At 47.1% G+C, this 70,348-nt stretch overlaps 2 protein-coding genes across 4 annotated transcripts in view; one reads left to right on the top strand and one right to left on the bottom strand.

Annotated features, from left to right (window-relative positions):
- ADIPOQ (adiponectin, C1Q and collagen domain containing) overlaps window positions 1-1,130 on the bottom strand; it is a 5,075-nt gene extending 3,945 nt beyond the window's left edge. Inside the window, exon 1 of the mRNA XM_057426548.1 lies at window positions 1,010-1,130. The gene's annotated coding sequence lies outside the window, so the exon portion shown is untranslated. The remainder of the gene's footprint in view (window positions 1-1,009) is intronic.
- Window positions 1,131-18,320: 17,190 nt separating this feature from the next.
- ST6GAL1 (ST6 beta-galactoside alpha-2,6-sialyltransferase 1) lies at window positions 18,321-63,150 on the top strand. 3 transcript variants are annotated; one of them, XM_057426551.1, is made up of 9 exons: window positions 18,321-18,572; window positions 19,251-19,319; window positions 20,502-20,599; window positions 49,120-49,247; window positions 50,498-51,170; window positions 55,230-55,327; window positions 58,543-58,644; window positions 59,868-60,042; window positions 62,308-63,150. In XM_057426551.1, exons 5-9 carry the CDS (start codon window positions 50,549-50,551, stop codon window positions 62,547-62,549), a joined length of 1,239 nt encoding a protein of 412 aa, XP_057282534.1. In that variant the 5' UTR covers window positions 18,321-18,572; window positions 19,251-19,319; window positions 20,502-20,599; window positions 49,120-49,247; window positions 50,498-50,548; the 3' UTR covers window positions 62,550-63,150. The 3 variants fall into 3 exon arrangements, with proteins under 3 accessions (XP_057282534.1, XP_057282533.1, XP_057282535.1); XM_057426550.1 differs by lacking the exons at window positions 18,321-18,572; window positions 19,251-19,319; window positions 20,502-20,599 and adding an exon at window positions 20,625-20,755; XM_057426552.1 differs by lacking the exons at window positions 18,321-18,572; window positions 19,251-19,319; window positions 20,502-20,599 and adding an exon at window positions 20,628-20,759.
- Window positions 63,151-70,348: the final 7,198 nt, after the last annotated feature.

Here is a 70,348-nt window from a genome sequence, read left to right as displayed (position 1 = left end):
TTGCTTCTTTGAGAAATGGAGTAATTCTCTGGTATACGGATGTATTGCAAAGGGAAAGTTTTAACCTATGACTGTTAGCTCTGAGTTTAATCTCCAGTGATCTCCCCTTACTTTACCTTTCCTATTTCTTTCTGTCTGATGCTCAGTAGTGTAACATGAAATAATCTACTATATTTGAATGTCAATTATACCTTTTGGACAAGTGAAGTTGAACTAAGTTGTCTTGGTGGCTTTCTGTTATTCCCTCGGCAGCCACTGTATTAAAAGCTCATATATATTATATGAAGCTTATTCATATATAAGGAGAAATCAGTGTATCACCCATAAGGACAATGCATTCATAAGTGCAATATAGGGATTTGGACCATAATTCAGAATTTAAATTTCACATAACACTATATTAATAATTATGCTATTAAACATATTAATAATTATTAATAATTGTAATTATATATTAAAAAAAACACAAACTCATACCTCTCTGCACAAAACACAGAACAGAAAATCCACCTGTTTTCCAGCTCCACTATATTCTTCAATCAGGAGTCTGGCTTATGCTGATCTTTCTTTTGCCTTTGTAATCCCTTGTAGCACAGTTTTTGCTGACATTCCAGGGGGCTTGCACCTTAAATCTGGGTAGTGCAGGTTTCTGGCAAGGAACTGATAGGACTTGGGGAGATTTGGGGTAAACCCAGTCTTCCCAGGAGTCTTTGAGGAAAGAGTGGAATCATAAGGTGCCAGCACAGTGCTCACATTGCCATATGGTTTTTCACCGTTGTTCCTGTCTGCTTTTGATTTAGGAGTTTTGATCTCTAAATAGTGTTTCCAAAACCAGGAGTATGAATGTAAGGGAGAAGGGCTATTCTTGGTTTAAAGTACTCTTTAGCTATTCTGAGAATAACTTTAAGAAAGGAAACATTGCAACAGAGGAGTGTTTGTCTGATTCAATCCCAAAAGAAGAGAAAATCTGAATTTAGTAAGAAGGGGTTAAAAGAAAAGTCATGCTTACCAGCTGCTTTGAGTCCTAGTTGGCTTGTTGCAGTCTCTTTGGAAATGAAGCCTGGCTACTACAACGCTATCCCTAAGGGCACAGGGAGCTGTCAGCTCAGACAGTGCATTTTCCATTTGCTATTGCGCATGCTGACATAAAAGTTGGGTTTTCCCATTAATTTTTCTTGGACATCACTTAAGTTTCGGACCATTTATATAATCCGGTCACAGTGGGATAGCTTGCAAAGGTAGCCTTAATGGGGAAAAGATGGGTTTGGGAATTTGATGGGACCTGAAGGAGCAATGGTTTGCTGGAGAAGCTCACGTGAAGACCTGCTCATCCCAGGCTGGGCTTCTACAGCACAAGATGCTGCTTTGTGTGAACTGGGAAATGTTGTTAGCAGGTGATAGAGAAAGCGTCTCTTCAGCCTTGTATTCACACACTCATAGGGGTTTTTATCAGTGTATTAGTAGATGAATTACTCTGTGTGAAGCCTCAGCTTCTCCCTTTAATGGCAAGAGCTGTTCCTGCCTGGAGGCTGCTGCTGCATCAAAGAAGGGCAAAGCTGCCTGAGAGAAAGGGCAGAGCTGGGGGAGAGGGTTTTGTCTTAAGTCAGCCAAGTGTATGCCAGCACTATAGTAAATCATTGGAGTCATTTCAGCCCTACAGATGGCTTCCAACCCACCATGTTTTGGCTTTAGATCAGGACAAAGTCTTTTTCAAGGTTAGCTAAGCAGGACCTTGGCAAACCTGGGCTCACAAGAAGGACTAAGAAAATATAATCTGGTGCATTTGTTGCAGCAGGGTATGGGGAGCCAGTATTGGGAAGCTGGTGTCCTTGGGAGAGGGGAAACAGGACTGTATCCTCATTACTGAGTTATTGTAAACAGCTGGCTATCTGAAAGGACTAAAAGGATGTCTATATGGACACCTTGAAGTCCCAAGGAGTAGCGTGCAGAAGGGAGGAGCCCCAGGACGCCTGCTTGCTACCTGCCTTAGTTTGGTCAAGCGGTCCAACATTTTATTATTTGCTTTGGATGATGGCTTTTCCATACAATGTTGAGACTTAAAATATGATGGAAATCGAGTTGTACCTGCTATTTTCTTATAAATGTGGCTTGCTGAAGCCATGTGTGTGCCTATGTGCGTGTGATGCCAATGTTTCTATTGAAGCCTTGTCTCCTGAGAGATGAATGGAGGAGCAGGATCTTGGAACTGAGGTAGGAACTCTTTACAGTGGAGACTGTTTTCATCTGCCTGTTCCCTGTATCAGCAAGACAAAGCTGGTATCCCTGCCAGCTCTTGGCTTGAACCCCAAAATATATGATTGCAGTATTCATGAGGCAGACAGGATATAGAGCTGGACTTGATGTGTTTAATAGGTAGTGCTGCAGTTGCCTCATGGCCTTTCAATTCAGTTGTTAGGAAAATACCACAGTTATCAATCTTTCAGTAGTCCATCAAACACCTGGCCAGATGTTATCCCTGCCTCTCAGAAGAGGGGTGGGAGTTTATCTCTAGGAGTACAACCATCTGATACACCACCCGAGGTACTTGCTTGTGATTACGTTGTCTTACACGCTTAGTTTGTGTGTTGGTCCTGGCTCCTGTTCCCTCTTGCAGAGAAGGATATTGTACATAATCCTACAATAACAAGTGAGTTACTTCTGGTGTGTGAGAGGAAAACCTTTGCTCTGCCTGGTGACAAGCAGAGCCTGCCACCAAATGTGGTCTGGACCAGCAGTGCTTGAAGGCAGCAGCTCTGACTGGGGCTGTGGGGGCTCTTTTTAGCATAGAGAAAGCTGTTGTCCATAGGTCCTGCAGCACCTTCTTCTCTTTGCACTGCAGTGACCATATCAGTGGTGTGGGATATGCTGGCTGTACCTAACTAACTCAGCTACTAAACCTTGTGCTGAGCCTGATGCAAGCCTGCAAATATGAAAAACACAAGCCCGACGCGATGGATTGTGGATCAGAGCTTTCACTAAGAATTCAAAATAAGCAGAAAGTTATATTTAGCCATCTATAAACAGGAACAAAACAGAGCAGGAGGCTTGTTATCAGCTGTGCTCCACCAGCAGAGTCACAATCCCCGCTGGTGAGATTTGAGGGGTCAAAAGCTTCTTTGGCCATGGGGAGGTTGGGATGGCTGCCTCAGGAGGTCGGTGGCTGCTCTGGATCCATGCCATGGGGGCCAGGGAAGGAGCACCCAGCTGCCTACCGATGTCTTCCCTCAGCGGGGTCAGCACCACTGTGGAGCCCAGCCCATGGGAACCCTTGTCCCCTGGTTGTCCCATCCTTTCCCAAGGCTGCTGTGTCCCCTCCACCGGGAGCTGTCCCCTCCCTGCCCTGGCTCACTGTCCCTCTGGGATTCCTGGCCCTTCCCTTGTCTTTCCACTGGCAGTGGATACTGCACGTCCGAGAAACAACACACATTCCCTGCTTTGCTAAAAACAGCAAAAACTATGCATGCCATTTAGTGGGCTGGCTGACAGGCTGTTATGTCCTGCTCTGGAGCTGCCCAGGGCTGTATGCAGTGGAGGAACCGCGGTCACCATGTCAGGGGTGCTGCTGGCTCTGTCCCTGGACATTGCCAGCAGCCCCAGTGAAGTCAGCTCACTCCCCAGTGCAGCACAGCCGAGTCCACTCCTACAGCCAGACAGAGCCCATGCCTGTCGTGCTATTTCCCCATGGGTACCTGCATGGGAGGACAAGATAGTGGTGAGTGATGGGGAGCCAACTCCGAAGGAAAAGCATCAAAATGGCCTTTAGCAAGGACCTTATCACAGAGTCATTATAGGTTTGTCAGCATCAGCATCGGAAGGACCCTAGCCACAAACTGTGATTCTCTGTAGTCCCATGCGTTGTTGTTCATCCAAACCGTTCCCCGTACAGCATTGTACTTCCCTCTAGTGGCTAATTGTTAATGGACAAGAGGAGCTCTCCCTGCAGACAGCATGGAGGGCATCAGCCTGGTCAGTCCTTTCTCTGGTAGGAGATGTGATGGTAGCACGGGATGAATGGTGGAGGACATAGGAGCCCCATCAGTACGAGGGACAACGGGGATGTTGAGGCAGCATTTGGGGGCCACCAGAAGCCAGCAGCAAGGATGAGAGGACCCATCTGACACACTGCCTTTGCTTGATGAATCCATCCTGCTTCTCAGCAGCAGGGTTACTAATTTCTTGGCCTGTTTCACATAGACAAATGGGTTCTTTTCTTCCCTGCAATGGGCAGCTTGGGCAGAACAGCTCCTTGCAAGGCTTGAGCAACAGTGTGTGTTTCTTAATGATCACAATCTTCCGCAGCCTCAGGCTTCCAGAAAGGGATCTTGGCACAGCAGGGTTTCTCATGCCGTAAAGGACATTGAGATGCATTTGTTCAGGAAACAGGGCCCTGTAAATACTACTCAAAGCTCCTTTTATTAATGTCATAGCTGTTCCCAGGGTGCTCATTTCTGCGCTGCAAGTTCAGGGTGCTGCTTTGGCCAGGGAAACACAGCCAAGGACCCATCTGTATAGGGGGCTATGGACACTCCATCCAGCTTCCCTTTGCTCTCACACCAGCTCACAGCTGAGCTAGGTATGGGTTGCTTTTAGTACAGGCTAAAGGTCTTGTTTTGGGGCTCATTCTGTGCTGGGAAGAGGTCAGGCAGGGAGCAGAACAACCTCAGTGATCTGGTATGTGGAGCCTGCAGCATCCCCTTCCAATCTTGCCCAGATTTCACTCCCAAGCTGTGATCACCTCTTTCCAATGAGGCATCTGAGAGCGTACCTTTGCCCAGCTCTCCCCTCCAGCTTTGCTCCATGGGCTGAGCTAGTAATGAGGTGTTTAATGAGGTTTCTACTTGCCCATTAAAATGAAGGCCTCAGTGCAGGAAGGAGAGCTCGCAGCTAATAAACACCCAGCACCCTGAAGTCTGCTTGTGTTCATCGAACATGCATCTTCACGAAGTAGATAAATTATTTATTAGGGGAGCATTTCAGAATAATTCAGGCACAGAGAAGAGCAGTTTCTTTCGCATACATGAATTTGCATGTTCCCCGTCAGCCAGGCCCCTCCACTCTGAGGTTTGGACAATAGACAGTGCTAACTGCCCTCGGGAAACCTGGCTGAGCACCAATGAGCTGGGGGGATGAGGGGCTGGTTTGAAGTCATCCCCCTGAATCATAGAATCCCAGACTGGTTTGGGTTGGACTGGACCTTAAAACCCATCCAGTTCCAACCCCTGCCATGGGCAGGGACACCTTCCACTAGAGCAGGTTGCTCCAAGCCCCATCCAGCCTGGCCTTGAACACTGCCAGGGATGGGGCAGCCACAATTCTTTGGATGGCTCTAAAGAGCAGCAGAAGGGTGGTGGTGGTGGTTTCACCCAGGTGTCTTAGACAAGCCATGGCAGCACTTGTCTTTTTAAAGGATGTATGCCCCCCACATTCCCCTATTTTTCATCACTTTTCATTTCTGAGGAAAAAAAATGGCATAGTTCCCCATCACTGGAAATGTCTCTTCTTTCAGGCCCTGCACCCACTGCTCTCAATTTGGGACAATGGTGTTGGGGTGTCTGGAGGAGCTGCACAAACCAGAAGGGTGGTTTTGCTCTGGGTTTGATGGGAATGGACAGGAGGCATGTGGAGCCCCGTAACCCTGAGCCCTTTGGCAGAGGCTGTGTCAGGTAAGTGGCTCCATGCTGGGGCATGGTGCAAGCAGTGAGTGGTCATGGGTTGCTGGGACCCCTGACACAGGGATTTCCCCCCCAGTCCCTTCCATCCTTTTATCCCCCATTGCAAACAAGACTATTGCTCTCACTACACACAGGCATGTGGGTACTGGCATACGTGGCTTCTCCAAACACAACCCTGAGCAAGCAGGGTGCTTGTGGTAGGTACAGAGCAGGTGTAGCTCTGTAAACCACATCCCTTGTCTGCTGTGTTTGAGAGCACTGGCTCGTGACAGCCCAATTCCATCCACATCTGAGTTCACCCATGGGGTGAAAGTCAAGAGCCCACGAGTGAGATAATGCCCTCCCATCATGTATTTCTTTGCATTATGCAAGTGCCCAAGAATAATTTTTGTCTATAATGGCTTTTCTATTCACTAAGGTATCGATCTAGAGCAATCGGTGCCCGTAATCTCTGCCATGCATTAGCTGACTGCCTGCCTTTTGCAGCATGATGGACATGATGGCAGGGTGGTGGGGCAGATATGTTCAGCACTGGCCTCTGATTTTGGAGCTGTTTTCCCAGTGCAGGACCCTCCTGGACTGTCATTTAACAGCCTGTGAGACTGAATCACTGTACTCTCAGGCCAGGCACCAGTCCCTGCCTGTGGAGTGTTTGTGCTCACATTCAGTAATGTTTGCTTCCAAACACCAGTGAGGTGCTAAGGGATAACAGTTTGCTTATTTCTCCCATTTTTTACAAAATCTAATCACTTCAAAGCAAGGATGTGACTAATTTAAGGCGTTACGAATCCTACATTGTCTATAAAACGAAATATCATTGTGGAACTGCATCTGAATGATGCAGCTTTTACCAAGAAACTAAATCTGATATAACTATGATTACTATATGTTTTTACTTTGGGCATTTCATTATATAAATCATCATGAAGTGCTCTTTGGGAAGTCATATGGAACAATACATCCATGATGCTTCTGATAGGGCATTTCTCTGTGCTTAGCAGAAGGCATTTATGGTTGATGTAGGGTTGATAAATGGCTTATGATGTCTTCAATTATTCATTTTTACAAGTGCTTGTTCTGATTTGGACAGCCAAATGTGACTGGTTTTAGCAGTAAATTGTGGGTTTTGTTGTTCCTGGAACCAAACGACTTTGCCTCCACTGCAGACTCTCTTCCATATGGAAAACAATGCTGGTTCCTTCTCAGCTATCACAACATTCTGTGATATACTTCTCTCTTTGGGAAGCACCTCTCCGCCTGGCAGCCGGCTCACCCAGCAGCCTCCATTCACACTTGGGCTGTAGCACCTCGCCTCGTGTCTGCCAGGAGGTTTACGTGTGAGCCGGAGAAGCGGATCTGGTAGCATGCAAGCGGTTTGTGTTGGTGCTCTGAGCTGGTGCTCAGTTGCATCTGGATGCCAGGGACCCTACTCTTCAGGTGCACAGCAGCCATGAAGGCTTTAGTGCTGCTGCTCATCTGGGCTTGAGGCAGCCCAGTACCCGTGCCCACATGGAAATCCCGCAGGATTGGGCACCCAGGCACCAAACCCACAAGCAAAGAGATGTCCTGAACCCTCCTGCTATCACACACAGCTTCCTGCTCCTGCCATGCCCTGGCAGGATGGGGTGCCCTGGCATGCTGGGCTGGGATCCTGCCTCCTTGGGATCATTAGTCTCCAGCAAATGCCACAGTGATAGAGAGGCAGGTGGGGCTGGAGGCACTTCTGTATTGAAATGCATTTTCTGGTGCTGCTTTATAGGTTTTTAATGTGATCCATATGTCCCCCCTGGCCTGTCGCCCATAGCCAAGCACTCCCCTGACTCCTGCTCCTCGCTGCAGTGTTTTCTGTGGATTAGGTTCAACTGGATAAATTCATCTCTTTTTGTATTTATAATCCCAATGCGGGTGGTGTCTTTAACAGAGGCTATTCCTTCTCATTGCTTTGGCAAAGCAAGTAGCAGCTCCCCGCTGTGTCTCTCTCAGATGACACAGAGGTTCTCTGAATAGCAAAGAGAGAAAACAAAAGGATCTAAGATGGTTCCATTTATTTTCTTTTTTTAATCTTTTTCCAGGCAGCTCCGTGTATCCACCTCACTGAAAATCCCCCCCAGGACTTCAGCTTTTTGCTTTTCAAGTGCTAGCATCCTTGAGGCTCTGCCTGTGAAACACACTGATGAAGATGGGGACATCAGAGAGAGTCTCTTTGGCAGGAGAGGAGGAGCAACAAAGGGATTGTTTTTTTCCCACTGCCAAAGAGGAACAGTTAAGGAAATTCAGAGAATCAAAATGAGGTGATATGGGTTTCCTTTCATCATGGGAAATACTCCATCTAGGACTGCAATAGGCCCATATTGACCTTACAGGTGGTTGACAGAATCCCAGACTGTTTTGTGTTGGAAGGGACCTTAACGCTCATCCAGTTCCAACCCCCTGCCACAGACAGGGACACCTTCCACTAGAGCAGGTTGCTCCAAGCCCCGTCCAACCTGGCCTTGAACACTGCAGGGATGGGGCAGCCACAGCTTCTCTGGGCACCCTCAGCATCCTCACAGAGAGCTTCTTCCTAATGTCTAATCTCAATCTCTCCTCTGTCCAGTTAAAACCAGTCACTCTTGTCTGTCACTAGATGCTCTTGTAGCTAAAGCATGTAATCCAATTCCTATCATGGCAAAAGCCATTCCTGTGCCTAATCAAGACTGCTGGTGTGAGGCAGGAATGAGTGCTTGTGGCATTGCCTCACTTTCCAAGGCAAGGCAGAGCTTCAGTGCCTGCTGATCGTGAGCTCTTTCCCCATCCACCAGACCTCACAGCAGAGAAACCCTTGAGCAATCTTCTCATCAGTGGCTTCAGAGGGGACCTGCCCTGCATGGCTCTGACCTGCACTGACAAGAACTAAGGCTTCACTTGCCCAAGCAGCACCAACACAGGCAGATGGTGCTGAAACCCCACTGGGTTTCTGCTGTCACGTGCATCGGCGCAGGGTGGAATCCATCCCTGAGCCCCACAGCTTGTTTGCTTGTGGTCTCTTGGCTGCTGTCTGCAAATATATTTATCTGGCTGAACAGCAAATAACTGCTTTCAGCTTTGCCCTTTGGGTTTATGACAAGCCTGCAGACACCAGCATGTGTCGTGCTCAGTGGCTTTGTCATCTCTCACTCCCTCACTTCTCTTTCTGGGCTTCATTTGTCTTCCCCATGGAGCCTTTTCTGATACCTTTGAAAGTAATTGACTTCGTATCTTGGTTGTTTTCTAATGTTTGCTTCTGTAAGGAAGGAAAGTGGCATAGAATCATAGAATAGTTAGGGTTGGAAAGGACCTTAAGATCATCTCTGCATGTGTTCCTCTGCTTGCTGCTCATGCACTGCCTGTCTTTATGACTCAATTACAGTTGTTAGGATGCGTCCCGCGCAGACCCTGTCACCATCCTCGCGAAGCATCTGCTACCTTGATAGGATTTTTCAGTTTACAAAGTATTGTAACAGCCTTTCCTTTCAGGGCAGCATGCTCTGGCTGCATTGTAATGACTCCAAAATGCAGACGGTTTCTGACACTGTGGAATGGAACGAGGGGGCATTATTCTGGCTAAGCATTTCTCCAAGACTGATATTACCTGCTTTTTGAAGTGGAATAAATACAATTAACCACAGTGGCTCTCTTCTCTCAGCAGACTGCTCACACATGGATCTCCCTGGCTGCATGGGTCCATGGGCCTTGGCTCTCTCCTGCTTCCCTTCCTGTCAGCTTAAGGAAGGTTTCATACATGCTTATCAAAGAGGAGCAGTGACCACATTGCATCACCCAAAAGAAATTTTCTTCTTTCACTGTCTCCATTATTTTATCCAGCTTCTCTGAATTTGTTCATTGATCTTCTTGCAGCTTCCTCACTGTCCAGCCAGTGCTTGATTTCCTCCCCACCTTATGCATATTCAGTTTGTTATTCACGGTCAGTTCTGAGCAGAACATGAACCTGGCAACATCAGGATAATATTTTCCACTGCTAGTGGAGGGCAGCACAAATTAGCCCTTCTGGCTAATGGCAGGGTTTCTGTATGATGAGATTTTAATAAGAAGTGGATAAGGAAATGCTGGTGACAAGAGGTGGTAAAGGTGCCTGGGTAGGAATCCATCTCAGCTGCAACTCCTCCATCAGTGCATCCCAAAGCTGCTTTATGGGTACAGAAAACTTCCTGTTTTCTCCCTTTGCAGTGACTGTCCCAGTCAGCCGGTGAGCCAGCTGCAGAGTGAGAAAGCCTTTGGTGTGTTTTGGTTTCAGTATTGCTCAGCTCCGTCCTCTGGTGAGGCTGTCTGCCCCATCGGCTCACCCGCAGCCTCTCTTGCTTCTCAACTGGGAACGTGCTTTCCCCGGGAGTGTCCCCTGAAATGTCCCCTCCTCTTTACACAGGGGTGTCAGAGAGTTAGCGGTTGCAGCAGGGAGACTGGGGATGTTGCACTTCATGGCAAATCTTTCTGTTCCCAGTGAATCTGTTTTTGAAAGTGGAAGCCTGTTCCTAACTCCTTGAAATAGGTGGGAATTCACTTGCAGTCACTGCACAGTTACTCTGCTTTCTAAGAAAGTTAAGATCATAGAATCATAGAAGAGTTTGGGTTGGAAGGGACCTTCAAAGCTCCTCTAGTCCACTCCCCTGCAATGAGCAGGGACATCTTCCACTAGATAAGGTTGCACAGAACCACGTCCAGCCTGGCCTTGGGTGTCTCCAGGGATGGCTAGCTCTGAACGTAGGCAAAAGAAGCCATCCTTTTATTTTCATAGAAAAGGAACCTACTTGTTGTCTCACTTCTCTTTGAGCTGATGTCTTTAACCATTCCCTCAGGTTATGTCTAGGCACCAGAGAGACATTTCTCAGGGACGGGTTGCATCAAGCAGGCTGGTTAAGGTCTGACAATCTTCTCTCCCCTTCCCTTGCCATAATCATGCTGTGCATTGCTCAGGGCACTGACCCACTCAAAGGAGGCAACCGTCCCCTGAGCAAATCTCATTAAGGAAATCTCCTTTGCTGTTGGTGAAAGACCTCCACTCATCCATCCCTCTCTGTACCAAGGACTACCAGGCTCTTCTTCCCTGTGCACTATGAACATGTGATTTATGTCTTATATATATATTTATATATTTATATTTATAATATGTATATAATAATTTTTTTTTATATACAGCAAAACTCTTTACTTAGTCTCATGCTTCTGCAAATCAGCCTTGCTCCCTGCAGCCACAGCAGCTCTGCCCACAGGTAGGCTCTGCCCTGGCCTGTCCTTACTCCCACCATCTGTGTGTCCTTCTGACCATTCCCTGCCTTTTTGCTTGGTGAGGATTTTACAAGAAGCATTTCCTCAGGGCCGCTATTTCTGTCCTCTTGGCATGTTCCTGTGGTTTCCATGCTGGTCTGTTGCGATATCACCCTGCTGCCCTACCCAGCCTTGCAGCCCCACTCATTCCCATGCTCTGTGACCCATTCCAGCTGTGGTTATCTATATTCAAGGAGCCATACTCTGGCTGTCTCTTCCTCCCTTTTAAATTTCAGAGCCCATTACAACCCGAATGAAGGCTTCCCATGTCCTCCAGAAGAAGAAGAGTATGTTAAATTGGGCTGTCTCTGTGCTGCGTATAAAAGCTTCTTCACAGGTTTCCTGTCCCTTCTGTTTCTCTGAAACCCAGCGTTTTTCAAAGTTTAATTTAAGCTGTGAGTGCAATACCTTTAAAGTGCATGTGGCACGCTATGAGCACCTGCTTGCTGTTCCCTGCTTAGCTTCTGAACAGACCTACTGTCTCTGATTTAGACGTATTAAATGAAAACCATGGCTTTTATTCATCTCCCCTTTCAGGCTCCATCTGCCTCCTTGAAATGCTGAAGTTTTTTGCTTGAATCTTTTCCAGCTGCCACAAGTATTTTGGGGAGGCTGAGGCAGATTAGGTTTTATAGCTGCTTTCTTCCACATTCTGCAATTGCCACCTCTGCTTTTCCCACCTCTTTCCATGTTCTGTGTTTAGACCCTTTGGTACCTTTCATACCATGTCATGGTCACCAAGAAGGACTTTGCAATGGGATTAGCAGGAGTTGTTAACATAATATAGAGAAAGATTTGAATGTTTCAGGTTGCTGCCACTGAAATAACAGCAGCTGCTTGAAACCCAAACCACCTTTCAGCTGGAGCCTTCTGGTGTTGGCAATCCAACCCTCTTCCAGATGGGGCTGCAAACAACAGCCCCTTCTATAAATCTGCACATATGGATATCTCTGCTAACTCCAGCTCTTTCACTGGGCTCCTGTGAGTAAATATGCACGTATGAGGGAATAAGGCCAACTGCACGTGGCCTTTTGCCAACACATCCATAGGAGACTTGAGAAAACTTGACTGTTCTTTCAAGGAGGGTGCTGTTGAGGCCAGCTCCCTCCTTCAGACAGGCATGGGGAGGGTGTTCATCCCTCTGCTGCGTGCTGAAGGCATCTTGCCCTTGGTGACGTTTGGCTTCACCACCGCCTGCAGTAAACCAGGGGCTGAACCTCTCCAGCTGGAGGACAGAGGGGTTGCACCCTTGCCACTGTGAAAACAGGAAGTGGTAAAAGGCTACATCTTTTTTTTAGAGCTCAGTTGGCTATTGAGAAGATGAACAGTTATCTGCTATTCTTATCTAATGGTGAGTCTTTTGCTTCCTGTGTTATCATAGGCAATGTAGGGATTGTCTTCCTTTGTGAATCTCATTTCCTTGAGATCTTTTCTCAGTTCAGTTTCCCCTTCTCATACCCTTATGTGAGCAACTCTAGGCTCATATCCTAGTTTGAAGTTGTCTTTTGGCAAAGAGAAGATGCAGGAGATGAGGGCTGAGGGGTACCAGGGATAACCCCCATTTAGACCTGTGGTGTTTGTGGGTTGCAGTTGGTGTCTGTACAACAACAAATGGAAGGACAAAGCTGCAGAAGAGGTGGAGAGGACAGTTACCATGAACAAAGTCTCATCTGCATCAGCTGCTGTGTCGAGTGGCAGAGCCTGGACCGGGGCCAGCACACCTGAGTGTTCTGGCATCAAGGGATGGGTGTTATGTACTACTCCTGTGGTGGGTCTACAGGCTTTGCAGGTGGAAGGATACCCTTAAGGATACCCTTACAGATCGGTGTAGTGAGGCCTGGTCTGAGCTTTTCTCTTGTTAACTGTTCAGAAGCACATATTTTTAATTCTCCTCTGCCCTGGGGGATTTCTAAGCAAATAAAGGTGATGGAGGATGCAGGACAAGAGAGGGCTGTTCCCCACGCTCTGAGCTGGGCAGGCTGCAAGGACAGATATTCTGTCTCTCTCTCTTTTAATGAGAAAGGTAGTCATGGCACTACCTTTTGAGGGGAACTCTCTTCCCTGGGGGTCCTGTGCTCATACAGATGTACTGGGAGGATTGGATATGTCTGCTCAGTGCTGGGAGTGCTCCATTGTCTCACATCTCCTGCAGCACTTGAATCCACAGCACTGTTGTCCTCCCTCCTCCTTTTGAACTCCCAAGCCATCTTCCAGCAAGAGATCTTCCTTCCAGTGGCAGCCTCCAACTTGGGATGCAAACCTGAAAGGGATCACAAGCATGGGTAATGATGGCTGACATAGGATCAGTGCGACCTTGGTGCTGTTTTCACACAAGTCCCTTGGGAAGGGTGTGCTGCCTCTGCTGCCATCCTGCCTCACAAGCAGAAGGAGAGGACTTGGCCTGAAGTGTGTGTACGTGTGCATCAGCTGCACGACTGTGGGAAATGGGAGGAAAGGATGAGATTGGAGGATGCTGAGCTCCTGAACTGGCCATGATGGTGCTCATGCCTGTGTCTGCTCAGCCTGGAGAGACACTGCTTCACATTAGAGAGGGATCTGGCCCTGGCCTATGTCACTGATGGAAACGTTATGTCAGTGATTCTGCTCATACTGAGATGGAAACAGGGCTGTCCTGAGGTTGAAATGGGCTAAGAGCAGCCTCGGGGATGCTACTGCCTTGTCTAAATTCACTGTCTTTATTTGTCTTGCACCTTAATTGGCACCATACAGGCAGAGAACCTGTCAGAGGCACTGCTGAAGCAGGCACTGTGTAAGCTCTTTTTAGTGCTATTTTGGACATAGATTGAAAAGTCAGCATGCCAGATAGCTGAGTCCCGTTGGATATGTTGCCTTCCTTACTGTACTTTCTCAGCTGGTGTGTTATGCATAGCATGGGTGCAGGACATTCTGTAATCAGCATTTCCAGCACCCTTACAACAACCTCTTCTTACACTTCTTCAGGAAACCAGCATCGAGACTGAACATGAAAGAATTGTATTTGTTGATCTTAAAAATCCCCTGAATAGCACGCTCCGGAATCAGGATGGAGTAAACTTGAGTTTCTAATGTGAATGATATGTGGCTAAATCATCCTTCTTCCTCCCTGCTAGGAACAGTGGAAGAGCCATACCCTTTCCAGCACAACATCATGCAGCTGATTACTTCAGAAAGAAATTTTACACTTTCCTAAATTCAAAGCACTGTTCTGTTTTCAAAGAAAGCAGAAGTCATAGGGTAACACAGAGTTGGTAGAAGCAGGCAGGAATGGCATACATTTGGAAATTTTAGTCAGCTGGTTTGTCATGAGTTCACTGAAAAGTAACATAAGCAACGATTTCTTTTCTTAAAGCTTGTCTAATACATCCTTTAATTTCAGCCTTGTCATAGCAGAGCCAAAACCACTGGTCCAACCTGAAGCATTCCCTGCATACACTGTTATTGCATGGTGAGTACAAAACCATTCTACGGTCCAGATGAACCTTTAAAGGTGGTTTCTGCTGAGGCCACCTTTCTCTGCTCAGTGTGTGCTCAGTTTTAATGTATCTTCAAAGGTTTCTTAGGCTTACTGGGTTGAGTACAGCTCATATAAGCTACTAGTTCTTCAACTCTGCACATACATACAGCAGATGATACAGCATGAAGTAGCTACACTGGATTCACCACTAAAGACCAGGTTGGACAGGGCCTTTAGTGGCCTGGTCTAGTGTGAGATGCCCCTGCCCATGGCAAAGGGTTGGAACTGGATGACCTTAAGGTCCTTTCCTACCATAACCATTCTGTGATTCTAATTCTCGGCTGGGCTGGGCCATCTTCTCCATAGGAGAAGGCTCATAGAACTTCCTTGCATTTGTCTGTGTCTCTGAGGAGTTATATGTGCTGATGAGAACTACTTCAAAGTGTTTTGTTGAATCTATTTTTCAGTTAACTCAGATTTTTGCTGGGTATTTTGCCTCTGTTTTTTTCCTAACAAACCTTGGAAAAATATTCTTACTAGTTCTATCTAGAAAAACACTTCAAATTGAGTGGTTTCCATGTTGGAGTTCCTGGTTTTCATTGAAATGGGATGCTACCACTAATGGCAGGTGCTGACAGGATTGGCTGAAGTGTCTGATCCTTTTTTCAGGGGTCTGACTCTGGAGTGCCTTGTAATTAAATGGTTTCGTGCACACAGTCTAATTACTATAGACTGACAATCAAACAGGGTGACTCAGCCAGCCCCAGACCAAGCTCATTTGGTTTTTGAGCCATGTGGTTTGTTTGCATTTCACAAGGGACAAGAGAACACAGTTAAAAACGGTAAAAGAAGCTTCTGGCTTGGAATGTTCCTCTGGAAAAGAAAAAAATGACCCTGCAGAAATTCTGACATGGTCACGGTGCCCTCATGCGGGTTTATCTTTGACCTGAGATAGTTCACAGTACAGAGAGGAGAGGCAAAGGGTTTACCGTGTTACTACTGCAGGCCTGTGCAGTTCACCTTTGTGGGGAAGACTGTTCTCCCCCTCCAGAGAAACCCCAAACAGTAAGAAACCCTACACAGAGGTAGACCAGAGCCTGTGAAAGCTCTTTGCTTACTCCAATGCACATCAGGCAGATTTGGGCTGATTTTGCACAGAAGCAACTAAGGGCTGCTCTTCTGGCTGGGGCAGGGAAGCGGGCAGTGGTGGGCACAGGCAGGTTGCAGTCAGCTCTTACTGCAGCGGTTGCCCAACAGTGGCCTGCTGGAACAGGGAGCAGCATGAGTGACTATAAACATAACTTGATTAACGTGATGAAAGCAAAGTTTTGGGGCGAGGTTCAACCAAAGTCTGACTGGGGAAAGCTGATGGCTGGGTCTCAGGTGTGACAGTTGCGCTCCCTTGTCTGCAGGGTGAAGAGCAGCTCTTCTGCAGGCAGGATATCCTCAAATGGAAGGGATGAATACCTGAAGGAATGAATACTGATGATGTAGCACTTGCAGGCAACTGCACTCTTCCTACTAGCCTGAAAATGTGAGCATCCATGAGAAATAAAACAGAGCTCTGCAAGGTGGTGTCTTTTGCCTGTAAGGCTGGGAATGCCGCTCTTGTCCAGGAAAACTCCTCTTGCACATCCTTGACCTCTCAGACTGCTGGCTGCAATCCAAGAAAATAAGAAGAGGTGGGGAGAAAAAAAAGTCATTCATATCCTCTGTTTCTTGCTTTAGATGTTTAAGAGGTAATTTAAAGATGTTTCTATTAGGATATTTCATTAAGAAGCATTTCATTACTAAGAGGGTGGTCAAACACTGGAAGAGGCTTCCTAGAGAGGTGGTTGATGCTCCAAGCCTGTTAGTGTTTAAGATGTATTTGGACAATGCCCTTAATAACATGCTTTAAGTTTTGGTCAGCCCTGGAGGGGTCATGCAGTTGGAGTAAATGATCACTGTAGGTCCTTTCCAACTGAAGCAGTTTATTCTATTTCTGTTGCATTTTGAACTGAGCCAGTCTACAGATTGGGTTTTGTGAGACAGCAGGTTCTGTAGTGTTCTGTAGCAATAGCAGAGACCTCAAGTTGTCCTGCTATAGTTGTGTAACCTGCATGATACTTTCCTGCACAAAATGAGTTCCTAAAAGGCTAACTTACATGTTTGGGTTTTTTTTTTGTAACCACAATCAAGAAAGTAAGAAGGGGTGGGGGGAAAAAAGTTATTCAGACAATCTGTTTCTGCTAAGCTTTAACGTATACAAATTGCTTTCCTACCCAAACAATGCCCAATGCCATTTTCCCCATTGTATACTTTCAAGGAGCCCAAGTCATTAGCAGCATACATGACTGTTAGGATGCTGATTGCAGGAATCATTCTAGGCATTAGTTGTTCGGACTTGAACCTTCTCTCCTGTGTGAAGAAAACAAAGGAAATGCTACCTGCAGTCAGACAGTCTCTATTTTTAGCTTGGCTGGAACGTAGCACCAAAGGGAGTGGTATGATTTTTCTCATCTGCATGTTGCTGTGCATCATGATCTGGCTTTAGAGCAACCTCCTCCTGTGCCATCTGGGAGGAGGTGGGAAATGAGCAGGGCTGGGTGACCTGTGTCTGTGCATACTCTGCTCCACCCCACTGCTGTGCCTACAGGATTGCTGGAAAATAATAACCACAGCCCAGTGGTTAAACCAATATAAATGGGGATGTGCTGTGCATGGCAATAAGAGCTGATGTGGTCAGTCACCCTGACCAAAGCCACACGAGAGAAGCTCAGCTCCTGTGACCTGCCACACTGGGCTTTGCTCAGATAATTCATTAGCAGCTGGGTCTGGCACTAAATCCAGCACCCTGCCAGACCCTGGTAAAACTTGTTGTCTGAACAGAGTGAAGGGTGAAAGCTGCCTTTAATACACTCTGTGCATTTAAACTGATACCTTCCCCCTGGCTTTGACTCCTGTGATGTACAGAAGTGAACCTGGATAGTTCCCCACAGCTTGGAGCTAAGCAGAGGTGCATTTCCAATGAGCTACATCCCAGCACTGGTGCAGCCTGCTCTTCCTTGTCTTACAAATGGAAGGAAAATGAAAGCTCACAGGCTGCTGTACCATCATAAACTGTCCTTGTGCATCTAGAAATTGGGAGAAGAGAACGTGGCCCATAGGCTGCTGGGATTTGTGCTAACCCATTTGCAGGCAGAATCCTGGCTCTGAGTGAGATATTGTTCTATCTCATGTGTGGTAACTCAGTGACACAGAATTTTCCAGCAATAAAAAAATGGATCTGCCTTTTTCAGCTTGGGTTTTGTGTGGACTTGCATTTGTAACATCATCTGCAACTGCGATCTGAGACAATTGAACCTGCCGAATTATTGCTGTGTGTGTATACACTGTGTGATGCCAGCAGAGATTATACATCCTCCCTTCTCATTGCTGTTGCTGCCTGGGGTCTGCCATTTCTCTACCAGTTAAATGTGTCATATTTTTATTGAGCAGCAATGTCGCAACACTGAGAAGCGCTAAATACAACACAGGCATAATGAATCATGGGCTCTGGTAGACTTGCTCAGCCCCAGGAGGCTCTCTGGAGCTGGCCAAGGGATGAAACACCGTGGCTTAACTCTTGTTTTTCTTCACTTTTTTCCTGCAGAGTGCACCCACGGGAATTAGGAAAACAAGACTCATCCTGCCTGCGTGAGATCCAGGATCCTGAATGGGCCAGGAGCAGGAACACGCCTGGAAGGGCAAGGGGGGAGAGTGGCTTTGTGCTTTGTTCTGCCCAACCTCCCTCTCCAAGGAGGGGGCTGGCTGAGCACTGGTTTTACTGGAAAAGCCTTGGTCATTGCAGTGAGTAGTGCAGATGAAATGTGAATGAAAAGTGAAATGAATGCCTTGGTTAGTGCAGCCTCCTGTGAGAAGACCAAATTAAATGGAGAATATGGACAGAAGTGCATGCGTGTGTACCATGCAGCCCTTTCCCTCTGCTAAGGGCGGGGTAGGCTTCAGGACAGACATCAAAAGATGAAGCCTGACTGGAGAGGAACCAGAGATGTGCAGCAAGAAGGACCATAGAACTAGGAAAGATGACCTATGAGGGCAGACGGAGTGAACTGGCTTTGGTTGATCCAGGGGAAGGAAGACTAGGGATACTAGTTAAGCCTGTAAGTATATAAAAGACTACCACAAAGTAAGGCAGTAAATTGGTCTCCCAGTGAGGATAGGGAAAAAACGACAATAATATCTTTGAAAATACATTGAGAGAAACTTTCCAATCACAGGATAAGCACCCCCTGGAAAACATTCAGATCCGGGATATCTCCATCAATAGATGTTTTTCAGACCAGGTTAGACAAACCTCTGTCAAGACTGCTGGTTTGGGCAGCAAGGATGGACAATGTGGCTTTTGGGGGTTGTCTTAATTTCAATCATTTTTCATTAGTTGGTTTCACTGTGCTGAAGCGAGAAGCCATTGCACAGGGTGAAGGCACTCATGCATGTGCCTAGTGCGGTGGGACTTTCATGTGACTGGCTGCCCAGCACTGTGGCTTCCCTGTGGTTCAACTACAGTCATGTTAGACAACTGAGGAGGTGGCAACTCTTGGTCAGAATTAGTATCACAGAGACATGCAGCAACAGCTACTGATGCTGGGTGTGCTACAGAAGTCCCTGAACTGGCCTGGGATGTGTCTGGGGCAGGAGAAGAGCATGCTAGGACAAAAGGCTTCTTTTTTAATGCTGCTCCTCTTTTGAGGATGCCCATCTCTTTAGAGTGACAAATGGAGAGGAGTGACTGTGACTCCCAGTCACAGCTTACCCTGTAACTGCTTGTTCTTCTGCAGCATAGGAAACAATGACTTGGATGAAGATGCTGATGCCGGCTTTTTCCCAGAAAGAAGCACCGCTGGAAGGTAGGAGTCATGAGCCTGAAAAAGCCAGCACAGCTCAGCACATCCCTCTGGAATTTGGATGCTCTCCCTCACTCCCCCTGTGGTCTCCTCTCCTGCTTCCCTGCAGGCATGGCAAGGGAAGTGGGTGAGGTTTACCCTGTGGAGGCTCCTGGGCTTCAGCTAAGATTGCTTTTGGTTATCTGCAGATTTTGTAAGCTTCCAAAGTTGGGGGAAGGATTCCCTTCACCATGGGTGGTCTCTTCAGGCACCCTTATGGACTGAAGCATCTGTACAGCAAGAAGGGAGGGATGAACCATGTCAGGAGGTGAGGGGGGGGGTGGGGATTTCTGTACCATCCAGGCAGGTGAATGTTTAAGTTATGCTCCTTCCTGCAAGTGGTTGAGCCTAAGGGGAATCTGAGATGGAGCTGAGGACCATGAGCAGGGGACTTCTCCAGGAGGGAAGTGGGTGTGTGGAGAGGCAGAAAGCAAGCCTATGTGTTAGCGACTTGGAGCCGCCAACGGGGAGGCTTTTGTCCAGCTCCTTGCAGGTACCTACCTCCACACAGTCTAAGGACTGGGGAAATGCCCAGTGAAGGATCTCAGCCCAGGCTAAGGCCTTCCTGAGCAAACATTCACATAAACACAACGCAATTAGTGGTAAATGTGGGCTAGCCAGCTGCCCATCTTACTCATGTCCCTACTCAGAAAAGCCACAGGAACTTATCTCCCATCAGATTCAGTGTATACATAAGGTGTAAACAGCTTTAAAATGCTGGGAAGTGTACTAAACCATTTTGCCTATGCAGGGAAGTGCCTGCTGTGAAACCCCAGCTCCAGTGCTCATGCTCCGAGAGCATGCTCTCAGCAAAGGGTGTCATACAGAAATCCAGGACCTGAGCCCTGTGCCCAAGCCATGCCTAGGCAAGCAGGCACTGCCTCCCTGATTCTCCCTGATGGCCAGTGCACCAAGCTGCATGAGAGAAGCACCCTATCCAGCCACTGTGCAGCCAGGGAAGGGCACCAGCAGCCGGCTGCATTACACATGAAAGCTGCATTGAAAGCTGAACCCTTTGGTTCTCCCCCAGATGCCTGTCTCAGGCTGGTACCCGGGGAATGCAGTGTGAACTTGCATTCTGCAACAGCCCTGAGGGTTATTTCTTTTATGGGGGTTTATTTCAAAACACTTTCTATGTCCTTGCAGATGTTTCGTCTTCTCTGATGTCAGAAAGCCCTTGGGAAGAGCTTATTCTGTTGGGAGTGAAGAGGTCCACATGCAGGGGTACATTATCTGCTACCAAGGTGGGAGTAACAGTGAGATGCTGAGTCTGGGCACAGACTTGTAGGATATGACCTCAGACCAGAGGCTGACTCCTTTCAAGGTGGAAAAACATAGATACACCCCAGAAACAGCTTTCTGGCTCTTTCCAGTTGGGCAGTGGAAGTGCAGCAGCCACGGTAGGTATGGCATATCATGTCCTGAACCCCAATAGCACCCAATGGGGAATGGTGCTGATCTAAGCAGGACCCTTGTTCTGGCTTCTGTGGCCAAGGGTCTCTCCTGTTCCAAGCCTTTATGCTAACAATAACCATGTTGGCTTTCCTGGAGCCTAGTTAGTACACAGCTTGGAAAAATGTATTTGCACACACTGATCCCTGCTTGTGCTTGTCTGTTTGACAGAGAAATAGAAGAGGCTGAAAGTGGGTACAGACTGAAACTAGTTTAAGCTAGAAAGCAGCCACAAACCCTGCTTTCTGCGCAGCGAACACCCTTCAGGCACACATGGGAGCCCTGGGCCGGTGAGTTCTGCTGGGACTGGCAGTGTAATAATAATGCTCTGGGGTAAGCTGCCTGCATCTCGCAGTAATTGAGACAGAGGGCAGCTTTGCTTGGGGGAAGTCTAGTATAGAGGGACTGTAGCTTGTCCCCTTCAGAGGGACCTTGACAAGCTGGAGAGGTGGGACCATGTGAACTTCATGGAGTTCAACAAGGCCAAGTGCAAGGTCTTGCACATGAGCTGGAGCAATCCCAAGCACAAACACAGGCTGGGGGAGACTGGATTGAGAGCAGCCCTGATAAGAAGGACTTGGGGGTGTTGGGTGACAAAGAAGCTCCCCATGACCCAGCTTCAGTGTGTGCTTGAGTCCAGAAACCACCCATGCGCTCTGCTGCAACCCCAGAGTGTGAGCAGCAGGTCAAGGAAGGGGATTCTCCCACTGTACTGTGCCCTGGTAAGACCCCTCCTGCAGTCCTGATCCAGCTCTGGGGCAACAACACAAGAGGGACATGGAGCTGTTGGAGCAAGTCCAGAGGCCACGGAGATGCTGCAAGGGCTGGAGCAGCTCTGCTCTGGAGAAGAGCAGAAGAGAAGGCTCCTTAAGGGGAGACCTCAGAGCAGCTCCAGTGCCTAAAGGGGCTACAGGAAACCTGGAGAGGGGCTTTGGACAAGGGCCTGTAGGGGCAGGACAAGGCAGAGAAGGAGGATGAATGGGGATGAGGATGCCGCGGCATGACTCGTCCTTTACCGGTACCGTTTCCCACCTCACCCCTCCCGGCGCCCGTCGTTGGGCGGCAGCGCGGGGTCCGCCCCATACCCGCCGCAGGCAGCCGGCGGCACCTCCCCCAGCGCCGCTGCCCCGGCCCGGCCCCCGCCAGCCGTCGGCAGTGCTTCAGCGCAGCGCCGCGCGGGGGAACGGCGCTTAAATGCCTCGGGCGCGGCGGCAACAAAGGCGGGCGGCGGTAGGAGACCGACGGGGCCGCGGTGAGTGAGTGACTGATGGGGCCGCGGCTGGGGTCGCAGGTGCTGCGGGAGGGGAAGCGCCGCGGTCAGGGCAGCCCCGTGGCTCCCGGGGATTTCAGCGTGGCTGGGCTGGGGGGGCGGCTCCGGGGCGGGGTAGACCTGGCAGCCGGTCTGGAGAGAGCGCTGCTTTGACTGACAAGCGTAACTTTCATTAATTCCTACTATTGTTGTTGTTATTATTATCATTATTGTTATTATTAGTTATCGTTATAACCCCATAAATACAAAGTTGTAAGCGGTAGTTGTTATGGCCGTGGCTGCCCATGCTGTTCGTCGTCTACACACACACCCCCCCACCCCGCCAGCCTCTGTTGGCTCCGTTCCCCGGGCAGGGGTGGGAGGCGGCGGGTCCGGGTCCGGGTCCCGGTCCTGGTGACGGTGCCGCTCGGCGGGGCTTCGCCAGCGGAAAACCGAGTCGATGCTGGCTGGGGAGTGGGGGATGAGGCAGATAATGCCAACGAAAAACGTACCCTGAGCTTCCAGCCCCTCCCTCTCCTCGCGTTTGTGCTTATTCTCATCTGAATTTAAGCCATCCTTAGGTCCGCACGGTGCTACGAGTTGTAGCGGGGGACACGAGCTGTAAGTAATTTTAGAAGTAGCTGCATCCGTTTTCAGTTAGCTCACCGTAGGTCTGGCTGCAGAGGCGAAAAAATGCCATTGAAGATGTTTTCTGTGGTGCTGTACGCAGTGTTTCCTTTCGGGGCAGATCTTCGTTACTGTATTTACAAGCCCCCCTCGCTTGCAAATCGGGAAGGTAAGGGAATGGAAACTGCTGCTGCTCCATGCTGTTCATAACTGCTTGCTGCAACTGGATCGAATCACTGATAGTGTCAAAACAAAAATATCCAAGAGGGGAAAAGGTGCCATCGCAGGCAGCTGGATGTAGCAGGAGATTTTCTTGGCTGTGAGGGAGTGAGAAACCAGAGCTGCCTATTAATGTGTGAGGAATGAATTGCTATGTGTGACTCTTTCCTTAGTGGCACGCTCACCAGACTGCTTAAAAGGTTGGTAGCTAACCTAGCCGGATTTTGTAGCAATCCTTACATGAAGGTTCGTGGAATAATTCTTCTGAGCTGGGCTAACCTTAAATATCCCTTCTAACCCTAACTGTTCTATGATTCTGCGTGGGAGCACAGAGAGGCAGTGGAAGGAGACCCCAGCAGCATGGGGCAGACTTACCTGATGTGGGGTACCAAGGGGGAAGGGGGCAGCTTTCTGTCCTCAGCTTTTGCTAAAAAGCCTGGCTATTGGCCTTTGTCTTGCATCTTGGATTGTTGTTCTCATCTGCTGGGGTCCTGGACAGCTTCCTAACCATTGCCTTTGCCTGGGTCATTGTGTCATGGGAGGTTTAAGTGGACCTTTGAGTAACTGAGGAGTTCTTATAGACATGAGTGATGCTGAGTATTCCCTGTGAGGAAGAATATTCCTGGGAAAAAAACTTCCCCACAAGGCCCCTGGGACAGAGGCCAAGAGTGTCTAATGAGGCAACCTTTTCCTATGAGCTGCAGCTCTTGATGTTGGAGGGTGAGGGTTTGGGGGGCAGCAGCCATGTGGACCTCCAGGGGCAGGCAGCCCCTCTCTAGGGCTCCTCACTTCTGGGCAGCCGATCTCCTCGTTTCTGCATACACTGCTGCTTTGGAGGTAACGCAGGTGCTGAGTCTAGGAACGTTCTCTTCTGGGTTAGCTGATACATCAGTTTGCTGCTGGAGGTGATAGTGCAGCTCCATGGTGCTGGGAACAGGACAGCCATGCGGGGCTGCAGCTCTAGATAAACCTATCCACTGGCTTGCTTTCCTTCATTTTATGGTCGCTTCCCTTAGGTATGCAAAATACTGTGGAAGGAGCTCTCTTTCAGGCTGTGTTCATAATGCATTAGTAGCAGCTTTGTGGGTGTATATGGTGGGGTCCTCTGCCTAAAGGCGTGCCTCTGGCAAAAGCAGTGGCTGTCCTGCAATCAGAGGGTAGACACCTCATGCAGTGAGCTGGTGCATTATCAGTGGTGCTGGGGGTGTATGCATCTCTTCCTGACAGCGGACATGAAGTTAGATTCCAGAAAACAGGAGGAACACATGATCATGACTATCTAATTCCTGGACAAACAAATATTTGTTGAGGAGGCTTTGGTAAGCTTTGTGATTGCTCTGGTGGCTGCTGTTCACTTGCAGATACACTGTAACTGGGTTAAACCCAAACTCTGGAAGTGGAGGTGCATCATCTTTCAGTGAGACCTTGTTTTCTGGGACAAAATAGACAAGTATAATCATAATTTGAAGCAATTGCTGGCAGTCTTCTGCTGCAGGAGCTGGAAATGCATGGGGGGAATTAGAGGTAGTAGTATGAGGTAGCCAGGGATGGCCTAATGAATGGCAAAGCAGATGAAGCCAAGAATGTTTCACACCTTTAATTCTGTCCTTGAGACTGGTGCAAAAGCAACTTGGCTGCAGAAGCAGATTACTGTATACTCAGAGGCTTATTTTCCTGCCTGCCTCTGCCAAAGGATTGCCAGCTCACTGAGGGGCAGTCCTCTGCCAAAGGTAGTGCGGACATGACACCATCTCCATGGGCATCTTAACCCCAGGTTCTTGGGAAGTGAATGTTTCTCCCTGCTTCTGTGTTGCTCCAGGCTGGAAGAAGCAGAGGATGATAACAGGTGCTGTCCAAGATCCATGTCAGGTTGTCCTGCTCTTTGCTCTCAGGCTGGCTGATGTGGAGCAGATGTTCAGACATAAGCTCTTCCAGCTCCTCTTCTCCTCGTGCGCTCGATCTGTTGCATAGGCAGCTTTTGAAAGGGCAGCAGTGATGCAGGGGGTCATGGTCCTGCTCCCTTTCCACAGGAGTCTCCGTGGTGTGCACAGCCCTCGGTGAAAATGTCATTTTCTTGTTCTCAACTCAGCATCCATAAAGAGCACGATAACAAATCTGACAGAATTGTTTTGATGATCTCTTATGAAAGGCACGGACCTTTTCCATAGCCCATGGATTTTGCTAGGGAGATGTAAAGCACAATTCTGCACAGGATTAGCAATCAAAGAGCATTATGAATCAATCTGATACTGTGTCTTAACCATAGCCCTTCTTAGATTGCTGACCTACATATTATAGCTCTCCCTACAAATGCTTTGCTGAGGACAGGTTTTGTTTCTGAGTGTAAGGGGGCCCAACTGCTTGAGATCTTTGTATTTAGGGAACATTTTCATTGAGATTATGTAGAGATGACTGAAATTCCTGGTGGCTTCAGGTGTATTTGAAGACTGTGCTGCTTGACTGGGAACTTGCCTAGGAAGTGTGAGATGTAAGTGGCTACTTTGAGTGTTCTTTTAATTGTAATTGTGTTGATTAAGAATCTAGAAGATGAAATGATGGGCTTTCAGGATAAAATGCTCTTAGGTGTCTAGCCAGCAGGCATCATTGTTATCAGATGCTCTAATCACTTGTGAGTAAAAACCTTGGAAAAAAATATATTTGAGCCTCTTGCTTATAGGTAAAAATTAAGGCTCGTTGCCTTTGTACTGCAGCTCAGCCTTTAATGAGATGTAAACCCAAAGCTTCCTCTGTAAAATCCTTTCCTGAAGTTCAGTGGTGGTACCAGTGCAGGTGCAGGTCTCTCCATGTTCCACTTGTTCTCTTCTGATTCCCGGAGTAACAAGATGAAGGATGGGTCCAGAACTGGGTCTGTGAAGCAGTGACTTAGCTGTTTTAAAGCAACACTTAAGCCCATTCCTACCTGTTGTTACGATACCAGCTCTGAAAGATAGATCCCTTAGTTTGAAGGATGCTGGGAAGCAACGAGAACTGCATGTGTTCTGCCCAGCATGTACCAGTAGACTGCACACATGCTTCTTGGTGTGTTCACTGGTGCTGGGGCTGGCAAAGGACCTCTCAGGTTGAGTGTGTGTATGGCAGCATGTTCACCTGCCAGTCTAGGGTATGAAGCCTAATGTAATCCTAGGAGTTACTAGGACCTCGTCTGTGAAACTAGTAACAGGGCTGCTTGATTGAGCACCTCCTTTGCAAGGTAGGAGGTCTGTCCTCTAGTTGTTTGTCTCAGTGGGTCCCAAGCAGTGCTTTTGCCTAACTTGGGTTTGCCAGTCCCTCATCAGTATTTGTAAGCTAACAGCTGAGTTTCTGCCTTGGGTGCTTGGATTGGGGTGTCTCTGAACTTAGAGCTCTGCCAGAAAGTTGCTGGATGATCTTTAATATTTGCTCATGATCTGTTGCTCACAAGTTACCACAACCTCTGTTCTCAAACAAAGGTTGCACAGAAAGCTGCAACATAGCATCTGGGTTATTTTTCTGATAGCTCCAGAAAGGTCTGTTTGCGAGATCTTTGTTTAAAATAGAAACACTGCACAGAATATCCCCCCTTTTCCCAGCAGGATGATGAAGGGCAGGGAGGCCTCTGCTTTTCCACGTTTACTCCTGTGACCCAGATGCCTTTGAATGGGAACACCAGGGCTGTACAGGCGGAAGACGAGAGCTCTTTTCCAGACTGTGTGAACATTTCTCTGTGCTCCTGATGTGTGTTTCCTCTGGGAACTGGCAGCTACTGAAAATTAACCGAGCGAAGCTGCTTGCTGATATGTACCTCCGTGCTGCTGGGGGAAGTGGAGAACATAAACGTGTCCAGCACAGATGCCAGTCTGTCTGTACATTGCATATTGATGTCTGTTCAGCAGCTACTATGGTACTGGCAGGGGTGTTTGTAATGGAGTCCAGGCATGTGCTTGGGATTTCTGGGGGTGAGAGAAACTGGAAGCAAGCTAGCACTCCTCTCATTAATATTGCACTCCTTCCCGTTTACAAGGGATGAAGCAGTTTGCATTTTCAGCTGTAAAATTTTGTAGAGAAATGGAAGTTGTTGACAGCAGTGATTAATTTACTTTAATATGCATCGTGGCTTGCCCTCTGTGTCTTTGTAATACAGCATTCACTGATTAGAAAATCAGAGGGCTTCAAATCAGCCTGTGTTCCCTGGGTTCTCTGCAAATACCCTCTGTGTGTGCCAGTGGAATCCCTGGTCTGTGGGGAGAGTGTGCTGGTGCTCAATGGGGTGGGGTGACAATAGAAATTGTCACAGCAATCTTGTAGCAATGATAGCAACTTTCTTAAATGGATCTCCTGGGGACTGAAAGAGATTCAAGTCACGGTTTCCCCCTGCAGATGACTAATCTCAAGGAGCTGTTTTTTAGCTTGGAATAACATTTAACTTGCAATACTGGAGTAATGAGTTTTGGGGAGTTTCTGGATTTGGAAGACAGAATGCTCAGGAAGTGCTGTGAGCAGAAGGGTGGAGTACAGCTCTCTGTGCCTTCTGAACAGGGCAGCTCAGGTACAGGGCATCTTGCAAGTAGTTAGTTTGTATTTTAAGACGATAAAAAGTCTTCATGCTCTGAGTGCCATAGCAGCAAGACTGAGAATTTGAGCGTGATCCTTTGTTAGCTAGATTGGGATGATGCGTTTATTTGGTTGCGGTTTGTTTGGTTTTTTTTCTTTCCTCTTTCCCTCAAGGTATAGTTCTGCATAACAAAGATTTTACTTTCTCCAGGGATGGATAATCACTGTGCTATTTCTTGATTGTCCCTATGACCCAAATGTAATCCTGCCATCCTTTGTGCTTGCAAGAGGCCTTAAAGAAATTAGAGATTCTGATGTACAAGGTTATAATTGTTGGGCTCAAACAATACAGTTTTTGTTCTGTTTACATTTTAATAGACATTTCTATCAATTCTCCACCCAGCTCTTATTCCTTCAGCAGAGATTCAGTGTGAAGAATTGCTGGGGAGTTGGGCACTTTGTAAGTGAGGTCCATTAGCAGGAATAGAGCAGAGATGGAAAAGTCTTCTGGCTCCCCTGTGCTGATGTTTCCCAGGCGAGTCTGACAGAGGTACTGTTTGTGTTTTATGAAAGTCTGAAAGGTGTTGGGTGGAATTTGCTCTCATCCAGGTAACTGTGTCTGTGAATTTGAAGTTTATTTCCTATTAACCACTGTTCTTGCAGTCTTGAAATTCACTGTTCACAAGTGCTTATGTCTATGAGGGAGTGGAGCTTTCCTGGGAAGATCATAAAAGAAAAACTGGTTGTGCCCTAACAAATTCCTTCCAGAGCTGGATAGCATATATTTTATGGACTTTGTAACTTTGCTTTGGAAGCTACCATGCATGTCTCTGAATGTAACACATTGTAGAGGGGAACCTCCTCTTCAGTAAGTGACGTCCTCTCCAGCACAAGCTGTAGGGGCAGGCCTTAGTGGCACAGATAGGATTCAGGCAGAAGGAATCGGGGGCAGAGATGAAGGCAATAATCCCAAGGATGTGTTTTAGTATTGGAGGCATGGGGATTCTCAAGGGCAAAAATGGGATTGATTGAAATAAATGTTGCTTGTGGCTGTAACATGAAAGTGTATTTTGAGAGGTGTGTGTCCATCCGGAAAAGGAGGGAGAGCAAAGCTGGATGGATGCTTTAGTTCAAGAATGACTTGTGTGATTGGTCAGGCTTTCTGCTCATGATACAAACAGGACAATGAGGGATCATTGGCATTTTCAGGCTCTTCAAATTTAATTAATAGGTGTTTAGAGAACAGCCCTCTTGAATCTGGCAAAATGAGCAGCCCACATATAGATGGAGGAGCCTGTAAAGGTGATGGAGACTTGGCATTGGGCAGTGCATGGATTGCTGTTGTGCTGACTGCTGAGCTGGCAGCAAGGCTGCCTGCTTTTAAGAGGGTCTGAAAAGTGCAGAGAGATGGGAGAACTGCATGGAAGGAATCTCATGTTCTTCAGAGCAACAACTGCTTGCTGTCTGCTATTTTATTCGTTTATAATGTAGTGTGCATGGGGGTTGGGAATAGTTTAGGTCCTGTGCTCAGCAATTTCAGATTGGTAAAATCCGAGGGGAACTCCTTCAAGCTGCACCTGGGGTTAAAATCAAGTTAATTTTCAAGTGTGCTGTAGCTCCCTTCTGCCTTTCCGCTCTCAGTCTTGGAAGCTTATCACTTTGTAAAGCACATCACATCACTGATGCATTTCAATGAACTGTGTGTTCTAAGGTTGACAAGTTTTCCTGGTTGTTAGGGGAATGCAATCAGATAAATATGTTATTAGATATTCATAGTTTGTTTGATTAGATGTTCCTATACTGCAATCCAAGGGGAAAAATTCAGAAAGGTTAATTAAGGATTAGTCATAAAATTTGATGTCAGAAATGGTGTACATTTTCAGTGTGGGCACTCAAACTTAGTTTAGTTCATGCTGGAAGTGAATGGAAGCGAAAGAAACGTAAGCTTTCCATAGCTACAGATGTGAGGGTGTACCAAGGTCATTAGTGCATATTAACTCATACTTTTAATATTCATGGCTTCCATTAATTTGGCATGATTTTTTCCATCTATCTCCATGCAGACAACGCTCGGGAAGCCTGGCTGTTCCTTGGGGGGGTATTGAAGAAATGCCTCTTTCCCGACTGCTATTCCTTTGAGCTGAGAGTTTTTACATTGGTTGAGGACACCAAGTAAGCCCCTGCAAGAGCCTATTTTTGTGCCTAAACCCGGTCTCGCCAGTGCCAGTGTTTCACTTCTGTGAAGTGTTTGCAGGTGTGAACATCATGTCCTGCCAAGCATGCACTGAAGCTGCAGGGACAGGAAGGTGGCTCTGTCACAGCCAGTTCTGCTTATGTCTCAGGTCTACCCTTGGACAATTCAGAACTTAAGACCACCCATTACAGCATTCAGCCTCCTCAGCACCTAGGTGGTGGCCTTATGGACAACTGAGCTTATAAAACCCGTTGCTGCTGTCAGGAGGCTTCAGATCTTTCTTACAGAATCAGAGAATCCCAGACTGGTTTGGGTCAGAAAGGACCTTAAAGCTCATCCAGTTCCAACCCCCTGCCATGGGCAGGGACACCTTCCACTAGAGCAGGTTGCTCCAAGCCCTGTCCAACCTGGCTTTGAACACTGCCAGGGATGGGGCAGCCACAGCTTCTCTGGGCACCCTGTGCCAGGGCCTCACCACCCTCACAGGGAAGAATTTCTTCCTAATGTCTAGTCTGAATCTCCCCTCTGTCAGTTTGAACCCATCACCCCTTGTCCTCTTTTTACAGTCCCTGATGGAGAGTCCCTCTCCAGCATCCTTATAGGTCCCCTTCAGATACTGGAAGGCTGCTATGAGGTCTCCATGCAGCTTCTCTTCTCCAGACTGAACAGCCCCAACTTTTTTGCCCTGTCTTTATATGGGAGGTGCTTCTTAAGATGGAGTCAAAACCAAGCAAAGCTATATCCCATGAAAATGAATGCAACTCATGGAATTCCTGTAGCTCAAACTAGGTTTGTGTCTCTAATTTTTTTTTTTTTAATTATAATTTATTTATGAGAAGGTTTAATTCTGTAGCAGAGGTCATATTCTAATAGCATCAGTCATGTAAAAAAATTATGTATAAATGCAATAATTTACATTATAGTAATGGTAGGTTTATTAAGCAACTGCCCCATCCCTGTCAGTGCTCAAGGCCAGGTTGGATGAGGCTTGGAGCAACCTGCTCTAGTGGAAGGTGTCCCTGCCTGTGGCAGGGCTTGCAACTGGATGAGCTTTAAGGTGCCTTCCAACCCAAAGCAGTCTGTGATTCCATGATTCTCTTACTGTGTCCTTGTAGAGTTGTTAAGCTATCATGCTGGGCCTCAATAGCAGTATTAAAGGGTTGCAAAGCCAGGCTCTCAGAAGTCAGGACAGCATTTGAGTTGTTCATACAGCCCAAATTTGACCTGTGGGTGCCCTGTAGGCTCTCAGTGCATGGTTTCACAGCTGTTGCTTCTCTTGATGCTGCCTTCCTCATTGTGCAAAACGGATGTGTATTTGTGGTTGGCTTTTTTTTTTTACTCCTTTTTTGCTGCTCTGAGACTGTGCTTTAGTTGTTGTGCACTTAAACCCCGCCCCAAGGACAGAAACATGAAGTTCTCCAGTAAGTTTCTCAGTAGTGCTCCTCATAAATGTCTGAGCATCTGCAGTTTGCAGTGCATTTCCTAGAAAGCATCTCTACAGCTGGGGACCTGAGGCACACACAGGGTACCCAGCCAGTTCTGGGTGCTCTTCTGGGAGATTGCCAGGACTTTGCTCCTCTTGATGATTTCTGACATCTATGAAGTGCAGTTAGAGGGCTGAGAGCTCAGTCCATGTGCAGACACACTCACGAGTCCGACCTTGTGGAAGGAACTGGCAATAAAGGATATGAAAAGGTTATTTTGAGATGTTTGGTTTCATTGCGGCTCTAACAGAAGCAAGGCAGGAATCACTTCTCCCTGGCAGCTTTGATTCGCCTCTCTCATGGCACTTTGTCTGGTCTTTGTGCCTTATTTACCTACACCAAAAAAGGTAGAACCTGGTTTCAGTGCTTTCATTCAGTGAGTGCTCCCTGTATGCTGTGACGAAATGAGGTGCAGGACTGTAATGTCTTTTTGTGTATGCTTTGTGATGTGTGGGGAGAAGGAGAGGACTGTTCTGCCAGGGGCTGGGCTCTAGGTCCGCAACACAGACTTCTGTCACTTGAGGGACCAGCAGTCAGTGGTAATGGAACATTGCTCTCCCTATGGACCATCACTGGGGAGGATGGGTTGCATGGAGAGGATTTATTGGCTATTTGGCACTAGTGACCTGGGGAACCACGGGCTCTGTTGGTGACCCAAGAAGCAGGTGATTGCTCCAGCCATTGCCTCTTCTCCAGCTTGTTCACAGCCCACCTCCAGGTCTTTGCCTAAGTTGTCTGCATAGAATCACAGAATCAATGAGGTTGGAAAAGACCTTCAAGATCATCAAGTCCGACCATTCCCCAGAACTGCCAAGGCCACCACTAATCCATGTCACTGAGGGCCTTGTCTACACAGTTTTTGGGCTCTTTCAGGAATGGTGACTGCATCACTGCCCTGGGCAGCCTGTTCCAATGCCTGACTGCTCTTTTAGAGGTAGGAATTGTTCCTAGTATCCAACCTAAACCTCCCCAGCACAGCTTGAGGCTGCTTCCTGTTGTCCCATCCCTTGTTCCTTGGGAGCAGAACCCCGCTGCCCCCTGCCTCCATCCTCCTGTCAGGCAGTTGTAGGGGGGCAATAAGTTCCCCCCTGAGCCTTCTCTTCTCCAGACTGAACCCCCCAGGTCCCTCAGCCGTTCCCCATCACACTTGTGCTCCAGGCCCTGCACCAGCTCCATTGCCCTTCTCTGGACCCGCTCAAGCACCTCAATGTCTCTCTTGTAGTAAGGAGCCCAGAGCTGAACACAGGATTCGAGGTGCGGCCTCACCAGTGCCCAGTGCAGGAGAATGATCACTGCCCTGGCCCTGCTGTCACACAGATGCAGATACAGGCCAGGATGATGGTGGCTGCCCTGGCACAAGCTGCTCATGTTCAGCTCCATCAGTCCGCACCCCCAGGTCCTTTTCCATGAGCAGTTTCCAGCTGTACTTCCGCACGCCTGGAGCACTGCAGGGGGGTGCTGTGGCCCAAGCACAGATCCGGTGTGGCTGTCCTCAGCGCCTCATTCCAGCTCCTGGCTGAGGCCTTGTCTCACTTCACATCCCACTCCAGGCAGACCAGGCTCACATCCCCTCACCTGGCTGGCACCACCGGAGGGTGCGGCAGTCTCCAGCCGTGGTGGTGTGTGTTCGTGTCCCTGCTCCTCAATGGGACACCATGGCAGCAAGCATCATCAGTGCCCTCCTGACCATGCTGGCACCCAGTGCCAGCCCTGCTGCGCCGCATGGCCTGCGGGCACGCCGGGGTGGTGCTGCTCTGCAGTGGTTTAATGATTTCCTATTTAACTGTAATTAACCCAACGGGCAGGGTTTAGATGATTACGTTGCAGTAGAGTTGTGGTGGCAGGGTTTCTAATTTTGGGATGAATTGGCGTTAACAGCTAGGCAATAAACAAATAACGTTTCTGTTTAGACTGCAGGATGCTTTCCTCTGCCAAAGCAGCCGTCAGGCAGTTGGTTGTGCTGCAGCTGGTTGTAGTGGGAAAGAGAAGTAATTTCTCGCCTCTGGAAAGAAAATAGAATGTAAGTGTTTGCTGGCTGCCAGCAGGAGGGGTGCTGAATGATCCTTCCCCTGCCACAGTGTGCTGCAGTGGGTTAGAGACCTTGGATGGGTCAGACTGGCAGTGATTTGGGATATCGGCATATTAGGAGCTCTCCTGAAGCTGCAAGTGCTTGGGTTCCCTGCTGAGCGCAGAGAGCTGGGCTGTTGGACTCAGGAGTGAAACATATGCCAGGCCATGCACATACACTGGAAACTTGCCCAGGGCAGGATAATTACAGGAGGCAGCGTTTTTCGTGCGGACCATGTGCTCTTACTTGCTAAACAGTCTTGTGATTAATATCTTATTTAAGAGGATTTTAGGACACGTGCTGCAGTTACACCGAGTTTCTTTTAGAAGTAGGGGAGAGTTTAGAAAAATAAACTTGGTAAAGGCTCTTTTGTGTTTCCAGCAAGGGTCATCAGATAAGTGCAGAGCATCACTGCTCCGTTGCATCCATATAGGTGGTGGGTTTTGCTATTAAGGGTTCAGTGGAAGAAGGATCTGCAAGAGGGGCTTTGCACATGTGGTTATACAGGCTGCACTGCTGAGATCTTCTTAGGGACCCAGAACTCTAATGCTGAGGGTGCGCTCTTCTGCCCTGATTTCAGCATTAGCAGCTCACCCTGACTCCTGGTGTTAGACCCTGGCGAGTTCTACAGCCAGCAGGTCTTCACCAGCAGACTTTGCCTTCAAAGTAAGGCTCTGTGTGCTGTTTCAGTCGAGCATAAGTTATGCTTAAAGGTGCTGGTGACTCAGTTGTTAGTCTTACCCAGGACCATATTGCCTGTGGTGTGGGCACAGCAGCATCTGTGGGCTCTGGGCATTTCTACATTACCGCTGACGTGGTGTGTGATGCTGGCTGGTGGTTGTGGTTCCTGGCTTAGTGGTTTTGAATCAGACTGTTGTAGCTGTCTAACATGTTCTCCTTAACTTCTTTCCTAGGCTAGAAACTTGCTTAAAAGGAAGATGGGAGCATGAAGGTTTGCGTATAGAGCATGGATATACTTCCCATGGTGGTACCTACTACAGATTTTATCTGGCAATCTGCTTCTGCCTGGATGGGTTTGACAGGAACCACTGTGGAAAGCAAAGGAACCTGGAGATGAAGGTGATGACCTCTTCTTTACCCTCCTCTTTTTTTTCTTTCACATGGCTGCAGCAAGAGCAGAGCTGCAGTTGGCATCATGGGGCCACAGAGGTTCTGCTCTTAGCACTGGGACTGTGTTGTGTCGCTTGCAGAATTGAGAGAATGGTAAAGATAGTGGAAAGGGTTCTTTGCCATTCTCCTTGCAACTATCCTGTATTTCTCTTTTAAACCAAATTAAAACATTTATTCTGCTTCTTGTGGTAGCCCTTGTAGATATTGCTACGTATCGGTTATGCTTCAGAGATGCGTGTCCAAGATCCAATGACTATTCTGACTTGCAAAAAAATCAGTGGAAGATGGGTGTTGGGGCTTGTTTTGGTTAAGGCCTTCCCTAGAACCCATACTGCTGGTGGTGCTAGGTTAGAGTGGTGATGCCACTGGTTTTCCTTTCTCGCTCCCCCAGTGGCATCCTGCCCCTTGTTGCAGCACTGCAAGCCTTTAGCGGCTGCCTCTTGGGATGGTGAGCTAGTCTAAAGGATCCATATCACATCTTAAGTATTCCTAGAGCTCTGTGCTTCAGCTTTGGGCCTGATTAGTCCAGTAGGTGTGTGAATACTGCTACCTTTTGGCATACGATTAGTGTACACCATAAAGTTTTGATCATGCAAATCTTGGGCAGCTTGAGCCATTGCAGTGACTGGGGAAGGCGGTGATACTGGACTGCCCCCCCCCCATTTTTGTGCATTGAAAACTAACTTGGTAGGGGGCATTTTTAGAGGTAACCTCAAATATAAGTATTGGGGTTTTGCCTGTTTTCATGTGTGAAGGAAGTTTAGGAGGGCCTCATTTTTATAGCTGCTTCTTTAAATCCTTAACTTGCAGACGCCAAGAGTGCCAGATGCTGCTCCCCACTTCCTCCTCTGCTGAGAACATGCTAATCTCTTCTCTGCTTAAAACCTGAATCTTTAATATGGAAAATGTACCACCGTTTCTTCCTTTCTGGCCAGGAACATTTCTCCCTCCTAGTGTTGTATTACCTTTTAGCATTGCTAACTGAAACACTTGGGCTGGGGTGGTGGAGCTCCAGCAGCCTGCCTACCTGGGGCTGCTGGATTTCCATCCCCAATGAGGGCAAAGAGCAGCCAAAACTTCCACGGATGTCAAGACAGAGCAGTATGGAGCTTGGGGAGTGTTGGCAGGAGGCGCAATGCTCTGCTGGAGGTATGTGAGTGGAGAACAAAGAACATGGCACATTGTCTTGGGTGTCTTTGGCAGCTGCTCTTTTCATGGAGACAGAATGAAACTAAACTGGTGGTGTCTTGACTTGTGGTTAGGTGGGATTTGGGTATGGAGCAGTGGATCACAAAAGCAGGTCAGCCGTGGAGCTCTGCCCTATAAAGCTTTTTTTGATTTTTAAAGCAAAGGAGGCTTTGTGAGGTTTGTTGGGTTGTTTGGGGGTGGTTTTTTAGTTTGGTTTTTCTTCCTTATTCCTCTGTGTAAATCCTCTGCTTGCTGAACAAAGACATGTCTTGAGGTGTGACCTAAAGTGGGCTAGTGGGATCTTGTGTAGGCATGGGAGTCAGCCTGTCTCGGGAGGTGTGGAAGCACGGGGCAGCTCTGTGTGCATGTGTGACATACAGATATGCAGCACTGACTGATGGCTGTTATTTTGCCCTTAGCTGGATGCCAGTCATTGGGACAGCTGACATCTAAGGCCAAGCCAGGTTCACTTTTAGTGCGGGTATTCCTTCTGTTAATGTGCTTTGGTAATGCTCAAATGAAGAATTATCTGCCATTTGGGCAAGGACAAAATGTCAAGGCCCTTTTGAAGTGCTCAGAAGTCTTCATGTTGAACAGCCAAACCTAATCCCCTGTTAACTAAATATGTTTTCAGACTAGGCAGCCTGGTTAGACCCAGCTTGTAATATGCAAAGGATGCTGGAGGGAGTTAAGTATTTGAGAACCAGCAAAGTTTGGGCTGTAATATCTGTATTTGTCTGCAATATCTGTACCTCTCAGTCTGCTCAGGCCTCTTGTCAGCAGTTATGCTGTTAATATCTGAAATGGAAAAGGGCCTTTTCTCTTTCTGCCTTTGGGGACATCTGAAATAGGGAAGTAAGTCCAAAAATAGGCACAAACCCTCCCTTCACCCCCCAGTGCTCTGTGTGGCTCAGTGGGAGCCTCCAACCCCTGCTGCTTTAGAAAGTGACTTGTGGCCAAGCAGAGCCTGCCTGTTGGAGAAGCGGGACCGCTGATGTTTTGGGTCTATGTGGTGTAAGGCAGAGAGAACGACAAGGATGTGCTTCAGTGTGTGGCATCCAGGTTTAGCAATGGTTCTCCAAGGTGGGTGTCCAGACCAGTAAGCATGCTCAGCAAAAACTTGGCCATGATATAAAATACAGCTCCCTTTAATGATAATAGGGTGATGCATATATAATCATATTGTGTAAGATTAACAGACTACTTAATTCTGCGTCCTAATGCTAGAGTGTGGTACCAGCCCATCTGTTTGTTAACACTGCAATTTTACACATGTTTTGCTCACAGTAAATGATTTCTTCCTCATGTCTAATCTCAGTCTCCCCTCTGTCAGGTTAAAGCCATTTCCCCTTGTCCTGTCACTACAGGGCCCTGTCAGAAGCCCCTCTCCGGATTGCTTGTCTCCCCTTTAGGCAGTAGGAGCTGCTCTAAGGTCTCTCTGGAGCCTTCTCTTCTCCAGGCTGACCCAGCCCAGCTCTCTCAGTCTGTGCTACCTCAAACATTGCTTCACACTGAAGCACCCTGTGGGACTTGTGCATGAGCTCTGAAACATCTTGGCGAGCAGGGGACATGAGCCCAGAGCAGGCTCTGCACACAGATCTGGGAGAGGTGGGAGAAGAGCTGGCCAAAAATACAGATAAGGAAAGTTTTTCCAACAAGGCAGGTCTGTGGAGAGTGGGAGGAAGGCTGGAGGTGGGTATACAGATCTCACCAAGGCAGCTGCCTGCCATTGCACAGTGTGCAGACGCCATGGAGATTAGGGCATCGCCTCGTGCAGTGCTGATGCTGGATGGGGTGAGAAGGGCATTAGGGAGGATTTCCCAGGAGGAAGAGGAGAGCCCTGGAGGAGCAGACACAGTAAGGAGGCAACTGCTTCCTCACCTCTAGCCCTCCTCCCACACAGCGCTATGCATCCTTCCTCACTTAAAATAGCTCTGAAGTGCTGCGGCCCTGAGGAGCAGTTTTGCCGAGAGCTAACCACCAGCGCTGCGGTGTGGGTGCTTGATCAGACGGTGCAGAGCACTCACTGTCAGCTCCCTAGCAGCAGCAGCACCGGGTGAAGTCAGAGGGTTGAGGGGAGCCGGTGCCTTCAGACCAGCGAGTGGGAAACTTCTGCTGTGCTTTCCTGCTTGCTCACAAACGGGTTCTCACCTCTCTAGGCTGTAATCTGCCTCCGTCTCTGAAAGTGCTCCCGTGTTTGGCCAACTATTAAAGACCTCCTGAAAAGGGCATGGAAGGTTAGCTGCAAGTGAGCTCATTTCTGAAGCACTGGTGCTCCATCCTGTCCAAGCTGGTTACAGATAAAGCCTTCTGGAGATCTGGCTCTCCATCCTATACGAGCTGGTTACAGAGAAAGCCTTCTGAAGGTCAGGCAAGGTAAGGTTTTATACACAACCCAAAGTGAGAGTCAAACTGGGGCAGGCTTATAATTTTTAGCCCTATATTTTAGGGAAAAATAATGTTGTTGTTCCTAGCAGATGCCAACAACATCCTGGCCTGCACCCCCAGCAGCTTGAGCAGCAGGTCAAGGGAGGGAATTCTCCCCCTCTGCTGTGCTTTGGTGAGACTGCCTCCCCCCCCCCCAGTCCTGCATCCAGCTCTGGGGCAACAGCACAAAAGGGACGTGGAGCTGTTGGAGCAAGTCCAGAGGAGGCCCTGGAGATGCTGCGAGGGCTGGAGCAGCTCTGCTCTGGAGCCAGGCTGAGGGAGCTGGGCTGGTTCAGCCTGGAGAAGAGAAAGGTCAGTAAGGGGAGACCTTAGAGCAGCTCCAGTGCCTAAAGGGGCTACAGGAAACCTGGAGAGGGGCTTTTGACAAGGGCCTGTAGGGACAGGACAAGGGGGAATGGCTTTAAACTGACAGAGGGGAGACTGACATGAGACATGAGGAAGGAGATCTTCATTACAAGGGTGCTGAGATGCTGGCACAGGGTGCCCAAAGAAGCTGTGGCTGCCCCATCCCTGGCAGTGTTCAAGGCCAGGTTGGACACAGGGCCTTGGAGCAGCCTGCTCTAGTGGAAGGTGTCCCTGCCTGTGGCAGAGGGTTGGAACTGGATGAGCTTTAAGGTCCTTTCCAACCCAGATCACTCTGTGGTTCTATGAGTCTGTTGATTTTTTTTAACTAGTGATTTCTACATCTAATACTTCAGAAAAAGGAAGAAAAAATCCGAGCAGATGACTTGTATGTTGTCAAGGGAAATTACTTTTACAACACTGGACTCTGTGTGTGTTGGACAGCTTAGGAAAAACCTTTGATTTCATTAATATCAATTTCATACTGTATTGTGAATGCATTATCTCCTGATGCAAAAATAGGTGGGAACAGGTATGTAAATAGGTAAGTACATGTATTTGTTCTATATCCAAGAGATAGAGACACCCATTTCAGAGGAAACAGAAGGACCTTAGCTGGATTGCCCTGATTCTTGTGTGCCTGGAAATAAGAAAACAAATAAAACCCCAGTGTAATGCAAATCAATAATCCCATACTAGTGTGAGAGGGTTTTGCTAGTCTTCTCTATAGTTTTTCCTTACTTTGATACTGGAGTGTCATGGCTTCTTCTACATGCAGGGAGATACTCTAACCAGCATACCGAGGGCTTGAGGATTCCCTGCCAGTTTAGCCTCAGGGGCTACTGGTATGATGGCCTGAAGATGGAAATAAAATAGCGTGCCTCCTGTCAGAAGAGGGCCAGGACTGTGTACCTTCAGATGCTTGTGCAAGCCTAAAACATGGTGTGATAGAAGCTCAGCTTCCATCCTGAGGAGCTACAGTGGGAGATTGTGGAAAGCAGTGAGGTACAGTGGTGGTAAGGATCCCTTTGGTGAGAGGAGGGGGGAAGGGGGATGTGAAGGGTCACCAAGGTTCATCTCCCATGAGACTATGGTGGCGTTCTTTAAAAAAGAACACTTGTAAAACTTGTCCCTTAAACGCATACTGGAGTAAAAGTAGGCAGGTTTGTTTAAACAAAATGAATGATTAAATCTAAAGCTTGATCTAAGCCAGATCAAAAGTCACCCATGTTTGAAGTTCAGTGAACTTTAAGCCCAGTGCTTTTCCACTTTAAGCTTGGGTCCAGTGTTTAGCAGCAAGAGGAAACAGGCTTGTGCTGGATAGGGCATGAGATCACCCTTGCATTGTCTAGCACTGTGCGGGACGTTAGGGTGTGTGAGATTTACGGTGTGTGAGATCACTGCCGTGTGGAAACACCCCATCCTTGATCTAAAGCAGCTGAGTGTGGTGTCCTCGTCCTGTGAGTCACTCCCAGCAGCTGGCAGCCACCACTGTGCATGTGAAACATCTTGCCTGGATTTGCCAGGTTCCGTGTCTGCACAGAAATCTGGGATGCGGATAGCTCTGGCGCTTGTACCTAGGCGTGCGGTCCATCGAGGTGTGTAACTGCAAGAGATGACTTTAAACAGTGTTTGCTGCACAGTCTCATCTCAGAGACAAGTTTTGCAGTGTTCTGCACCTTGTCCCTGGTTTCTAAAGGTTTCTTCTAACAAGACATCAAGTGTTTCCATCCATGCTGGGAAGCAGTTTCTGACCAAAGAGGGTTTGAGTCAGGTAAAACCCAACAAAAAGAAGTTTCCCAAGCATGGTCTGACATCTATTGGTTGCATTAGCTGCTTGGATTACTGCATTTCCCAGCAGCAGGACACCAACAGGAATAAGGAATGCCCCCTCAATCCTCCTGATGAGGAACATGTTGTTTTTTGAGTTTCCCTTTAGGATTTTCTTGGTGAAGAAGATGAAGCTGGGATTGGCAGAGCTATGAAATAGCTGAACTGAGGATGGTGCTGAAAATGCTGGCAGGACTTGAGTATTTAAACAGAAGCAATTGATGATGTTATAAAAAGAAGAATTGTGGTGTAGATAAACTTGGGTTTCTCCTGGGGCACGAGCTCTGTGAAATAATACTTTTACATGTGTGATCATCTTTGGGCCATCTACTTCTTAGATGCTAGGAAATGGCTCCATTTTTAGCAGTTATGGATAGAACACCAGGTGGGGGACAAGGAGTGGAGTCTTGTAACTAGTAATGGAAATCATTGGTGGTTGAGAATGACCTCTTCCGAAGCCATCTGTCCTAGGCATTACAAATGCCCAACTTCTGTGTTTGGGGTGAGTTTCCTTCACCAAAGAAGGCACCTGGTGTCTTTGTGTCCAAGTGGCAGTGAGTGGATAAGAAGAGAGCTTTGTGCTTGTGTGCGTCAGTTAACAATGGCAGTAACATCCTCCTCCCATATCTCATCCCCTCCTTCAATATCTCATCCTTTCTTCCCCTGAAGTGCTGGCTGGTCCTGGGGGAAAACAGGCATCTTTCATTGCTCTGGGAGGCTCAGAGAGCTTTTTTAGGTCATACAAGAGCTCTTTCAGGCTGCTGAAATATATCATGCTAAAAGCAGTACGAGAGACAACATTGATTGGAGGAGATACAAAAATGTCTGAGGCCTCCTTTGCTGCTTTAGGGAGTAACTCATGTTTTTGTTGGGATTATCTGTCTGGATCTCTTCCTTCGTGCTGAGCTGCTACCTGGCTTTGATGAAAACCACATTTGGGTTGAGATTCACTGATAGTCTTGCCTTTTTTTAACTCCTGAGCCCTGCATGCTCAGCTGTGCCAGTGAGGCAGTGCCATGGGGTTGGCAAGATGGGTTGGCATCCTTCATAGTGGAGGCACAAGCTCCTGCTTGCATGAAGTCTCTGTGGCCTTAAAAACCAGAGGGGAGAAAGCAGCCTGCTTCAAGGGGAGGTGCATGGTTCAGATTCAGGGTGGATCCATCTAACTGCCATCTGCAAGCTCTGCTGCCAGGCTTACCTCTGAAGTGGCAGCCATAGTAAGTGAGTGATGTGTTTGGGGGCAGGAGCTGGGTAGTGCTTCCAGGCTTTACACCTGGTTATCTGATAGAGGAAAAAGCAGACTAAAACCACTTGGAATAGAAGAGATGAAATAGAGCAGAGAGACACTAAGATGTCCTTCATTGCATTTTGATTCCCCCTGAACCTCAGTAAACTTTAAATGTGTTTCAATTTCACAAGCATGCTGTTTTCTGAAAGCAACTATGTAGATTTGCACTTCAGATCACGATGATGCTGATATTGATCCATCATTGGGATGCTGTCGGGATGTGTAGGTGGGGAAGAAAAAGGGAATTCTTTGCATAGGTTTTGCCTAGGTTTGCATGGTATCTGGCACTGTGGAGCTGCCAGGTGTACTGCATGCTCTGCTTGGGGCCTGTGAGCTGGAGCTGGTGCTAGGCTGTGATACGTCCTCCACCCCATCAAAGAGTGGGTATTGAGCACTGGTTTTAGAGGCACCTCTTTGCTCCTGCAAAGCATTCTCCACGCTGGGTCCTTAAAGCAGAGGACATAGTCTTGGGTACGGGTAGGAGGTACCACTGAACATGTTTTCCTTTCCTAAATGCCTGGGGGAATCGTGAGGGAAGAAGATAGCAAGGTTTTGAATGAAGGCTTTATCAGGCAAGTTTCATTAGTGTTTTCTGTTTGCATAAATACATATGTGAAACTTTGAGGGGGGAGGAGAGTCTTAAGCTCTTTAAATGTCTTCAAATATATCTAGGCCCTCAGATTTCATGCTATACATTTATACTGTTTATGATTTATAAAATTGAATTTTATTTGGACACGGTCACTCTCTTAGTGATGTTCTTCTGGTTTATTGACAGTAGATACGTTTGAAATGATTCCACAAGGGGATAGTGTTAATAGGTGGATAAATCAGACTTGTGCTTGAAAAAGCAAAGCAGCGTTTGCTGTTACTAACACCTGAAGTCCAGCCACACCGTGAGCTCCCTGTGCACGGATGTGACTTGCTGATGTGCCTTGGCAAAATGTGTATTTGACATCTGCTACTGTAAATATTTTGCCTTCTGATAACTCAGCTGTTGTTTCAACATTTAGTGGTATGCAGGGCTTTGGGGTATATGGATTCCTGGGTATCTGCTACCTCAGCTGCTCTGCTGCAGCCAGACTGAATTTGGACCAGAGCTTCCTTCAGTTATACCCAGCTTTCATCTGGTCATTGCAGTCTTCATTTAACCAGTGGAACTGATGATGCGTGGTAGAAGCAATACCAGTTTAGCTTACCTAAGACAGCAGCTATGGAGGGTGAAAGGAAGCATATAACCATAAAATCATAGAATGGTTTGGGTCGGAAGGGGCCTTAAAGCTCATCCAGTTCCAACCCTCTGCCATAGGCAGGGACACCTTCCACTAGAGCAGGTTGCTCCAAGCCCCTGTGTCCAGCCTGGCCTTGAACACTGCCAGGGATGGGGCAGCCACAGCTTCTCTGGGCACCCTGCGCCAGCATCTCAGCACCCTCACAAGGAAGAATTTCTTCCCAATGTCTAATCTAAATGTCCCCTGTTAAACTGCTGGCCTGTCCTTTTCAGCATGGGTTACCTGGTTCAGATGCCCAGGTGCAGATTTCTCATTGCATATGTCATACTTGATAACATAAAGTGGTTTATTAGAGCTGAGCTCAAACAGCTCCAAACATGCACTTTGTTTAAGACCGTGCTGCGGTAGGCACTGGTCCTGGGCCCAAGCTGTGCAGACATCTGGCAGGATGGCGGGAGCTGGAGATGGGAAGCCTCTTGCCTTGGGTCTCTGTGGCCAGTGGTGACCATGAGGTTGCTTCTTCCTAATAGAGCATCTGCAGTGTTCAGAAGCAAAACTGCTGCTTTTTAACTGGAGCAGAAGGGGAGGCAATGTGCTGCTGTGCAGAGTCATCCTCCAAAACCAATATGGGACCAAAAAGGGGAAAGAAAGGGCTGACAGCCAGAATTTAAGGTTTCTGCTTTTATTAAATCCCAGTGTTTGTTGACATGTCAAACCAAAATGAAACACATGCTTAAACTTTCCCCTGTGCCTCCCCGTAAAATCTGCCTCTCCTGTTCTCCTAGAGGACTCTTTTTGCCAGCTATGGCAGCAGCATATTTTTTCTGGCACATGCAGAGATTTTTAATGCAGGCGGGACTAATGGAATGATTTATTTTGTTAGCAAGTGACTTGGTTAGGGTCTCAGTGCATCATCTGAAATGTAACTGCATTCCTCACTTCTTCATTCTCCACATAAAAATTCCTCATTCTGCACTTCCTCCCCCCTTTTTGTTCTGTTTGATGACATTGGAAACACTTATTGAAATGTATGGCTCAACAGATGTTTTATTTTCACAGCACAGTTGTGTTTGGGGAAAAAAACGCACAAGCCAGTCTTCCCTGTTTATATATTTACAAAACTGAATTAACAGGCCAGGCTAAATAAAGTCCCAGATGGATCTTCTGAAACGCAGCTCCAGAGAAACAGATCTTTAGCTTGATCAAATGTATTATCACCTTTCATCTGATGTAGCAAGTATAAGAGAAGTTCAGCTTCTTCATTTGCAAAATGGCATGTGATCATAGTTTGTTTAACACTGTAAAGGCTCTTGATATTTATTTCTCCTCAGGATAGGAATAGGGAATTTAAAGGGCAGATGTGGATTTTAGGTTGCTGCTCGAATCCCAGTTTTTTCCCCTCTTCGCTTTCTCTGGGTATGTTATTTGATTTGAATGGAGGGATTTCATCCCCGGCAGTGTTCAAGGCCAGGCTGGACAGAGTCTTGGGTGATGGGGGCTAGTGTGAGGTGTCCCTGCCCATGGCAGGGAGTTGGAACCAGGTCCTTTCCAATCCTAGCTATTCTATAATCCCTGCCCTACACCTTCATGGCTTTCCTCTTTAGGTAACCTCTTTCTCACACACCTTCATGTGAACTCATTCTGCCTCTGCTACCAGCCATTACCCTCTTCACAGGCACTGGCTGGATTAAAGGGTTAGTAAGAGTAAGAAGAATGGACAAGAAAGAGAATAAAAAAGTGTCACTAAAGTATAAAATGTTCACAGAGAGGAGCATAAAACCAGTTAAAAATACTGCAGCAAAACCTAGGAAAAAAAAATGGCACAGATGTGAGTACAGATGGAAATGCATGAATGAAGGAAACCTGGAAAAAGCTGTAAATGCTCTAAGTTTAAATATGACATCATTATCACATTACTCCCAAAAAAGACTGAGGAACAACTTGCTAAAGTAAAAAGCTTTTGTGCATACATCAGAGGCAAGAAAACTGCAGGTGAATGATGCTGATGTAAGAATGGAGGGAGCAGGAGAGGCATAGTAGAGCAGGTGGATATGATCCCTGCATGTGCCCGTCCCCAAGGACTGCATCTCTTAAATTGCCATTTAATTGAAATGAAAGGTGTTATTTGACATGATTGGATCCCATCAGTGTTCCTCTGAAATGCATTGCTTCAGAGCAGTAAACATAATAAAAATAACCAACAGCAGTAGAATATATAAGGACTAATGGAGAAATCTCATCTGTTCAAATCAATCTGCCTGTTTCCTCTTCTCTCCTTTTCAGAAGTTAGTGAACCTAGAGAGAGGGAAACAGCGTGCTTGAATTTTCCAGGTTTTGGTGAGATTGCTCACGGAGATCCTCAGGGAAAAAAAAAAAAAAAACAAAATATAATACCCTAAACTATTGTGGGATGAGAAAGCTCCTGTCTGGATTAGTGACTGCCTTGTGGGTAGGAAACCAAGGGGTCAGGTTTCACAATATCACAGAAGTCCCACAGGGATTCGCTCTGAGATCTCCGCCGTTGAGCAGCGATAGCAGGGTCTGCAAAGGAGAGGAGGAAGGGCTGGGTTAAGGGCTTGGCTGGCTTTGTCTCCTGCAAGTTGCTGGGACTAGAGTAAGATATTGAGCAGAGCTGCAGAGGGATCCAGTGATCCTGGGTGTCTGAGCAGCAAAGGAAGCTTGCGCTGGCAGGGGTAAGACAATGCTCTTCAGTAGTGTTTTATTCCTGCCCTCCACCCTGTGCTGCTATTGAGGGACAACTCTCAGTGAGTCAGTGCTGCTTGCAAAATACCCTGAAGTCATCACCGACAGTCTAGAGCTGAGGGCTTTAAAAACAGCCAGGAAGGGAAATAGAAGTGGAGGAAGTTTTGGAGGGAGAACAAAGCAGCCCCATGGGTATGTTGCTGCCAGAGCACGTGGCCTGAGCGTGTGTGGTTGGGGTGTCCCTGTGTGCCTGCCTGGAGGGATGTTCATGCGCAGCTAATGGTGCTGGAGAAGCTGGCAGAGAGAGTTGGAGGTATGGAAAAGCTTCTGTGCAAGGAGGGTTTGGAACTCCCGGGATTCAGGCTGGAAGAGCAGCCAGTGAGGATAGGGGGGTGTTGGGAGAGGTGGTGTGACCGTGAAGGATGTGCAGAAGTGCAGGCAGACGGGCTTTGCCGGTATGAAGTGGCGCGAGGAGGGGTTGACCCTGGACAGTGCGCGTTTGCAGGATTCATGGTCTCAGGCTGTCTGGGAAATGCAGGTGGTTTCAAGAAGCAATTAAACAAATGTGCAGAGGATGGGCATTGGTACTGCTGATGACGCAGCTTTTTGGATGCTGTGTGCATTTACTGGAAGAGAAATACATTTATACGTTGGTCTGTACTTACGTGGTTTCTCTGTGCATCTGCTGTCGGTCAGTTACTATCAGAGACAGGTAAGGGCTTGATGGACTTTTTGTTTAACAAGGTGGAGACACTGTTGTTAGCAGTTTTAGGGTTAATCTGCTGTGGGGAAATCAGGATTGTTTGCTATTCTCTGCCAGGGCACTGCTGCCCGCAGCTCCCTGGGTGCACAGCAGCATCTTAACCATCCCTGCTTGGATGGTTCCAAGCTCAGTGAGACACTTGGACAATAGAGGTTAAGTATAAGAGTGTGTGGGCAGGATATAGTTCCGTGACTGCCTTGAAGATACTGCATTACTCACTTGTTCTCTGCACAGGATTAATTTACCCCCAGAGGACTTGTTGTGTGGGCTTAGCCTGCCTGCTGGCCAGCCAGCGCTATACCCCATGGCCACATCAGGCTCTAGGTGTCAGGAAGGCAGCAGCTATTTGTTTAAGTATTTTTATAGGTTTGGGAGTGTTGGGGTTTGTTGTCCTTTCTTAGTACTACTCATAGCTGACACTCTGAGCTTTGTTTGATGGTAAGTTTCCATCACCTTTAAAAGAGCACCTTTGTACTAACTGCTGTGATACAGAAGCTCACCCAAGTGACTCAGCTAGAGGTGTGGAAAGAGAACACTGCTTGTGAGCTATCCCATTTGGCCTGGAAGAGCAAATGCCTTCCTGCTCCACAGAAAAGGTTTGGTGGCAGAATGCTTGAGAGGGACCTCATGCTAGGACACTACTTGTACATATAAAATCAAATCATATCATATGAAGTAGTAGTAATAATTAAACTGGTCCACAGCAAATCCAGGGTGGACAAGAGGTACCTAGAAATGTTATGTCCCTGCTAAAATGTTCTTGCTTGCAGAACCTACTTTGCCACCCTACAAATCAAAGCAAAATAACTGTTCATGTTGCAACACCATGCGCAGTCGTCAAAGGCAAGGACTGTGTTATGCTGGGTGCTGAAGGTGGGTACTACAGGTTCCCTTGCATGGCCTGGAGAGGAGAAGAAGTGGTGTGACTTGTTTGGCATCCTCTGCTGTGTGACATCAGGAGTGTTTCAGCAGGAACTTGCAATGGCCTGTAAGATTGTTCCACTGTGGTGAACCTGCCACTCCTAGATTATCCTAGCCTTGGGAAACAAAAGCTCAGGGTACCGAGATATGCCCATAATCACTTACACATGGAAAGCCCTCAGGAGAGGCTTCTGAAGTCAAAAGCGTGGCAGAGCCCCACAGGGCCTTGGTTCTGCAGGGTGGGAGGACAGCCAGCGCATCTCCTGTGGTGTGGAGCATCTCTCCTGCATGTGCAGATGATCTTGTTTGAGTTTCCTGGAAGCCAGTCACTTATCGTGTGTAAAAAGTATAGTGTGAATAAAGTCAGATTGGGGGCTGCATGAAGCATGGCTGGAGGGAGATGTCTCAGGGCTTTGTCCTAAGCTGATGCCTGATAACTCTGTTTTGGAGTATCTTGATTTGGAAAGCATTGCTGTCTAAGTGTGGTTTACCTGCAGAGCCTCTGACAGTGTGGAAGCTGAAGCAGCAGTGCTTTCCCCTTTAGGAGGTAGCTTTTGCAGTCTCCTGCCTTGACGTGGCTCTGTTCCCAAGGGCAGCAGGCAGACATCGAGCAGGCTGGCCCAGAGGGGTTTCCATCTGCAAAGGCGACAGGGGAGAGGCAGGGCTGAGAGTGTCTTACAGAGACCACAGCAGAACAGGAACTGTGGAGAAGGACTTGGGGGTGTTGGGTGATGAGAAGCTCCCCATGACCCGGCTTCAGTGTGCACTTGAGTTCAGAAACCACCCGTGTGCTGGGCTGCATCCCCAGGGTGTGAGCAGCAGGTCAAGGGAGGGAATTCTCCCCCTCTGTGTTCTGGGAAGACCCCACTTGGAGTACTGATGCAGTTCTGGTGTCCCCAACACAAGGAGGACCAGGTTGGACAGGGTCTTGAACAACCTGCTGTAGTGGAAGATGTCCCTGCCCGTGGCAAGGGGGTTGGTACTGGATGAGCTTAAGGTCCTTTCCAACCCAAACCATTCTGTGGTTCTAACTGCTCTCTGAAGAGAGCAAAGCAATGTCCTGCCTCCTCTCCTGACTGCTCCAGACTGCTGTACCTCTGCATCTGAAACCACTGGCCAAAAAGATTCAGCATGCTTTTCTAGTGCTGGCTTCTCAAGCAAATGGAAAGCGAGATGGTCTGTCAAGGCAGGGGAGATTACTTCAATAAAGGCTAGAATTACTCATGCTTCTCTAATCTTTTTGTTGTTATTTAAGAACTGGAGGTAGAACAATGTTTGCTTTTAACTTTTAGGGTGCTCTGTAAGAAATCAAGTTATGATCCTTAATAGAGTTAAAAGAAAATAGAAATAGCCAGCATTAGGGTGCTTTAATAATTTTGTATTTAATCCTGTGAAGGGTAGCATTTCTGTTTTAGCTTATGTGGCATTGTACTGACTCAGAGTTCCTGCAAAAGCAAGCTACTTCTGGAATTGTATAATGCTGTGAAATCTCCCTTTCTCTTGCTGTATTTCCTTGGTAGAGTGAAGTTGTAAAGTCTAAACCACATTTGTCTGTTTTTTGATGACCTGTGTGTTGAGATACATGTTGTAAAACAGCTTTTCGTACAACTCACTTGCTCTAAGAAAGCCCTTGCATTTGAGGAAGAGTGCACAAATTGCCCAAGAATGGGCAGGAAGATATTTCCCTCAGAAAAGTTAGCTCTTTCTTTCCTTTTCTGTCCTCTGTTCATCGTGTTATAAGCATCAGTGATGGGATTTTCCAGTCACTGTATTACGGGTGTATCCACCGCTCAGAGCCTTCTCGGTAGAGAAGGCTGTGGGTCTGGTGGAGGCATAGAGCAGCCAGCCTGTGAAACAGTTCCTGCTTTAGCTGAGAGTAGGTTTCAGGCTAAGAAGGAAGATGCCCATTCCGAGTGGGCATTTAAGTGTTGAAAAGGCTTATGTGTTGCTAATGTGTTTGCTGCTGGCCTTTCGGAACTTAACAGCTTCTTGGGGACTGCAGGACTCATCTGAAGAAATACTTTCCCATTCCCAGAATGACAAAGTTCTTCCACAATAATGGTTTGGTTTCTTTTTTGTCTCCTTATTTTTGCAGGTGTTTCTTGAGCTCTCCAGTGCATCACAGAGCTGCTGTGTTTTGGAGCGTCCTGCTTAAATCCTCGGAAGAAAATCTGCCAACAACCAAAAATGACTTGAGGTGGAGAGCTGCTGCCTCATCCACAGGTAGTGTTTTGGTAGCTCAGTAACTTCTCAATACCGGAGCTTAGCACTGCTTGCTTTCAGGAAGTTGCTGGAGGAGGGAGTTGCTACTAATGCCTCTTTAGGATGGGTAGCGATTTGCATGTGTTTGTCTCCTGAAGACACCCATGTCTCTATACTGCTCCCATGGTTTTTGGGCGCACTGCAGAGCAGCCATGTAGGAAAATGAGCATCTGCCCTCCTATGTTCTGCGGTTTCATGCTCTGCTCACAAGGTGTTTATGCCTCAGCAGATGTTTCTTCCACCAGCCCCTTGTGCTGCCCAGGTTGAGCTACCATTTGGACACTCCTATTGAATTTCCCCCTTGTATAGCATGATGGGAGCTGGAGGTGTCTGCTAGCGTGAGGTAGCACAAGAGAGGACAGGCAGTGCTGTACAACAGGGTTTGGCTTTGCTTTCTCCAGGGGTGACATACCTTGAGTAATATTTATCAGAGTGCATTTATGAACCAAACATGCCTCAAACCCTACTGTAGATTAATGGGCTCCCAGCTGTTTAGAGAGGTTTTATGTTGGGAATGCACTCAGACAACTGCAGGCTTGCAGGAGTTTCCTGAGAAGCCACCCAAGTATAGCGGTACCAGGCTGGTGAAGCTCCTGGTGTTCATGACATCGCAGCTTTTGGGTTTTCGTCCCCATAGTTATATGCCCCATTATATGCTTCATTGGTGTTCATGCTTATGGTCAAGCAGGAGCTCAGTTCTGGAAATGCTAGTGATGGGATTTCGATATTGGCTGGCTGGGATGGGAGATGAAGGGAAGTGAAATGGAGACTTACCCTGCTGCTGGTACGATACTGGCAAGGTTAAATTTAACTGTTACTTGTGGCAGGGAACAGGGAAAAGGTCTGAGTGGCAATGGCCTCAGACCGCTTTTAGCATCTGAGGCTAATAGGCAGCTCAGTTCTTTCTGCTTAGTATTTGACGTGGTGGACTTTGAAATGAGATCTTTAAACAGCCTGAAATTGTAAAATTGCCCCTATGTTCTCTTTTCCCTCTTCCATTGCCCACACATTGATGTTTATAACTCTCATATATCTATATTCAAGTCTAGGTTGGATGGGGCTTTGGGCAACCTGCTCTAGTGGAAGGTGTCCCTGTCTGTGGCAGGGGGACTGGAACTGGGTGGTCTTCAAGGTCCTTCCAGCCCAAGCATTCTATGGTATATGTGTGCCTGTGCACACAGCCCTGACTGAGATGTTTTCCTGTCTTCCAGGACCAGCTTTCTGCCTCATGTTCATTGTCCCATTTGGATGCACCATACACTATGGTTCACGTCAATGTGTTGAAAAAATTAATGTGTGTTCTTGTGGTGATACTGGTAGCGCTGACAATTTGCTTGTGGAGAGAGACGAGAAGAAGCTACTATGTTCCTTTCAAGACTGAGACTGATGATTTACAGACTTCAGAAAAGTGGAACCCACTTAAATCTCAGGGCCTTTTCCGTGAAGCAGCCAGTGAACTGGGGGCGATACCAAAAACATGGTTTGGTAACCGCAACCAAGCAAAAGACGGCATCTCTGGAATAGCTGAGAAGTCCAAGAAAGTAACAGACTCTATGAAGGTATGGGATAAGGACAGTTCATCAAGAAATCTCATACCTAGGCTGCAGAAGGTCAGAAAAAACTACCTGTCCATGAACAAGTACAATGTGACTTACAAGGGGAAGAGGAATGCTGCTAAACTCAGCCCAGAGAAGCTGCTTTGCCAGCTACGGAACAGGGTAAACATCACCATGATACAGGGATCGGATGGTCCTTTTGGTACCTCTGAATGGCAGCAATACCTACCAGGGAAAAGCCTCAAGGAAACAGTGGGCCACCTGGGCCGCTGTGCTGTCGTGTCCTCAGCAGGGTCCCTGCGATCATCTCGTCTGGGACAAGAGATAGGTTGGTGTCTTTCTATTAGCATAAAGTCAAATTACATTGTTTTATAACTAATGCTGAATAGAAGCAACCTACTGTCATGCTGTTCCCAATAAGTCTGATGCGGTGTGTTTAAAATAAGTTGAAATATTATCCTTAAACTTCTTCTAAAGTTAATGAATGTTACAGCCTAGGAGGAGGTAAGAATCATGATCAGACTTTCTCTTCCTCTCTGGGGGTGTAGGCTGCACAGGGTAGGCTGCATTTTGATGCCCTGACTCACAGTGCTTGGGAGCCTTAGACCTTGGACAGACCAAAATAGGCAAGCCCCAAGGGAGTGTAAGTGTTGGGTTCAGCTAAGAGGACATGACACATGTGCAGGTAATTCTATTCCAGCTAGTCCTTTCAACATTCATGATCACATTGGCATCACTAGAGGGTAGCACTAATACTGGATACCAGAGAGCGGTTCCTTAAGTGTTTGTTTCTTGAGAGAGTTTGGCTGGGTTAAGTAATGCCAATGCCCTCATTGCATAGTCAACAGTCAGAAATCTGTTTATTCAGAAAGACTTCTTTAGAGAAGAAAGAAAATACTAAATTAGAGTAAAAGAAACCTGAACACAGCCCTTAGCAATGTGCTGTACTTGACCCAGCATTGAGCAGGGGCCGGGCGTAGGCAGTCTTCATAGGTCCCTTTCAGTCTCGGTGATGCTGTGGTTCTTGTGGCTTTCATTCTGCATCATAAGGCAGTATCTTGAGTTTGAGTGGCCCAGAAGACCATGGCAAAACTTTTACAGGGCTTTATTTTATCTCTTCTTTAGACCAAGTTTGATGGTGCTTTGCAAAGTCTTACTTGACCATATTTATCTGACGTTAATGCATTAATTAATAAATGCTGAAGCATTGGTCTTGTACTGAATGTGTTGGTACCAAAGCATTTTGTATCTTTAAGTAAGAAGCATGCAGGGGAAACCACCTCTCCAGCCTTCTACTCAGGATTTTGTGACTGGCAGAAAATTCTCCTGTGCCTGCAGTTCCCTCAGCTTTCTTCACTAATCCTTGTTTGAGGCTCACACTTTCCTAAACTGCAGCTTCACTGAAGAAGTTTTAAAGCCTAGAGGAGTTTTCTCTCCAGTGGAAGTTATTTGCAGACATCAGTGTGTTCATAAGTTGTCTGTTGGATCATGTCCCTTTGGCCCGGACTAAGCTGCAAGGAACCTTATCCTCTGAAACAAGTAGATGGATAGCTTTTAATCCATTATTCATGGACATCTTGGGTAAAGCCTCCAGTCATAATCCTTCATAGTTCCTTCATAGTCCCTGGATCGTTATGGGAGGGTCAGTGGTTTGTTCTGGTACTTTCTCAGAAGTTCTCTTCCAATCTCCTCTGTGCATAGAATAAGGCTGAACAGCCTGAAGTGTGTTAAAATGCTATGAAAGATGTGATGAAAAAGGTTGTGGTGGTATGAACCAGGATAGCGTTGCCTCCTGGTAAAAACTGCATCTGGGATGTGATTGTTTCCACCTCTTGGGAGTGTTTGAGGTCAGGTGGGTCAAGGCTTGGGAAGCCAGTTCTGACTTTTCCTTTGAGTACCTTTGACTGGTTTAGGTGCCTCCTGAAGTCCAGCAGCTAAAAGTTTCTATGGCAGTGACCTTATGTTGAATGTGATCCCCTGACACAGCTGGCTTGTGTGCAGGGGTGTCTCTGTTAGACCCCTTCACACTGATAAAACTTCTCTCTCCTCTGTAACGAGACCCTCTCAAGAGCTGAGGGTTTATGGACTGTGGTAATGCAGCCCATGAAAGTACCGGATTCAGAATTGGAGCAGCCAGGAAATGCAATGGGCTGTGCTCTGGCTGTGACACAGCTGGAAGGATGTCAGGCATGGAAACCCAATTCATTGTTCCTACAGCCTGTCTCTGAACCTGTCCCCGAAACTGAAGCACCAGTTCGTTCCAGATCACAAGGGGTGGATGCTGTGAAGGTCACTGTTGTAATGTGCCCGAGGCAAATGCCGTTAACCCCTGCTGGTGTCTGTGGCTTGTGTTCCTCACACCTTGGTCGCAGACTTTAACCTTTCTGCTCAAGCAGTCATCTCTGCTAGTGCAGAGTTTGGGGCACTTGCAACCTTGAGTTGAATATTGAACACTTCAGGAGAATTCAGTGTATTTATATACTTCTTTCCCTAGTTTTCACGTGATGTATTTCCACGTAGGAAAAGTGGCGGTTTTGTTGGAGGAAGGAGCCAAAAAGGTGCTAGATCTGACAAGCTTACACTTGTGCAGATGAGCACAACGGATTGCTGAGTAGTTGTTCCAGGAAATACTTGTTCTGTGTAATCACATCAAATGAGCAATTAGTCAGTGTAAGGGAGCCTGGCAGAGCAGAACAGGGAGAAGCTTGCGAACAGCAGCTCATATCTTACTGGGCTCTTGGTGTTACTGGAGTTCATGACTTACCAGTGAAAAATGTGATAGGAGAAATAGCAAGTGCAGCACAACCACCTGGAGACAGAGTGCTTCAAATAGCCAGGAACTCTGCCTGAGCAGTCACTAAACACCCTTTAAAAATGCAGATTTAGGGCATAATAACACTTGGTGTCTGGCAGAAGTTAAATGGGAAAATTATAACCCTTTACTCTGTGGGCGCAAGGTGGGATGCGGAGTTAAGGGTCTGTAGTGGTAACTACAGAGCTGCTTCTCAGCATGGACAAGTTCTTTTCAGGAATATCACTTTTCTAGGTTTTGTGTGTTGTTTTGGAAGGCTTCCAGACAAGATTCGCTTGTCTATGAGAATAAAGTAGCTGAGAAACTAGTCTTTGCTGCCAGTGATTATTGATCCTCCAGCATTGCTCCTGAGGATAGCCATGTTTTCAAGACAATGATCTTGGAAAGACCCCATTACAAGGGCCTGTAGTGACAGGACAATGGGGGAATGGCTTTAATCTGACAGAGGGGAGATTGAGATCAGACATTGGGAAGAAATTCTTCCCTGTGAGGGTGCTGAGGTGCTGGCACAGGGTGCCCAGAGAAGCTGTGGCTGCCCCATCCCTGGCAGTGCTCAAGGCCAGGCTGGACACAGGGGCTTGGAGCAGCCTGGTCTGGTGGAAGGTGTCCCTGCCCGTGGCAGGGGGTTGGAACTGGATGAGCTTTAAGGTCCTTTCCAACCCAAACCAGTCTGGGATTCTCTGTTTCTGGACCAGGTGAGTCCTTCTGCCCTGCCTGGGGACTCCAGAATTTTACAGGGGCCCCAGGGCAGCTGCCGTGAGCTGTGGTTGTGTGGCCCCAGTGCAAAGGCAGTGAAGTTGGTCCGAACCCACTAAATCAATGCTTCTGACCACATGAAATGTTTTCTACACAAATCTAGCCAGCGGGTATGGGGAAGCCAGGGTGACAGGCATGAACGCCCTCTGTCCTGAAGCAGCAGCAGCCTGGTTCTGTGGCATTACAACAGCCTGGCTGGCTGTGCCAAGGCAGAGGAGGGTGCTAGAGGAATGCTGTGCTATCTTGAGAGATGATGCCAGCAGAGGAAAATGCAGTGAATCCCGAGGCATGTAACAAGCTGTGCCTGTTAAATGCACAGTGGTGGTTTTATTTCTGTAACGTGGGAGGCTGAAGTCAGCTCTACTTTCCACTGTGGTTATTATACATGTGTCTCAGGCTGGTCAGCCTCCAGGCTACAAGAGAGGACGCTGGCTCACTGTTATTTCCGAGTTCCTTAGTTTGCAGGCAACCACGTGGCAAATTAATTATACATCGGTCTATCTGCTGGTGAAGGGTTTGGAAAGAAAAAGAGGGAGGGAGATGCTGTGCTCCTCTGTGCAAAGTGAATGTTAGGGCTGCTCTCTCAGCCTGCCAGGGGACTGTGGTTTAAGGTAGTGAGGTTTTAAAAGTACACTGATCATGAAGTCAGACTAACAACTTCTTCCACAGAATCAGACTTGGTACTTCCAGTTGTCACATGGAAAGCCAGGAACTGGCCAGATTGCATTAGAAATGTAGGTGAATAAACTATTGCACATCCCTCATATCACTCAAAAGTCAGTTGTCAGCTCACAGGTTTTCACTCTGGTTTGCTTTCAGACAGCCATGATGCCGTCTTGCGATTCAATGGGGCTCCTATCAAGGGGTTTCAGGAAGATGTGGGGCAAAAGACAACCATTCGTCTTGTGAACTCCCAGGTAGGTCTTATGGACGTGTGCCAACATGGCAGAGCTGTGCACCCCCCCTGTGCTGCCTGGGAGCTGAGCAGCAGGCTAATACAGCCACGTCCTCGGGGCTGCAGTGTTCATCTGCTGCTAGGAGGTCTTTTAAATGAAGCTGGGCAGAACAGGGCTTTCTACATGTGCCTTTTGATGTCCTTGCTTCTTGTGCAAATGCTGTTGCTCTCTTTCTGCTCCTGTGTCTTGCTTTCTCCCCTTGCTGCCATGCTCTGTTCTGGTGCTTGCTGCATCTAACTCCCCTGTGTTAAACCATCAGTCTGACGTGTGTTCCTGTCTGAACCGTACTGGTTTTAGGAAACATGTCTGGCTGCTGGCCTCCTTCTTCCTCTGCCCTGTTTGACTTCTCACTTTTTTTATCTTTCACTTCTGTGTGTGTTTTTGTGATGTCAGATGGGTGTTATCACTAAAGAAAACTTTCTCTGGAGGATATACTCATGGCCAAACTACTGCTTTATGAAGTCATTTATCAGCAAAAACATGAACCTGACCTGTGTGTTATATACCAGGGTTATCTGCGCAGGGAGGAGGGGAAGCGTGTGATTATACAGCTGTAATATAGCAGCCATAGCTCTCCATGTGGATGCTCATATTTTAGACCAAGTAGAGTTACAGCCATGTCATATAGTGCTTCGGTTCTCCATGCAATTCAGCCTGCAGATGTGGGGGGTGTTTTTCATCTGCCACCATCTCCTCTGACTGGAGACACCATCTTAGAAAACCTCAGTTACGAGGAGAGCAAAACTGTTGCAGTTTTTACAGGCTAAAGTTAACTTACAAATGCCGCCTTGATCTAGCTGCTGAACAGGGCAGAAGATGCTCTCCATGTGACTGGTTGCAGGAGTCTTGCTTCTGGAGTTTCAAAGCTGAACAGCTCTGCTTGCAGTCCCTGTTATCTTCAGGGATCACTGCTCTGGGAGCCTGGTTCTCCTCTGTGTTTTTTCATAATAGCTCAGTGCTGTTCTAGTTATGGTGACATGATTTTAACCTTCTTTTTAGTGGGGTTGCCTGATTACATTTTGTGTTCAGCTTGCTGCAGGAACTGTGCCTTGCCTTTCTGGTTGCTCTTGCAGGCATCAGGTCCTAGCTGGACAAGCTCTAATTTGTAATTTGTCCTGGCTGCTCTTCTAACTAGTCACTGTGAACAGGGATGGGGTTGTGGCTTGGTTCCTCTTACTGACCAATCCTTAGTCCATTCCCAAAGTGAAGGAGATGTCAGGACAGGGAGGGAATTAAGGATCCTCAGATTAGAGAACAGGCTCATAGATCCCCAAGCGTGGTAGCTTGGTGTTTATTTCTAAATAAAGAAATTATTTCACATTATCTTGCTTATTTTCTTAGGCTTTCACTGGTTCATCAGTAACGCTTCCTTTAATGGCGCGTTTTCCTGCAATCTTACACAAGGCATCAATTTGCCCTGGGAAGGCAGTCACGTCTTACAAAAATAAGGGCTGAAAAGTGTGTGTGGGGAATGCTAATGTTGTTCTAATGTAGGCCACAACTCCTTTCTGCAGAGCTGACCAAGAACTGGAGTATCTCGTTCCTTCCAGCCCTTGTTTACAGTTCTCCTCAGCTGGCTTCTCGCTGTCATGGAAAGCACTCTCTGCTTTGGCTGCGTTTGCTGTTATTGGCGCTAATGAGTCTGCAGGGAGGAAGAGAAAGGAGATAGCACATTGGTGGAATGGAGTAAGATTGTGATGGGAAAGGGGAGCATGTTTAGATTACAGGGCATTGACTGCAGTAGCCAAAGGAACTCATGTTGATACAGTCAATAAACATACCAGAAGGGTAGGGCTGTACTAGCGAGATACTTGCTAAACAGTGAATTGACCAAACAACAAAATAACTAGAAAATCAGTAGATCAGATAATTAAGATCAAAAAGCTGGGTAAGACAAATAAATCATGTAGCAATTGAACTGAATGTAACTACTTAGAAAGAATCAGTTGCTATTAAACAGAACAAATAGGCACTAAAGGTATCTGGGGAGTCGGATTCGTCCAGCAGATGAGTTAAGTGACTAATAGGTAACTGGTAGCACCAAGAGCCAGCCAGCTCTGTGGTGTGGGGAGGGAAACAGCAAAGACTTGGGGCTGTGGAGCTGCTCCCCACCTAGTTTCTTACCCCTTTGATTTTGTGCCTGTCACAGCTCTCTGGAGTTTGTGTGCCTCTGCCAACTTGCATGGCTTTGTTTGTCTGACCTTTGCTCTCTCTGATGCTCAGTCTTTCTTGAATCCTCCTTGTATGTATTTCACACCAGGAAAGTTACGGAAAGATTTCTAGACTTCAAAGAAACAGTGAAATGAAAATAAAGCTCCATCCCACTTATTTCTGGGTAAGGGGTCGCTAGTGCCAGCTCCTATGCCCTCTCCCTGCCTCTGTCTCTGGTGTCCAAGGAGCAGAGGCAAAAGTTCACATCTGCAGTGTTGCACACTCCAGATGGATATTCTAGATACTGTAAGGAAATGGAACCAGGCAGTACATGTGGTCAAGGCCAAAGCCTAATCTTGCAGAGTTATGAACAGATGTGAGGAAGCCCTTTTCACTTCTGGAATAATTTCATGGAATCATAGAACCACAAAATGGTTTGAGTTGGAAGGGATCTTAAAGCTCATCCAGTTCCAACCCCCTGCCATGGGCAGGGACACCTTCCCCTCGAGCAGGTTGCTCAAGGTCCCATCCAACCTGGCCTTGAACACTGCCAGGAATGGGGCAGCCACCCACCCATGTGGAGACTTCTTTTGGTTCAAATGAAGGTTCTTGGTAAAGCCAACAGCATGTTTGCATTAAACTCTTCCTGGACTGTCCTGGTGACTGGTGGCAGCAACTGATGTTCCCCCCTGCCTCTGGTAGCTCTAGAGATAGTACCCATCATACAAGCTGGGTCACTCTGCTGGTCCTGTCCTTATTTTATTATTGAAGATGGTTAGAGAAAACCTTGTAAAGCATAATGGCAGTTTTTCTTGTGACCCTCCACTAAATCCTGTGCTGTTAGCAGAACTGGAGTGGGTGCTGGAAGGGCATCACTGGGGTTTTTGTGTTTGCCTGCATGCAGTGGGGCATGCTCAGTAACCAGCAGTGGGGTGGTTGTTGCTATATTCTGCTATGTTTTACTGCTTGGCTGCTTGCTCATTCTGACAGCATACTGTGTATCACTGTATTTGTTGTTCTTCAAGCTTGTAACCGTTGAGAAGCAGCAGTTCCTGGGAGAAGCACTATATAACACTGGAATCTTAATTGTCTGGGATCCAGCACCATATCATGCAGAAATTCATGAGGTAAGGCTGAGTTTTCTATAAATAAAATCAGATTGATATGCTTTGAAGTGCATCTGTTAACCCACTTCCTCCTAATGTGGGCAATCACTCATTTTAAGGCACTTCTTTCTTACCTTTTCCTTGACGTGTGTATGTTTGTATGTAATTCTGAGAGTATCCCATCATGGGTGCTCCTAAGGAAACGCTTGTCCCTGATACCAGTGAAGGGCCTCAGGCCAGGTGCAATGGGTCACATTACCTTTACTTTCCCTTGGGCTGCAGCAGTTGTCACCTCATTAGAGGATGATCTTCTCTTCCTGACACTTGGTATGAGATTTGCTGACAGTTGATGCTTGGATATTTCAAGCACCAGTCAGACATGAGATATACTTGATGCGTTATGAATGGATTGGGAAACCCTCTGAAGATCTTGGCAAATGCCTCCTGTCTGTGTCAGCTAGACTTTCACTTGTGTTGCAATCCCTGTAGCATTCACTTTTCATTTTGGGTACAAAAGGGTGTTATTTGAGAAGTGATGAGATTTGGAGGCTCAGGGTGAAAGCAGGTAGGAGTGAATAGCCCATTCTTTTATTTTAAGCTCTGCCTGTAACTGAGAGGTCTTTGCGTTCCTCTCTCTGAACTGTATTTCCTATTTTCTTGCTGATGCTTATTCTTGTGCCTAGTCCCACACCTCCAGGAGACATGAGGGTGTATGTGCGGCATGTTTAAGAGTCAGTAAAAACAGGATGGGGTATTTTTAGCATAGGGAAAAGGATCTCAAAATGGCTTTAAGAAAACATAAACCACTCCTAAGTGTTTTTACTGAAAGGGGAAGTTTTAGGATGCAAATCAGCTCAGTCTGGTTTAGGAGGCTGTGCTGGGGACACTTGCTGGCAAAATGCTTTGTACTCCAATGTGGAGAGGGGTTGGGGTCTATAACATTTAGACCATGGTTCTCAACACCATCTGCTATTGGGGGTGTGGAATGGAAGTATGCAAGATGCTGATTTCATTTAATGGTCCTTTACTGAGATTTGGCACCTTTCCCTGATCTTCACTGAGTTAAGTCACTGTGGTGACTTGAGGAGCAGATGAGGTGTTGGGGGACAGTGAGTGAGTGTGTGTGCCTACAGCACGAAATTTGCCCCCTGACAGCAGCAGATTCTCTCATCCTTGTTTCCCGATAGCTATGGAAATAAGTGGTCTAGAAATAAATAGTCTGACTTCCCGTGTCTGTTTTACAGTGGTACAAGAAACCAGACTACAACTTTTTTGAAAGCTATAAGTCTTATCGCAGCACACATCCAGAGCAGCCCTTCTATATCCTGAATCCAAAAATGCAGTGGCAACTCTGGGATATCCTGCAGGAGAATTCCCTGGAGCAAATTCAGCCTAATCCACCATCATCAGGAATGCTTGGTAAGATAATTTCCTCCAAACTTCTGGTTCAGTTTGCAGGCAGGAGCTATCTAGGATGCCTTTATTTAAAGACAACTACAAATTCATGGTACTTCAATATCGGAGTTACCTTTGCAGTGTTTGTCCTATGCCAAAACTGAAGCTGCCTGTCTTTAAAGCAGCAGCTCAGTTGTGTTCAAGGAAGCAGTTTGCAGCACTCCTCTGAAACAGCAGTTACAAACATGGCCTGGTTCCATGTGGAAACAGGGGAGCAGATTGCAACATCGAGGTGGTCTCTAGGATTTCTGTCTTCTAGTGCCAGAGCAATTCCCACAATTCCCACAGGGTGCAAGAGGAAGAATACAAGGCAACTAAATCTGGTTACTGCAAATGAAATCTGAGTGCTTGTCTGATTATTCTTTCCATATATAAATATGGAAATATATATATATGGAAAAGTATATATAGTTACAGACTTGCTGGGGTGCTGGGGATGGTCAGCCTGAATAGTTGCCCTGAAAAGTTTAGTGATATTTCTCCTTATTCAACATGCCAACATTTTGCTTGTCAGCATCCTAAATGCAGCCTCTCAGCAAAGGGGCTCATTTTACATTCTGCTGTTGCAGAGCTTTTCCTTCTTGCTGCAGAGCAAATGTTGTGCCAGCTGAGTTAAAAGGAGTGAACTTCCCAGGAAGCTTGCATATATTTGAAATCACAGAACTGTAGAATCCCAGACTGGTTTGTGCTGGAAGGGACCTTAAAGCTCATCCAGTTCCAACTCCCTGCCACAATCAGGGACACCTTCCACTAGAGCAGGTTGCTCCAAGCCCCGTCCAACCTGGCCTTGAACACTGCCAGGGATGGGGCAGCCACAGCTTCTCTGGGCACCCTGTGCCAGTGCCTCAGCACCCTCACAGGGAAGAATTTCTGCCTCATGTCTAATCTCAGTCTCCCCTCTTATCAGTTTAATGCCACTGCCCCTTGTCCTGTCCCTACAGGCCCTTGTCCAAAGCCCCTCTCCAGATTTTTTGTTGGCCCCTTTAGTATTGGAAGACTGTTAGAAGATTTCCCCGGGGTCTTCTCTTCTCCAGGCTGAACAGGACCAGCTCTCTCAGCCTGTCTAGATAGATGGATGGTCTTGTTTGCCACATGGATGTCCAGCTGCTGTGCTTCAGCCCCTCCTCTGCTCACAGCTGTGCTCCCATCACTGCTGGTGCAAAGGCACATTTCTACCTCTTCTTACTTTTGCCAGTCACCTCTCTAGTTTCCTCTCACAGCCTTGCTCTTGTCCAGCACCTACTGCATCATTGCTGGGATATGTGCAGGCCAACTGCGTAACAGCAAGTCAGTGACTTCAGCAGCAAAATTGTTGTTAGCTGGAGTTAGGGGCTTGAAGGCAGGCACCCCGCCATGCCAGAGAGCAAATCCCTCTGTGGCTTAAGTTTGGGCCAAGCTACCTCCTTTGTAAAACAAGTCACCTCGCCAGACTCAAGGGCACAGACAAGCTCCAGTTTGCAACCCTGGGTTTCTTGGAAGGCCTAAGTGTGAATGAAAACTGTAATTTCAAAAGGTGGATGACAGCGTGTTTAAAATGCACCTTACTCAAACAAGTGGTTTCACAGCTAGGTTCTAACAGTGTCATGCAAACCGTGTGCTTGGAAGAACAATGAGTCAATAACTATGGCTTACTTCTGATCTGGCCAGAAAGTCAACAGGGCCGTGCCCAAACGTGTGAACGTCCTTAAGTGGTTCACGCGTCTCTCAGAAGACAGGGGAGGGCAGCACTGCTCTGCTGCTGCTGGGGAGCTGGGGTCCTGAAGCACAGAGGCTGCTCAGTCTCCATGAGCCATTTCCAAGCACAGTTCCCCTTTCATACCCCCTGCATTCACAAGAGGCAGATGGGGAAAAGTGAAGGTCTCATCACTGCTTACCCAAGCAAGTTTGTGATGGGCTGTTTGGATCAGCTAATTGGAGCATATGCTTGGCGCATGCTCAAGTTTCCAGGAAGGTCATGGAGAATGGCAGCACTGTTAAAAAGTGGCCTTTTGTCATGGCTGTGGCTGTTAACAGTCTGCTGTAAGCAAGTCACTCATCTGCTTTGCAAGAGAAGGCTTCACAAAACAGCCCTGTCTGGCCAGACTTGTTTTCTCCCCCTCTCCTCTGAACTGTCAGAAAGGAAACCCTTCCCGTTGGAGCTGGATGCTCCTTGCTGACTGCCTGTTTGCTGGAACATGTAATCAGTTCCCTGGCTTGACATGGGGTTCTCTGCTTTCTCTCCCTCCCTAGGCATTGTGATCATGATGACGCTCTGTGACGAAGTGGACGTGTACGAGTTCCTCCCTTCCAAACGGCAGACTGACATTTGCCACTATTACCAGAGGTTTCATGACCGTGCCTGTACCATGGGAGCTTACCACCCCCTCCTGTTTGAGAAAAACTTGGTGAAACATATAAACCAGGGCACAGATGAGGACATCTATATCCATGGGAAAGCTACTTTGCCCGGCTTCCGAAATGTGCATTGCTAGTAGACCAGTTTTTAGTGTGTTTAGGAGTCTTTTACTTGACTGGCAAAGCACTTTTGAAATCAGGGTTGTCAGATTCGTTAGGTCTAAGCACTGGTGTGTTTTGACAGCTCTTCCACATTGCAGCACTTGCTCTTAGGACTGCTTTGCCTAACTTCTCCCAGCTGTAAAGCAGCGTTAATACATTGAGGTACATCCACGTGGTGTCTGCACGAGTCACTGCAATAAATTTACTCCCAGCGGAGCCAGGCTCGTGCAGCAGGTGGATATCTGTGTCTTCATGTCAACCCATGGTGTATGGGTGGCTCAGGAGATGCTTTCTAAGCAGAGATTGCACAAGCCAGGATCAAATGTTGACTGTAGTTTGGTTTTCTTCAAAGGGGTTATGACAGCCAAAAACCTGGTCTATTGAGAAACAAGAGAAATAATGTAAACCTTGTTCCCATAGTCCTAGGAGTTCTTTGGAGCAGAGCTGATAGATGGAAACAGTGTCAAAGCTGCGTGCGGGCAGGCTAAACTCCTAGTACAAAATATTGGATTTTACAAACAGTTTGTAAAATAACTGTGGCACCTTCCTTTCAAATTGTAGGACTTCTGAGAGCAGGAGGAAGAGGTGGCAATTTACAATTTGGTGATTCTTGCAAGACTTTTAAATCTTTTTCCTTTTTTTTTTCAATTGCTTAAAATAAATGTGAGTTAACATTAACTCCTCCAGTGCAGTGTTGTGCTTGGTACAGAAGAAGCCTTATTTCAGAAATCTTTTGGGCAAGATGCTCTGAGGCACCAATGGGAGAACTCACTGAAGTCAGTACCTCTTTTCAGCTATCTGCTGGTCTTCCTTTGCAGCTGTTGGCAAATTACTTGCTGGCTTGTCTCCAGTAACAGCAATACTACATAGCTGCTGCTACATGAGATCCAGTGCTCTGCAAGCTAACCAGGGTGATCCCTGGGCTGCTGTGTGCTTTTCCTGAATAGGTGGGGAGCAGATACATCACTTCCATGCTTCATGAGCGGTGAGGAAGGAGAGCATGCTCTGCTCCTCATGCCGAAACACAGAATCGAGGAGGGCACCTTTTTTTCTGGTTGAAGGGATTCTCCTGTGGCAGCATGATGGAAGAAGTAGCTCTGCAATCTCTGTATGTTGGGGAGAACACCTTCCCTGTCCTCTTCCATACTGATGTCCTCTTCCATATCCTCCTGATGTCTGTGAAGAAGGCTGTTTCTTGTGTTTTGAATAAATCCTGTGAAGTCACTGGCCCATTCTTGCCTTGGTGAAACCAGTGTAAGTGGTGTTGCTCTATGGCCCTGGGAACTTGTACCAGCCTTGCACCAGCGCAGGCAGGGCTGAGAGGGAGCTGCTCACCTGCTTGTTTCAGTAAACCCATGGCTCTTGCCCTGTCTTGCGGAGAGGGCCACTGCAGAGCTGCTCCTCCAGCTCTGAGGCTGGCTTTCTGCACACCCTTCTGTTGGGGTGGATTGGATCTGTCAGTGTTTACAAACTATATGTATGTGGAAACAAATTCAGGTCCTTACACTACTGCTCATGAGCACCAGGAGAAGAATGTGATGAAGCGCAGGAGCAGTTGTGTCATCTTGCATTCTTTTCACTGTTGGGGAAGGAGGGAGCGTACAGAGTATGCAATGGATGGACAGTACGTTGCTGCACAGGAGCAAGTGCAGTCTGCCTGATGTTCACCTGAGGATTCCCCAAACCACCTCTGCAGTGCTCCTGTAAAACCTCCAGCAGGCTCCCAAGAGTCTTTCAGAGCCATCAGATACTTGCAGGCAGTAGTGTTGCACTGTGCATGAAGTTTCAAACGTTATACCTACAGTTTCAGCTACATCCAATGTGTGATTTGTTTACAAGCTAAACAGTTCTGTAGGAATTATGACGGAGCTTAAAATAGGCCAATGTTAACCCTCCTTATTTTTGTTTTCTCTTTTTTTGGCTGCATAGATCCAAATCTAATATAAATTCTAAGTAATGATAAGTCTGGTATTCAGAAGAGCCAAGCTGAAGTTAGAGGGCAGTAATAGCTAGGCTATAACAAAAGCCTTATCCCTCCTGCAGTCTCTTAACTGTTTCCAGGATTTGAACAGCTTTCTATCCATGTGGAAAATGGAAGAGAATCATAGCATACCCGGTGAAGAGGGACCTCAAGGATCATTTGGTTCAACCTTTCTTGGCAAAAGCCCAGTCTAGACCAGCTGTCCCACCACCCTATCCAGCTGAATTGTAAAGGTATCCAACACAGGGGAATCCACCACTTCCAGTTGTTACTCTAATGGCTGATTGTTCTCATTGTGAAAATCTTCCCTTTTGTATCCAACTGGAATCTCCCCAAGAGTAACTTGTGCCCATTATCCCTTGTTCTTTCTATGTGACTCCTTGTGAAAAGGGAATCTCCATCATCTTTGTAGAAAACCCTTAAATACTGGAACATGACGATAAGGTCTCCCCTGAGCCTTCTTTTCTCTAGGCTGAATAAACAGCTCTCTCAGCCTTTCCTCACGTGGCTTCCCAATCTTTAATCATCTGTATAGTCCATCTCTGGATCTCCTCCTGCCTATCCACATCATTTTTGTGTAGTGGTGGCCAAAACCAAGATTCAGTGAATAAAGTGAGACGGTGACTCCTTTAACTCTGCTGATGTCTTTGTTGGTGCAACCCAGCACCCTCTTTGGCTTTCTTTGCTGCAGCAGCACACTGTTCACTCATGTTGAGCTTGTGCCCACCAGGACCCACAGGTCCCTTCCCATGGAGCTGCTCCCCAGCCAGATAGATCCCAACCTGTGCTGCGCTCTTGGGTTGTATTTACCAAGAGGGCAACACTGCCCTTTCCAGTTAGGCACTGAAGGGCTAACTACTGAGAAAGATGTTCCATAATGATACGGGAAGGGTGTGCGGGAAGGTCAGCAAGTCTGGGGAGGAGAATGAAGGGGTTAATTTAAGGTTTTGTTGTAGGAAAGGTGTCTGCTCTTGATTGTGGTGATATTTCTGTTTCTGAATATTGCTTACAAATGCTCTCCCTTAACTGTAACTTCCTCACTCCCCCCTGCAGTATAAACTTATCTATAGCACTTGCAGAAACTAAGGTCTTTGAAGTACTGAAAAGGAAGAGGAAAGGAAAAGGGCATGAAAGGCAAATACTGGCAGGTGTTGGGAACTATAGCTTAATATCAGAGAGACATCGCCCCTGAATTGTCCTGAGTTCAAGTTTAAACTTTCATTGTTCAGTATTCCTCCTGTTCCTGCAGCTGTGCTGATCAATTGCAAAAGTTGTATTGTAGTATGACAATGGATTGACAAGAGATCTCATTTCTAAGCATGGGCTCTTGGGAGCACATATCTGTCCTTGCTTGCCAGTTTGAAAACCTAGCTGCTCCAGATCTTAAAAATAGCTTTGAAGACCTAGAATTCCAAAACTGGAGACAGTTTCTAGAGGAAATATCAACCTTTGTTAAGACTTGTGATGATAAAATGTTACCATTTATTTAGACAAGGCAGTAGAAACTGATTCATGTTGAAGTATTAGGAAGTGAAAGGGTTTTTTTTCTCCACACTATAAATACACCCATCTTACAGAAGAGCCTAGTCTTTAACATATTAACATGCAATACGGAGCAAAGACTGCTCTTGATCTGACACTTCAGCTGGAAACTGTTCCTTCCTCTTTCCCTTTAGGTGTACTAGAGAGCCAGAGGCATGGGTGTGCAGAGGTTATCTGGTGAGACTAGAGCCCAGAGGAGGTTAAGTGCAGCAGTCAGGGTCTCATGGTTGGATGAGGAAGTGTTTGAACAATACAGAAGCAATGACGGTTTGTTACTGGCAGAGGAACATTCGACTCCATTGTCTTTGAAGGAGAGCTCTCATTGTCTGGGCTGAGAAAACTCTCTGTGGTTTTTTGATTGAGGAAAGTCCATTGTGTACACCTGAGTCAACTCACCCTTCCTCACCTCCCCGAGGAGAATGGAGTGGCTCAATGGGAACTAGATTTGACAAAACACTAGTACATGAACAGTGATGGCTAAAAAATTATATGCTGGCACTCCCTGGCGAGGAACATGAGTCCCCCAGCCACATACTCCTTTTGTCTTCTGTGTATGCACTCAACTAAAAGTTGGGTGTAAGCAAGGTGGTTTATTCTTCTCTGTTGTGTACAAGTACACAACACGCTCTTGCCCAGCACTGTGAATCTTTGTTTTCACTCATGAATTGTACCAGCCTGGCAGGGAAGCATGTTCACCTGCTTCAGGTGATGATACAGGGCACACTGCACAAGCATCAGGCTTCAATTTGGAGCAGATAATTTGTGTTCATGGCCATAGGTATCTCAGATCCTAGCAAATGCTCCAGAAACAATATGTCCCAGGGATGGAAATGCCCTCATGCAAGTACAGAGGAAGTGGAAGTGGGAAAGAGCTTGTGAAGGTGTGAACATACCACCTGGTGTCCTGAGGAGGGAGCTACCTGCAGTATATTCAGCATGGCATCACCTGGGCCTAATGAGCTTAAAGGATGGGAGGAAGCTGGGTTCTGGTTTGCTTTGTGCCTCAGTCCAGGTGAGAAGAAGCCACAGGTCATGCCCATGAAGGAGAACAGGTAAGTGTTCCTCTCTGCTCTGTAAGCAAGTGTCTTCTCTTTTTGACCTGAACTCAGTGAGCTGCTTAGCAGCCTTGTCTTGTGAAAAGCATGGAAAATGGGTTCAGTGCACAAGATTGACCGGTCATCCTGTAACACAGTGAGGGAGACCTGATGTCTCCTGCTATTGGTAATGCACAGCTCATGTCATGCACAACTTGCCTATGGTGCTACAGGGTTGCAAATGCAGCACCCTCACACACTGAAAAAGGAAGGAGCCCTCGCAGGGGCCAGCTTTCACACCATCTTTCATTCAAGTCCTGTGAAATGCCTTCCCTCTGTAGATAAATGGCTCTGCTGCTACTTGACCTCTAGGATGTCATCTCTTACGTTGCAGCTTCAAGTGAAGGAGAATTTCATATCAATTGCATCTTCTGACAGCAGTCAGGCTTGAAGCTTAGCACTCTGTCATTAACTTGTGCTCGGTGTACAACGCACAAAACTAACCTGGAGGGAAATTTGGAAAAGCAGACCAATAGCTGTTCAAGGTGTGCTTTGGGAAGGTAACATAGGTATTTGCAAAGGCAAGATAGAAGGTGAGCAGGGAAAAACTGCCCTCAGCAATGGTTCAGAGAAGTGTGTCTCCAGTGCAATTTGTTCCTAGTAAATCTGAAAGCCAGAGAAGCAGAGGAGCAGATGGAGTGGACTGATAGTGCTTTGGAGCGAGTCACTTCTGGCAGCAAGCAGATCTCTTTAAACAGAAACAGATTATTTCCCAAGCCTGGTGAACTTGGCTTGCTGTCCCCAAGCTAGCTCCGAGCGTGCTGCTGGTTTGGAAGGTCTGTATGCATTGGAAGCTGTGCTTCTGGGAACAGAACAAGCTCAGAATGTCTTTATTTCTATTCAAGCAGGTATCTCACAGTGTTTCTCCTGCCTAGCCCCCGTGTCCTTTACAAAACAGCAGGGAGGCACTCCCATGAGCCAACACCATTTCAAATCTGTGACAACCCCCTTTGCAGAGGATGCTGGTGGCTGTTCCACATGTCAGAAGAAGTTAACCATTTTAGCATGGGGCGGGGGGGCGAGTGTACTTTATAGTTTCAAGGGTTTCCAAAATCTCATGGGGGTTTGTGAAGCCCCTGGCATGGAGAGAGGTTTGTTGTAATAAATAAATGGGAGCTTTCAAAACCTCTGTCTGGATTGGTCGCTCTATAAACACAGCAGAAGTTATCTCTGTATGCTCTCTGAAAAAATGATTTTGGGATGATTCATGGGGTCACAGCTGTTGGCACAGGGAACAGAAGATGACACTTCTCAATGGTGTGAATAGGTGTATTGAAGGAGGATGGATGGCATGTTGGTTCTGCTGTACCAGCAGTACTCCTCTGCCTGTGCTCTCCAGGTGACCACTGTGGCTCTGCCTGCCATGTAGCACTGGGCTGAATAGAGGGGTGAGCTTCTACCCTGTTTAGCACAGGGGACGCAAAAGTGGTTGATGGTGGTACTAATTCTTCTATGTGTCTCATTGTATCAGTGCAAGTGAACCTCAGAAGAAGGGTCCTTGTAGCAAAGTGATTAAGTCATCATAGAGTCATAGAATGGTTTCGTTTGGAAGGCACCTTAAAGCTCATCCAGTTCCAGCCCCTGCCACAAGCAGGGACACCTTCCACTAGACCAGGTTGCTCCAAGCCCTGTCCAACCTGGCCTTGAACACTGCCAGGGATGGGGCAGCCACAGCTTCTCTGGGCACCCTGTGCCAGCATCTCAGCACCCTTATAATGAAGATCTCCTTCCTCATGTCTCATGTCAGTCTTCCCTCTGTCAGTTTAAATCCATTCCCCCTTGTCCTGTCCCTACAGGCCCTTGTCAAAAGCCCCTCTCCAGGTTTCTTGTAGCCCCTTTAGGCACTGGAGCTGCTCTACAATATCCCCAGAGACGTCTCTTCTCCAGGCTGAACCAGCCCAGCTCTCTCAGCCTGTCTGCATAGGGGAAAACGGCATTTGCTTTGTCATGAGACAGGGAAATCTTGTGAGTCACTAAGTCAGTATCTGAAGGGCATTGGAGCACAAACCTGCTGTGCTGCTGGGGTTATCAATGAAAAGACATAAGCTAAAATCCCTTTGGTGGATGCTCCCATATTGTTGTTGCTCATCAACCAAAGGCAACGCTAAAGTCAGACTGAGGGAGCTGCTCATTAAATGCCAATTGTTTAGGAAGCTGCAGTGTTGCTTGCCTGGATCTCACGTTATTTTTTAAAGAAACCTCTGCCCTGGCAGATGGGTCAGACCTGAACTCCTAATTGGGAGGTTTGGGTCCCTTCATTAGGTTGCACACATTTAAGAGAAGCCAGCCTTGCAGAGCGCATTAGTTCCTGTAACCACTTCATTCTTCTGGTCTGTTCCAGCAGGTCTAGACGTATTTCCTCTATCCCCCATGTCTTAATTACTTCATTCTTATCTGGAAGCTAATTTGGAGAAGTACAACTAAAATAAACATCCCCTCTCCTTTTCTGGAAACGCAGATCCCTGTTTGTCAGACATGGCTGTGACCTCCTAGGTTAACGAGGAACTTCGATGCAGCACAGGGGTAAACCTTTCCTCTAGCTTGGTATCAGATGGAGAGTTCAGTAGATGGAGGCATTTCCCACTGAGAGGGGCTTGGAAATTCATCATCCAGTGATGAATAGTCTTGATACAGATGTGTGCATCAGGCAGCTGTGTCTTGCATAGTACCACAGCATAGGGGCTTGGCCAGTGATGGAGTAAGGGGCCAGCGCCTGTCTTACAAATCTTATTAATTTAGCAGCATGCATTTTCCTAATTTTTTAATGGAAAGTCCTTTAAAAAAAACTGCCAAACAAATTAAACAAAACTCGTCTATTTAGGCAAATCATAATGAAAAATCAATATATAGAAATAAGATTGAATTGAGTTCTTGCTGTTGCTCTGATTAATCAATCTTCCTTTGTTCCATAAACACATTTTTATTCTAACATCTTCTGTGCTTCTTTGCAAAGTGGATTTATTTTATGATGAACTGTTGTGATATATTAGGTAATGCTGATAACAAAAAGATCTTGGATGTTAGTCCTCCTAATTGCATGCTTTCAAATGTTATGTTTTCCCAAGACCTATCTTACAACATTCTTTTGAGCTGTATCTTGCATATGTTCAATAAAATAAGCATCTAATTGTAAAAGATGTGGGGTTTTTACTATGCT

Source organism: Pezoporus wallicus, unplaced genomic scaffold (genome assembly GCF_028554395.1).
Source record: "Pezoporus wallicus isolate ANWC-B61680 ecotype Strahan unplaced genomic scaffold, APGP_CSIRO_Pwel_v1 contig_7680, whole genome shotgun sequence".
In the NCBI taxonomy this organism is placed as follows: Eukaryota; Metazoa; Chordata; class Aves; order Psittaciformes; family Psittacidae; genus Pezoporus; species Pezoporus wallicus.
The sequence above is the reverse complement of the archived record's forward strand: the minus strand, read 5'-3'. Positions and strand labels throughout refer to the sequence as shown.

Excerpts from the sequence above, each read along its gene's own strand:
- ST6GAL1 (XM_057426551.1), top strand. The coding sequence starts at position 50,549 with ATGGTTCACGTCAATGTGTTGAAAAAATTAATGTGTGTTCTTGTGGTG. Across the intron at positions 51,171-55,229 it reads TCGTCTGGGACAAGAGATAG|ACAGCCATGATGCCGTCTTG; the intron begins GTTGGTGTCTTT and ends GTTTGCTTTCAG. Across the intron at positions 55,328-58,542 it reads TTCGTCTTGTGAACTCCCAG|CTTGTAACCGTTGAGAAGCA; the intron begins GTAGGTCTTATG and ends TTGTTCTTCAAG.